The sequence below is a fragment of the Olea europaea genome, unplaced genomic scaffold (assembly GCF_002742605.1).
Source record: "Olea europaea var. sylvestris unplaced genomic scaffold, O_europaea_v1 scaffold1907, whole genome shotgun sequence".
In the NCBI taxonomy this organism is placed as follows: Eukaryota; Viridiplantae; Streptophyta; class Magnoliopsida; order Lamiales; family Oleaceae; genus Olea; species Olea europaea.
In genome coordinates this window covers 68,179-139,301 of record NW_019236881.1, presented here as the reverse complement: position 1 = coordinate 139,301, position 71,123 = coordinate 68,179, and the positions used below count along the sequence as shown (strand labels likewise).

The 71,123-nt window shown below is 36.9% G+C and overlaps 5 protein-coding genes across 10 annotated transcripts; 2 read left to right on the top strand and 3 right to left on the bottom strand.

Moving 5' to 3' along the window:
* Positions 1-23,321: 23,321 nt before the first annotated feature.
* Positions 23,322-31,684, top strand: LOC111378959 (short-chain dehydrogenase cctT-like). Its single transcript, XM_023002262.1, has 3 exons — positions 23,322-23,827; positions 25,152-25,311; positions 31,064-31,684. Exons 1-3 carry the CDS (start codon positions 23,491-23,493, stop codon positions 31,398-31,400), a joined length of 834 nt encoding a protein of 277 aa, XP_022858030.1. The 5' UTR covers positions 23,322-23,490; the 3' UTR covers positions 31,401-31,684.
* Positions 31,685-35,145: 3,461 nt separating this feature from the next.
* LOC111378958 (protein misato homolog 1) lies at positions 35,146-45,299 on the bottom strand. 2 transcript variants are annotated; one of them, XM_023002260.1, is made up of 9 exons: positions 45,012-45,299; positions 44,514-44,615; positions 44,309-44,354; positions 43,314-43,389; positions 41,770-42,130; positions 39,198-39,447; positions 38,428-38,670; positions 38,223-38,342; positions 35,146-35,794 (listed from the first exon to the last, which is right to left on the bottom strand). In XM_023002260.1, exons 1-9 carry the CDS (start codon positions 45,081-45,083, stop codon positions 35,346-35,348), a joined length of 1,719 nt encoding a protein of 572 aa, XP_022858028.1. In that variant the 5' UTR covers positions 45,084-45,299; the 3' UTR covers positions 35,146-35,345. The 2 variants fall into 2 exon arrangements, with proteins under 2 accessions (XP_022858028.1, XP_022858029.1); XM_023002261.1 differs by lacking the exons at positions 44,309-44,354; positions 44,514-44,615; positions 45,012-45,299 and having other exon boundaries at positions 35,346-35,794; positions 41,770-42,142.
* A 1,623-nt stretch (positions 45,300-46,922) lies between these two features.
* On the bottom strand, positions 46,923-53,014 carry LOC111378957 (syntaxin-43-like). The gene is made up of 8 exons (XM_023002259.1): positions 52,632-53,014; positions 49,388-49,661; positions 48,881-48,970; positions 48,588-48,665; positions 47,734-47,811; positions 47,579-47,644; positions 47,416-47,496; positions 46,923-47,319 (listed from the first exon to the last, which is right to left on the bottom strand). Exons 1-8 carry the CDS (start codon positions 52,817-52,819, stop codon positions 47,212-47,214), a joined length of 963 nt encoding a protein of 320 aa, XP_022858027.1. The 5' UTR covers positions 52,820-53,014; the 3' UTR covers positions 46,923-47,211.
* Positions 53,015-54,017: 1,003 nt separating this feature from the next.
* Positions 54,018-58,291, top strand: LOC111378956 (protein DEHYDRATION-INDUCED 19 homolog 6-like). 4 transcript variants are annotated; one of them, XM_023002256.1, is made up of 6 exons: positions 54,018-54,308; positions 54,676-54,848; positions 55,381-55,458; positions 56,077-56,330; positions 57,815-57,973; positions 58,099-58,291. In XM_023002256.1, exons 1-5 carry the CDS (start codon positions 54,233-54,235, stop codon positions 57,921-57,923), a joined length of 690 nt encoding a protein of 229 aa, XP_022858024.1. In that variant the 5' UTR covers positions 54,018-54,232; the 3' UTR covers positions 57,924-57,973; positions 58,099-58,291. The 4 variants fall into 4 exon arrangements, with proteins under 4 accessions (XP_022858024.1, XP_022858025.1, XP_022858023.1 ...); XM_023002257.1 differs by having other exon boundaries at positions 57,815-58,010; positions 58,099-58,287; XM_023002255.1 differs by having other exon boundaries at positions 57,815-58,014; positions 58,099-58,287.
* Positions 58,292-58,503: 212 nt separating this feature from the next.
* Positions 58,504-63,983, bottom strand: LOC111378955. Of its 2 annotated transcripts, none has more exons than XM_023002254.1 (4): positions 63,844-63,983; positions 60,619-61,833; positions 59,534-60,515; positions 58,504-58,919 (listed from the first exon to the last, which is right to left on the bottom strand). In XM_023002254.1, exons 2-4 carry the CDS (start codon positions 61,831-61,833, stop codon positions 58,672-58,674), a joined length of 2,445 nt encoding a protein of 814 aa, XP_022858022.1. In that variant the 5' UTR covers positions 63,844-63,983; the 3' UTR covers positions 58,504-58,671. The 2 variants fall into 2 exon arrangements, with proteins under 2 accessions (XP_022858022.1, XP_022858021.1); XM_023002253.1 differs by lacking the exon at positions 63,844-63,983 and adding an exon at positions 62,593-62,826.
* Between the last annotated feature and the right edge of the window lie 7,140 nt (positions 63,984-71,123).

Below are 71,123 nucleotides of genomic sequence, written 5' to 3'. Positions count from 1 at the left end.
GAAGGAGAAGATCGCCCAACGTTCATCAGCCAGATGCTCGACCAAGAGGTTAGTAACAAATTAATCGCTTTGTTAAAAGAGTACAAAGATTGTTTTGCTTGGGACTATGAACAAATGCCTGGTTTAGATAGAGACTTGGTGGAACATAGATTACCAACTAAGCCTAATTTTAAACCTCATAGGCAACCTCCTAGGCGTTTTGCTCCTAATGTACTCCCGAAAATTAAGAAAGAGATAGAGCGATTATTGAAAGCAGGTTTTATAAGAACAGTCAGATATGTTGAATGGTTGTCAAATATTGTGCCAGTACTAAAAAAGAATGGTAAACTAAGGGTGTGTATCGACTTTAGAAATTTAAACATAGCTACACCCAAAGATGAGTATCCAATGCCCACGGTGGATTCCTTAGTAGATTCAACTGCCGGACATGTCATGTATTCTTTCATGGATGGGTATTCAGGATACAATCAAATCTATATAGCTGAAGAAGACATACACAAAACTGCCTTTAGATGCCCCGGGTCTCTAGGATGTTTTGAATGGGTGGTTATGCCTTTCGGCCTAAAAAATGCAGGGGCAACTTATCAAAGGGCTATGAATTTAATCTTTCATGACATGATAGGCAAGTTTGTTGAGGTGTATGTGGATGATATAGTGGTCAAGTCCATTAAAGAAGATGACCATTTTGAACAGTTAAGATGTTCGTTTGAACGAATGAGGCAATAGAAGCTAAAGTTGAATCCCTTGAAGTGTGCATTTGGTGTTAATGCAGGGAACTTTCTTGGTTTCTTAGTACACAAGAGAGGGATTGAACTTGACAAAAATAAAGTGACGGCCATCTTAGAAGCCAAACCACCTAGCAATAAAAAGGAGTTGCAAAGGTTTCTAGGCCAAGTAAATTTTTTAAGACGCTTTATTTCTAACTGTGCAGGGCGAACTAAAGTCTTTTCGCCGCTATTAAAGCTGAAAATCAGGACGAATTCGTCTGGAAAGAAGAACATCAAAAGGCTTTTGAAAGCCTGAAGACATATCTATCAAGTCCACCAGTGTTGGTGTCACCAATCCAGGGACGACCAATGAAAATGTATGTATCGGCTGAAAAAGAATAAATAGCTGGAATGGTCGCACAGGAAGACCAATTTGGTGAAGAAAGGGCAATTTATTACTTAAGTAGACGGTTAACGAAATGTGAATGTAATTACTCTGCTGTTGAAAAATTGTGTCTAGCACTGTATTTCACATGTACAAAATTAAGGGCTTATTTACGGCCCGTAACCGTTTATTTAATTTCTAAAGTAAATTTAGTCAAGTATATATTTTCGCGCCCTATTTTACACCAAAGGGTAGGCCTTTGGACACTAGCTTTATCAGAGTTCGAAATACAATATATACCTCAAAAGGCAGTTAAAAATCAGACTTTGGCTAACTTTCTAGCCGATCATCCATGCCTTGACATGCCTGAAGAAATCAAATTAGAAATCAATTCATTCGAATTAAAACCTTGGGTGTTGTATTTCGATGGGTCAAAAACCTCTAAAGGTGCAGGAGTAGGGGTATCATTGATTAATCCTTTAGGGATTTGCTACAAATTTGCATTCACTTTAGACAGAATGTGCACCAACAATCAGATCGAATATGAAACTTTAATTGTAGGCCTAGAACTAATGGTAGATATGGGAATAAGAAATGTGATCGTTAGGGGCGATTCTCAATTGGTGATCCATCAATTGATCGGTGATTTTAAATGCCAAAGTGATTCCATTATAAGTCAGTATGAGATCGCCCAAGAATTACTAGAAGAATTCGATCAAGTAGAGCTCCAATGCGTCAATAGAATATATAACGACATGGAAAATGAGTTAGCCCAAATGGCATCAGGGTACTCAAAGGTTTTGAATTGGAAGTCTACTTGTGAATATGGAATCATATTGCCCGTGATTCAAAGAAGGACGAGAAAAATTGAACTTCACTGTATACAAGATGGAGATGCAGTGGATTGGAGAACAGAGATTAAAAGGTTCCTTAAAGAACCTAATGGAGGGATTAGTAGGAAAACGAAGCTATGTTTGCTGAATTACACACTAATAGATGAAGAGCTGTTTAAGAAACGCTCTGATGGTGTATTACTAAAGTGTGTAAGTTTGCAAGAAGCCAAGACGATCATGGCTGAAGTGCACGAAGGGATATGTGGAGCTCATCAAGCTGGCCAAAGGATGAGATGGTTAATTATTAGGAGTGGATATTTTTGGCCAAAGATGGGAGAACTATGCGTTCAGTATGCAAAAAGTTGTTTAGCATGCCAAAAACATGGTCCAATTCAAAGGGCGCCAGCACGAGAGATGGCACCTATTATTAAACCTTGGTCGTTCAAAGGTTGGGCAATAGATCTAATAGGGAAGATCTACCCTCCATCGTCCAAGCAACATACTTTTGTTATAATTGCAACCGACTATTTCACCAAATGGGTAGAAGCGGTACCTTTAAAAGAGATCACCCAGAAAAATGTTATAGAGTTTATTCGTGATCACATTATTTATAGGTTTGGAATTTCACAAACTTTAATGGTAGATCACGGAACATCTTTGAATGGGGATCAAGTGAACAAATTTTTGAGCGAGTTTGGGGTTAAATTAGTAAACTCCACACCGTACTACGCTCAATCCAACGGACAAGCGGAATCTTCTAATAAGATTCTAAAAAATATCATCAGAAAGATGATAGATGAAAACGCCAGAAATTGGCACGAATGTTTGAACAAGGCCTTATGGGCTTACAGAACATCACCGGTCAAGTACCAAAGTTACTCCTTTCCAACTTGTTTATGGACAGGAGACCGTTTTACCTATGGAAATCAACGTGCAATCAATTTGAGTGTGCTTGCAACATAAGTTGAATGATGATGAGTATGCCGAATCACTAGTTCAAAATTTATTAAGTTTAGATGAATTGAAGTTGGACGTCTTGGATAGGTTGCAAGTTCAAAAGCAAAGAATGGCTAAATTTTATAATAAAAAAGTCATAGCCAAGTCGTTCAGCCTGGGTGAACTAGTTTGGAAGACGATACTCCCTTTGGATACCAAGGATCCAAAGTACGGGAAGTGGTCACCCAATTGGAAAGGACCATACAAAATAAACAGTGTGTTGCCTAATGGAGCGTACCACTTGGAAGATCTAGACGGCACCAAGCACGTAAGATTCATTAACGGCAAATATTTGAAAAAATATGTTCCTTCTTTATGGGAATGTGAACAGATAAAAACATAACCAAACATTCTGGACGATCAAAAGATAATAAAGACAGAGCGAAATACGTTCGAATAAAGTTCTTTATTATCAAACGTTCATTACAAGAATAGAAAAGATACAAATGATGAACGTGCTACAAAATACAACTAAAGTATCTCCCAGTTGATCGCTGAGTAAGCTTTACACCGCCTTCCTAAATGCATCGCTGCAATGGTGGGATTGACGAGTAAGAGGGTGTACTGGCCCCACCGCCTTCCTAAATGCATCGCTGCAAAGGTGGGGTTGACGAGTGAGAGGGTGTACTGGCCTCACCACCTTCCTAAATGCATCGCTACAATGGCGAGGCTGAGAAACACTCTCAGCAGGCAAGCTGAGACAGCCCAAAAATTGCCTCCCATCATTGACACCTTGTGAAGAACAAAGAGACGATGGGAAGAATTTTGCAGGAAAGAACTTCGCTGCTGGCCAGAAAATATTTTCTATACCTTCCATACCAAAGGTGACATCAAGGTAAATATAAGGCGGATGGACTAAACAGTCCATTTTTGGATCAGGTTGATCGTCAGAATGCCAAGAAATTGCAGCAAATTGGTTTCGAATAAGAAAATGAAGAGATGAAGATAGAGGATGAAAAATGCGAAACATTTATAGGGGGGTGAAGATGAAGAGACAGAATATGAACAGCCACATTTCTGTCTAATAGACGGAATAAATGGCCCTAAGTCTTGGGAACAGTAGTGGGAATATCAAAAGGGAATGGACAAGATTCTTAGTGCAAAGCAGTTAAGTGATTAAAGAATTGATGATTAGAAAATAAACGTCAAATAAATGATCAAGAAGTTAATGTTCGTTAATAATGAACAAAATTACAAAAGAGAAAAAGACATCGTATGTCTTAATTACAGTCTACCCCATAAGGAACGAATTCGTTCCCTAAGTTTTTCCCAATCCTCGTTCTGCCGGGAGGAAGTGATGTTCAATTCAGCTGCAACGTCATCATCATCAATCTCCAACTTCTTGTATTGTTCGACCAAGGATTTAGTTCGCTCAATTTCCTGAGAGGCGTTGCGCTTTTTAGCAGCCATCCTCGCCCTGCAATCGTCCATTTTGGCTTGAAGTTCCCTCATCTGAGCAGCCAAGTTAACCATCAAAGAGTCTTCAATCATGACTTCGGAAGAGATTTCTTTCAACTCGTCCTTAGCCTTGTTGATCTCCATGCGTAAAGACTCTTTCTCAGCTACAGCTCGAAGATATTGAGTACGCTTGGCCTTTAGTTCAGCATTCTTGACCAGCATAGAAAGGACCTCGGAGTGAATGACTTTCAACGTCGCTTTAAAGTCGGCAGAAAGACTGAGCGACGGAAGCGTCAGTGCTTGCTCTAACTTCGCACTCAAGTGCTCAAGTTCATCCTTGTGTCTGGCAGCACTAGCCCTTCCAATGTCCATATCCATGAAGGATACGTACTCAAATACCAACTCCTTCAAGAACTTCAAATCATCTTCTGAAGAAGCAGCAGGACAATCAGATGGAGCAGGGCGAGGCATTTGGACCTGCCCCCAGGAAGCGAACAAATCCTGGATAGAACGCACAATCCTGTCAGCATCCTGCAAAAAAGATTGCCAATATTAAAAATCCTCACTACAACGAACAAGGTGGAAATAGAAATGAAGCAAAAAGGAAAACTACCTCGTCGACAATCGTAGAAGATGGCGCGCCCTCAGCCAAGCTTGCCATCAACGACTCATCCATTCGTGAGGACTTCCCCTTGTCCAAGCGAGACGATGTTGTCTCAACGGGCGAACTCATAGGAGTATCTGCAAAGTTCAAGAGCAACAAATCAAAAACTAATAGCGCGAGCAAAGGTAAGACGTCAAAAATTGAATTACCTTCTGCTTCGATGATTAGGGGGTCGATACCCTGGGAAGAAGGTGGCTCATCCATGGGTTGTGATGAAGACTCTGGGACTGAAGATGTATCTTTAAGCATGGTCCCATCACCAACCGGTTTGGATGAAGTAGCCTCAGCAGAGGATGATGGAGCAGGAGTTGTCGATGCCAAAGCCTTTGAAGGGGAGGCTGAACTTTTCTGAAAAGTCCGAAAGATCATCAGTACACAGAAAAGTATCAAATGTGGAAAAGCATACTTGTAAATAGACCGATTTAATTGCCTTCCTCCTAACGATAAGAGGGGCACCATCATCATCTTCATCATCATCATCATCATCATCATCAACATCATCCTCCAGAATGGGAGATGCTGAGGTTGGCCGTTTGCGGCTTGGAGCACTCTTGGCCGTAGTAGGCCTGGTGGGGAGAGAAGAAGATGGACGAGCAGATTGTTTAGTACGACGAGAAGGAGAGGGGCTCCGAATAGACAAAGGAGTGACCAAAACAGGAGGAGGAGAAGAAATACTCAGTTGGTCTAATGAATGAAAGGCACGATTGGCCTCAGTCGCAAATAATCTGCGCTTCATCGATGGCCAGAGTTGTTCAAAAAGAGGGTGAGTAGCATGACAAGAATTAAAAGGGGCTAATGAAAAGTGACTTGATAAATGGAGGTTGTGAGCGTTTATAGCCTCTGCTTCCGCCTTATTAATGGTATGAAAACGATCAATTAAGCTCTTCGAATAGCAAAGAGGAACAGGCCAAGTTTGGCCAAAATCAAGCTGACGAGCAAAAAATTGGGGAGCATAAATTTCTACCCCCGCTTTGGCATTGGTCCCAGTTAAGATATCATGGAAAAGCTCCCTCCCAGTTAAGAACTGGATCCAAATGAGCAGGGAGGTGCTCGCGCTATCTATAGTGGAAGGGGGATGTACATAGTTTGGAGTCAAAAAAGGAGGAAAAGGAAAGAAGGAAGAAATTGAATCTAAAGAATAAAAGAATGAAAAAATATCCCTTCTGGACATATTTACAGGAGTTAAGGGCTCCATAGCTAGCCCGTAACAGCTAGCAGAAGGACGAGAAATGGATGGAACACCAAGCGATGGAAAATAGGATCTCAACCACAATTGAGTGAACCAAAGAGGTCCACTACCAGTGGGAGATGCACCATTCTTCAATTGAGCTTGAAGAAAAGCCATACCTCTATAAAGGGCAGCCAAAAACAAAGAACATAAATTCAAAGGCCTGCCACGCACCAATTCGTACGCTATAGGTAAATAACTCAGAGAAGGCTTTATACTTGGCACGTACAACACATATTTACAAAGCCAAACTAAAAGGAAGGCCACTCGCTCAGTATGGATAGGCTCAGCACTCGAATGATTATGGAGGGTCTGCAGGCTTGAATAAGAATCGGTGTAGTTTTTACTGAACTGTGGGGCGCCACCAGAAACTAAGATACCTGGGAAAATGGTATTGCCCAAAGGTGGTAAATTCACCAGGGCCCCAACATCCCTTAACGTAATAGACATGGGGCCAAGAGGAAAAATAAAGGTGTTGTACTCAGGGGACCAAAAATTCAAAGCAATCGAAAAGAGCGCTGAATCAAAAGTAGGGGGGTGAATAGAGACTTCTAACAAATCAGAAATCCTAGCGCTATCAAAAAGTACCTTAGTAGGACCATGGCCCACCAGGCGAGCATGCCACCTACGAAAAGCTACATCAGATTTAGGTCAAGTGATAATACCTCTTTCGCGAAGTGGCCCCAGCGGCAGAGAATTTAGAAAAGGAGGGCCATGAGTGCAAGGAAACAGCTGACCCACCGCCGCCTGTTCAACTGCCTCCGCATTGTTGAAGAAAGGACCCAAGTAAAACTCATTACGTCCAACATCGGCGGGCGCGAGAAAACTTGGGGGTTATGTATGGGCGACTCAGAAGTTTCTGAAAGTCATCAAAACTAAAGGAGTCGCTAGCTTGAGATTGTGAAGCAGCCATTGGAGAAGGAACGAACTTTTCAGGGTTACGTAACAAGAAAGCAAAAGATAAACAGTGAATCGTGAAAGAGATGCAAGAATATGAGGCGTGGTTTAGTAACAGTGAAATGGCGTGTTTGGGGTTTATAAGGGTTTGCAAAACGACGCACTTTTTCAAGTTATAGAAGGAAACAATGATTGAAATTCTTGGGAATTTCGAACGTTGCTGGAAACATGAAGTGAATATGGCAAAATTCAATATTTATTATTAATTCTGCCATATTGGGGGGTAATTGTTGACACATAAAAACTCAGCCCAAATCGAATAGCCCAAGGAGTAAAGCCCAATTGGAGGATCCCCAAATCAGATAGCCCAAAGAACGAAGTCCAATCGAACGAATCAAGGTGAAGGCCCAAATAAAGGGCCCAAGAGTGCGGTAACGCCATCGCCCAAGTTTGCAAATCGCCCAGAATCTGAACGAATGGAGTGTCATACGGTCACCCAGAGCTGTTATTTTATTCCCGCCCAAACCTTCAAGTCGCCCAAGGTATCAACAAACATAACGCATTGTGGTTATCAAGAAATGCAGTTATCAAGGAAGTTGTTAAAGTAGCCCTATCACGTTCCACAACTCAAGGAATTCAATCGAAAGCGGTTGAGCGATGAAAGATAATGGCAGCGGTTAAGAGGCAGTTTCATGACAAAATGGCCACTACAAAAAAGTGGGTAGTTATAGGACGATCAAGCAGTTTTCAGAGTAGTTAATCACAAAGAGATCGTCTATGAGATATAAAAGGGAGAAAGGACGTAGAAGCAAAAGACCGAATCCAAAACTCTGGAACAGAGAACATGTAATTTTCATTTCTTTAGCTTTTAGACTTAAACACTTTTCTTTCTGTAACTCATGTGCTTGCGCCCCTTGGAGGCACGCTGTTTTTCATTTCCAATTGTAAAGTTCATCGTCAATAAAAGAACACCCCTTTTTGGGACTTTGTCTCAAGATGTTTCGTCCCTTACACAATCGTCCGATCCTTTTTAATTGTTAGCGACTTAACCCGCGCGAAACACCTGCGATTTACCTCCCCGAGCAGCTGAGGGGCCGGAGGTTCAGGGACGAGGATATATAGTCTGGCGCAAGATGGGACACCTCGTTAAAAAAAAGAAAAAAAATACACGTCTTTCACTTGCAAGGCCGAGCACAAACTGCTATTCCTTAAAAAAGCACGAATTGCTATTCATTAAAAAATGCATGTCTACACTTGGAAAAGCAAAAATGTACTATATTCAAAACTCTTGTTGAAGTCATTAAGAAAAGGCCGACAGCTAACCCCATTAATGCCCAACTATGCATCAACCGTTCTCCCCAATATCTTAACAATTAATGCCCCAATTAAATCGATGATAATCACCTTAAAAAAATGATCATTTAATGTTATGTCCTTGTTTGAGTTACATTTTTAAAACTCATTTTCTCCCAACTCTTTTCAATCACATATTCTCATACCAATTTAATATTTATTTATTTATTTTCAAAAAAAGGATAAGCAAAATCCTGCCCTATAAATTCCTTCCATTGCAAGCCGTCTTCATATTCATGTACTCCACTGCCTTTTTTTTCTATTCATATATGCCTGCAATGTCTTCTACAGGAATGAGTTATGCTCATATTTACGTACAGCAGAAGAAAAAAATGCAGAAACTGATGAAAATGGAAGAGGAAAAAGCAAAGAGGAAAACTAAATGCATTCCAGAAAAACTAAGTACTGGGGAAGTTAAAAGTCAGTATAAAGACGTCGGTATGTTCGTGAGTTCGTCCACCCTCTCAGAAGAGAAGTAGCCATTTTATCATAATGTTCTCAAGTGTATCTCTTTGTGATCAACCGCCTAAAAACTGCTTGATCGTTCTACAACTACCCACTTTCCTCGTAATGGCCATCTTGTCATGAAACTGCCTTTTTTAACTGCTGTCATTACTCTTCATCGTTCAACCATTTTCGATTGAATTCCTTAAATCGTGGAACGTGATAAGGCTTCTTTAATAATTGTTTTGATAACTGCACTTTTTGATAACCACAACACTTTATGTTTGCTAAGACCTTGGGCGACTTGAAGGTTTGGGCGAGAATAGAATAACAGCTCTGGACGACTGCATGGCACTCCATTCGCTCAGGTTCTGGGCGACTTGCAAACTTGGGCGATGGTATTACCGCGTTCTTGGGCCTCCCTATTTGGGTCTTCATCTTGATTTGTTTGATTGGGCTTCGTTCTTTGGGCTATCTGATTTGGGGACCCTCCAATTGGGCTTCATTCCTTGGGCCGTTTGATTTGGGCTGAATTTTTATGTGTCAACAATTACCCCCCAATATGGCAGAATTAATAATAATTATTAAATTTTACCATATTCACTTTGTGTTTCCAGCAACATTCGAAATTTCCAAGAATTTCAATCATTGTTTTCTTCCATAGCTTGAAAAGGTGCGACGTTTTGCAAACCCTTATAACCCCCAAATACGCCATTTCACTGCACCATTAAATCACGCCTCAATTTTTTGCGTCTCTCTCACGATTTACTGTTCATCTTTTGCTTCCCTGCTACGTAACTTTGAAAAAACTTCGTTTCATCTTTAATGGCTACTTCACAATCTCAAGCTGGCGACTCCTTTAGTTTTGATGACTTTCAGAAACTTCTGAGTCGTCCATACATAACTCCAAGTTTTCTTGCGGCCGTCAATGGACCTCAATGAGTTCTACCTAGGTCCTTTTTTCAACAATGCAGAGGCAGTCGAACAGGGGGCGGTGGGTCAGCTGTTTCCTTGTACTCAAGGCCCTCCTTTTCTAAACTCTCTGCCGCTGGGGCCACTTCGCGAAAGAGGTATTCGCACTTGGCCTAAATCTGATGTAACTTTCCATAGGTGGCATGCTCGTCTTGTTGGCCATGGCCTGATTTGTTAGAAATCTCTATTCGACCCCCTACTTTTGATTCAGCACTTTTTTCTATCGCTTTGAGTTTTTGGTCTTCTGAGTATAATACCTTTATTTTCTCTCTTGGCCTCATGTCTATTACCCTAAGGGATGTTGGGGCCCTAGTGAATCTACTACCTTTGGGCGATACCATTTTTCCCGGTATCTTGATTTCTGGTGGCGCCCCAAAGTTTGGTAAAAACTACACCGAGTCTTATTCAAGCCTGCAAATCCTTCACAATCATTCGAGCGTTGAGCATTCCCATACTAAGCGAGTGGCTTTTCTTCTAGTTTGGCTTTGTAAATATGTTTTGTGTGTGCCAAGCATAAAGCCCTCCCTGAGTTATTTACCCATAGCGCACGAATTAGCGCGTGGCAGACCTTTGAATTTATGTTCTTTCTTTTTGGCTGCCCTTTATAGAGGTATGGCTTTTCTCAAAATCCAATTGAAGAATGGTGCATCTCCCACTGGAAGTGGACCTCTTTGGTTCACTCAACTGTGGTTGAGATCCTATTTTCCATTGCTTGGTGCTCCATCAATTTCTCGCTCCTCTGCTAGCTGCTATGGGCTAGCCATTGAGCCCTTGGCTCCTGTAAATATGTCTAGAAGGGACATTTTTTCATTCTTTTATTCTTTGGATTCAATCTCTTCCTTTTTTCCTTTTCCTCCTTTTTTGACTCCAAACTATGTGCATCCCCCTTCCACTATAGACAGCGCGAGTACCTCCCTGCTCATTTGGATCCAGTTTCTAACCGGGAGGGAGCTATTTCATGATATTTTAACTGGGACCAATGCCAAGGCAGGGGTAGAAATTTATGCTCCCCAATTTTTTGCTCGCCAACTTGGTTTCGGCCAAACTTGGCCTGTTTCTCCTTGCTATTCAAGAAATTTCATCGATCGCTTTCATATTATTAATAAGGCGGAGGCAGAGGCTATAAATGCTCGCAATCTTCTTTTAACAAGCTATTTTTCATTAGCCCCCTTTAATTCTAGCCACGCTATCCATCCTCTTTTTGAACAGCTCTGGCCGTTAGTGAAGCGCAGATTGTTTGCGACTGATGCCAATTGTGCCTTTCATTCACTAGACCAGTCGAGCATTTCTTTTCCTCCTCCTGTTTTAGTCACTCCTTTGTCCATCTGGAGTCCTTCTCCTCCTCGTCGCACTAAACAGTCTGCTCGTCCATCTTCTTCTCTCCCTGCTAAGCCTACTACAGCTAAGAGTGACCCAAACCGCAAACGGCCAGCCTCAGCATCTCCCATTCTGGAGGATGATGTTGATGATGATGATGATACTCCTCTTATCGTCAGGAGGAAGGTAATTAAATTGGTTTACCCACAAGCATACTTTTCCATACTTGAAACTTTTCTGTGTGTTGACGATTTATTTGGATTCCTCAAAAAAGTTCAGCCTCTCCTTTAAAGGCTTTGGCATCGGCAGCTCCTGCTCCATCATCCTCTGCTGAGGCTGCTTCATCCAAACCGGTTGATGAGGGGACTACGCTTAAAGAGACATCTTCAGTCCCAGAATCCTCATCACAACCCATGGATGAGCCACCTTCTTCCCAGGGTGTCAACCCCCCAAACATCGAAGCAGAAGGTAATTCAATTTTTTGATGCCTTACCTTTGCTTGTGCTATTGGTTTCTGATTTGTTGCTCTTGAGTTCTGCAGATACTCCTATGAGTCTGCCTGTTGTGGCAACATCTTCTCGCTCAGACAAGGGGAAGTCCTCACAAATGGAGGAGTCATTGGTGGCAGACTTGGCTGAAGATATGCTATCTTCCACGATTGTTGATAAGGTAATCTTTGCTTCACTTTTATTTCCACCTTGTTCGTTGTAGTGAGAATCTTCAATATTGACAATTTTCTTTGCAGGATGCTGACAAGATTGTGCGTTCTATCCAAAACTTGTTTGCTTCCTAGGGGCAAGTCAAGACATCTCGCCCTGCTCCATCTGATCGTCCTGCTGCTTCTTCAGAGGAAGATTTGAAGTTCCTCAAGCAGTCGATATTTGAGTACGTGTCCTTCATGGATATGGATATTGGTAGGGCTAGTGCTGCCAGACACAAGGATAAGTTTGAGCATTTGAATGCGAAGTTGGAGCAAGCACTGACACTTCCGTCGCTCAATCTTTCTGCCGATTTTAAAGCGACGTTGAAAGTTATCCACTTCGAGGTCCTTTCTTTGCTGGCCAAGAATGCTGAACTAAAGGCCAAAAGTACTCAATATCTTCGCGCCGTATCTGAAAAAGAGTCTCTGCGCCTAGAGATCAACAAGGCTGAGGATGAGTTGAAAAAGATCTCTTCCGAAGTCATGATTGAAGACTCTTCGATGGTTAGTTTGGCTACTCAGATGAAGGAACTTCAAGCCAAAATGGACGACTGCAAGGTGAGAATGGCTGCTAAAAAGCGCAACGTCTCCCAGGGAATTGAGCGAACTAAGTCCTTGGTTGAGCAGTACAAGAAGTTGGAAGTTGATGATGATGTTGTGGCCGAATTGAACAAAACTTCCTCTCGACAGAACGAGGATTGGGAAAAACTTAGGGAACGAATTCGTTCAGTGTGGGGAGGACTGTACTTAAGACATATGATGCATTTTTTTTTGTAATTTGATTTTCCCTTTGTAACTTTGTTCATCATTAATGAACATATATGTTAACTTCTTATGCATTTATTTGACGTTTGTTTTTTAATCATCAATTCTTCAAGCATTTAACTGCTTTGTGCTAAAAATCTTGCCCATTTTCTTTTGATATTTCCACCGCTTTTCCCAAGACTTTGGGCTATTTAATTCTATTTATTAGGCAGAATGTGACTGCTCATATTCTGTCTCTTCATCTCCACCCCCTATAAATGTACGTATGTTTCGCACTTTCTATCTTCCATCTTCATCTTCATTTTCTTCTTCGAAACCAATTTGCTGCCATCGTTCGGCACTCTGACAATCAATCCGATTCGAAACCTTCGTCTTTCTATAAAAATGGATTGTTTAGTCCGCCCATTTTGCTATTTGCCTTGATGTCGCCTTTGGTGTGGGAGGTATAGGAAATATTTTTTGGCTCGCAGCAAAGTTTTTACCATCGAAATTCTTCCCATCATCTCTTTGTCCTTTACAAGAAGTCGATGATAGAAGGCAATTTTTGGGATGCTTACGGGCTACCTTGCTTGCTGAGAGTGCTTCTCAGCCTCTTTGCCCGCCATTGCAGCGATACATTTAGGAAGGTGGTGAGGCCAGTCCACCCTCTTATTCGGCGATCCCACCATTGCAGTGATGCATTTAGGAAGGCGGTGCGAGGCTAGTCCACCCTCTTACTCAGCGATCAACCGAGAGATTAGCTTACTTTTGATTGTAGTTTGTAGAGCATCCATTATTTGTATTTTTGCATCTTTGTAATGAACGTTTGATAATAAAGGACTTTATTTGAACGTATTTCTCTCTGACCTTGTTATCCTTAATCGTTCAACATATTTTGATTATGCTTTTATCTGTTCACATTCCCATAAAGAAGGAACATATTTTTTTTGAAATATTTGCCGTTAATGAATCTCACGTGCTTGGTGCCATCTAAATCTTCCAAGTGATACGCTCCATTGGGCAACACACTGTTTATTTTGTATGGTCCTTCCCAATTGGGCGACCACTTCTCGTACTTTGGATCCTTGCTATCCAAAGGGAATATCGTCTTCCAAACTAGTTCACCCAGGCTGAACGACTTGGTTATGACTTTTTTATTATAAAACTTAGTCATTCTTTGTTTTTGAACTTGCAATCTATCTAAGACGTCCAACTTTAATTCGTCTAACCCCAATAAATTTTGAACTAGTGATTCGGCATACTCATCATCATTCAACTTATGTTGCAAGCACACTCTAATCGATTGCACGTTGATTTTCATAGGCAAAACGGCCTCCTGTCCATAAACAAGTTGGAAAGGAGTAACTTTGGTACTTGACCGAGGTGATGTCCTATAAGCCCATAAGGCCTTGTTCAGACATTCGTGCCAATTTCTGGCATTTTCGTCTATCATCTTTCTAATGATATTTTTTAGAACCTTATTAGAAGATTCTGCTTGTCCGTTGGATTGAGCGTAGTATGGTGTGGAGTTTACTAATTTAACCCCAAACTCGCTCAAAAATTTGTTCACTTGATCCCCATTCAAAGATGTTCCGTGATCTACCATTAACGTTTGTGGAATTCCAAACCTATAAATGATGTGATCACGGATAAACTCTATAATATTCTTTTGGGTGATCTCTTTCAAAGGTGCCGCCTCTACCCACTTGGTGAAGTAGTCGGTTGCAACTATAACAAAAGTATGTTGTTTGGACGATGGGGGATAAATTTTCCCTATCAAGTCTATCGCACAACCCTTGAACGACCAAGGTTTAATAATAGGTGCCATCTCTTATGCTGGCGCCCTTTGTATTGGACCATACTTTTGGCATGCTAAACAACTCTTTGCATACTAAACACATAATTCTCCCATCTTTGGCCAAAAATATCCACTCCTAATAATTAACCATCTCATCCTTTGGCCAGCTTGATGAGCTCCACATATCCCTTCGTGCACCTCAGCCATGATCGTCTTGGCTTCTTGCAAACTTACACACTTTAGTAATACACCATCAGAGCATTTCTTAAACAACTCTTCATCTATTAGTGTATAATTCAGCAAACATAGCTTCATTTTCCTACTAATCCCTCCATTAGGTTCTTTAAGGAACCTTTTAATCTCTGTTCTCCAATCCATTGTATCTCCATCTTGTATGCAGTGAAGTTCAATCTTTCTCGCCCTTTTTTGAGTCACGGGCAATATGATTCCATACTCACAAGTAAACTTCCAATTCAAAACCTTTGAGTACCCTGAGGCCATTTGGGCTAACTCATTTGTCACGTCATTATACATCCTATTAACGCATTGAAGTTCTACTTGGTCGAATTCTTCTAACAATTCTTGGGTGATCTCATGTTGACTTATAATGGAATCACTTTGGCATTTAAAATCACCAATCTATTGGTGGATTACCAATTGAGAATCGCCCTTAACAATCACATTTCTTATTCCCATATCTATCTACCAATTGAGAATCGCCCCTAACAATCACATTTCTTATTCCCATATCTATCATTAGTTCTAGGCCTACAATTAAGGCTTCATATTCGGCCTGACTGTTGGTGCACATTCTGTTTAAAGTGAATGCGAACTTATAGCAAATCCCTAAAGGATTAATTAATGCTACTCCTACTCCTGCACCTTTAGAGGTTTTTGATCCATCGAAATACAACACCCAAGGTTTTAGCTCGAACGAATTGATTTCTAGTTCAATTTCTTCAGGCATGTCAAGGCATGGATGATCGGCTAGAAAGTTAGCCAAAGCCTGATTTTTGACTGCCTTTTGAGGTATATATTGTATCTCGAATTCTGATAGAGCTAGTGTCCAAAGGCCTACCCTTTGGCGTAAAATAGGGCGCGAGAACATGTACTTAACTAAATTTACTTTAGAAATTAAATAAACGGTTACGGGCCGCAAATAAGCCCTTAATTTTGTACATGTGAAATACAATGCAAGACATAATTTTTCGATAGTAGAGTAATTACATTCACATTTCGTTAACCGTCTACTTAAGTAGTAAATTGCCCTTTCTTCACCAAATTGGTCTTCCTGTGCGACCATTCCAGCTATTGATTCTTTTTCAGCCGATACACACTTTCATTGGCCGTCATTGGATTGGTGACACCAACACTGGTGGACTTGATAGATATGTCTTCAGGCTTTCAAAAGCCTTTTGATGTTCTTCTTTTCAATTCGTCCTGATTTTTCAGCTTTAAAAGCGGCGAAAAGACTTTAGTTCACCCTGCACAGTTAGAAATAAAGCGTCTTAAAAAGTTTACTTGGCCTAGAAACCTTTGCAATTCTTTTTTGTTGTTAGGTGGTTTGACTTCTAAAATGGCCTTCGCTTTATTTTTATCAAGTTCAATCCCTCTCTTGTGTACTAAAAAACCAAGAAAATTCCCTGCATTAACACTAAATGCACACTTCAAGGGATTTAACTTTAGCTTATATTGCTTCATTCGCTCAAACGAACATTTCAACTGCTCGAAATGGTCCTCTTCTTTAATGGACTTGACTACTATGTCATCTACATACACTTTAACAAATTTGCCTATCATATCATGAAAGATTTAATTCATTACCCTTTGATAAGTTGCCCCTGCATTTTTTAGGCCGAAAGGCATAACCACTCATTCAAAATATCCTAGAGACCCAGGGCATCTAAAGACAGTTTTGTGTATGTCTTCTTCAACTATATAAATTTGATTGTATCCTGAATACCCATCCATGAAAGAATATATGACATGTCCGGCAGTCGAGTCTACTAAAGAATCCACCATGGGCATTGGATACTCATCTTTGGGTGTAGCTATGTTTAAATTCCTAAAGTCTATACACACCCTTAGTTTACCATTCTTTTTTAGTACTGGCACGATATTGGACAACCATTCGACATATCTGGTTGTTCTAATAAAACCTGCTTTCAATAATCGCTCTATCTCTTTCTTGATTTCAGGGAGTACATTGGGAGCAAAACGTCTAGGAGGCTGCCTATGAGGTTTAAAATTAGGTTTAGTTGGTAACCTATGTTCTACCAAGTCTCTATCTAAACCAGGCATTTGTTCATATTCCCAAGCAAAAGAATCTTTATACTCCTTTAGCAAAGCGATTAATTTATTACTAACCTCTTGATCGAGTATCTGGCTGATGAATGTTGGACAATCTTCTCCTTCATTGTCAATATTTACTTTGATCAGAGGGTCTTGTGCTTGAGCGTATCCAAGTTTGACGATCCGCATCACTTTGTCGTCCAGTTCCCCTGTAAGTACTTCCTCTTCTAAACAATCCATCTTGTTGACTTCTCGGTCAATGCTTTGTTCTAACTCGAATACTGCCAATTTGTCCTTCAGCGCTTTTAGGACTGTCTTTTCTTTCGCCTTATCATTGCATTCCTTATTGAAAACCATTAGTCTGGCTTTGAAGGCCTGAATGTCGGTCATTTGCTTTTGTAACTTAGAATCCATTCAAGACTCCTTGATTATTCTTTTGTCAATTACTGGCTCTTCTAGGGCCACTATATTTAACCTCATCTGTCTGAACATTTCAGTGAGTGCGTCCACTGAAAATGGCTCTTCGCTTTGCGCGATAACTTGAGTTTCTTTCTCATCTTGTACTACCCTGACAGGTCCATAGTTTCCTTCGTACATGAACTTTTCCACCGAGTTTGCTTCTGCAACAAAAGGCCTATGATCGGCCTGTACCACCTCTGCTTCACCTTTGTTATTCCAAAAGATCAGGCATTGATGGAGCGATGAGGGTATACAGCGACTTTCGTGTATCCAATCTCTTCCTAGTAGCACATTGTAACTAGTAGGACCATCTATTACAAAGAAGACAGTAGTCCTAATAGTCGTTCCTATAGTTATGTCCAATGGCATAACTCCCTTAGCTGAAGTTGCTCCTCCATTGAAGCTCGTAAGGATGACTTCTGTAGGAATCATGTCACCCTCTGTCTTTGCGAACTTCCTCATCATCCTAGATGGAATGGTGTTTATAGCTGATCCATTGTCGACAAGCACTTTTGCCACTGGGATGCCGTTAACTAGAGCTTTAACTTACAATGGCCTCAAGTGTTTAGTCAATTTCATGGCTGGCCGTTTAAAAATAACCTTTTCGGCAGCCTCTATTTCTACTTCCTGCTTGTTTTCTGTCGAATTATCCCCCTGTGATAAGTCGACGTGTAGCATATCGTGCTAAGCCTCTGTCTCCTGAATTTCCTTCTTACTGTTTTCTAATGCTTCCTCATCAGTTACCAACCTGTGGGAGGGAGCATTATTCTTGGAGGTGATCCATACTTTTCAGAGTGAGGCACTCTCCTCTTCCTTTTGGGTGTCCCGTACAGTACGTAAAAATCGAAAGGATGCCCAGATGGCTCTCCCAACAATCTACTTCGCGAACTCCCTCTCGATGTAGTTGTTTCAATAGAGTATTGCGCGATACTCCTCTCTTTCTTCCTTCTGCTTCTAGGTCGATTTTCTTCAATGTCTGTCATCCCGTCGTCTTCTTCATCGTTGTAGGCCTCTCTAGAAGTCTAGCCTTCTTCACATTCCAGCACGCAAGCATCTCCTTCGTTATCCTCCCTTTCTTCTTCTTCTTTTTCTTTATTCTTGAATTCATTGGCCAGTAAGTAATTATTGGCGACGACAGGAGGTAACGTACCGAACTGGATAGTAAGGGTTTGATCTGGATCTTCTCCATCCCTTCTGCCCCGCTCAAACTTTGATCTCCCAGAAGAAGTTTCTGGCAGTTCTTTCATTGATTCATCTGTACCGGTCTCTTCACTATCTTTGAGGACATTTTGATTGGCTACCTTGAGAAGTTTAGGCGCTTTAGGATGTGGCACTCCCTGTTGCTGCCTTATCATTCGTCCATAGTTTCGTTGGAAACGCCTTTGTTAGGTTCTAGTCATCTCATCAAAGGGTATTGCCCTTCCTGCATTATACTGGAATGAATGCCATACATTTGGCCGACGAGGTTGCGGCCTGATTGTTCTTCCATTATCTGCTGACTTGTACTGCCTCTCAAAAGGCGGTCCTCTATAGAATGATGTACCTCGCCCTCTACCTGGGTGTTTGGGAAGAAAGCAGTGCGATGGGGATGCTGCCATATCCCTGGTTTCTCCGTATTTCTATTCACTTCTCTTTTACATCTTGCACACAGGACGTCTTTGTCCTTTTTTTGGTTCTTTCCCCTTGATTCGTTCAAAGACATTGGGAAGTGGTCTAGGATCTTCTTCTCCATCATCTATAACCAACTTGAATTTTGGCAACTTGTTTTTGAAACCAGACGTCACCATGTTCACTCCAAGTGGCTGTGGAAAAGGATTTTCATCCACTTCCATCTTCTTCTTATCGTCGAACGTAATTCGTCCTGATTCAATGGCATCCTGCAATACATGGCGAAAAACCAAGCAATTGTTAGTCAAATGTGACCATGCATTATGCCACTTACAATATTTTTTACCCTTAATTTGTTCAGGGTTTGGCAATTTATGCTTATCGCTCAACTTTATCTGCTTATCCCTATATAATTTATCAAATATAAGGTCAGCTTTGGTTACATCGAACGAGAACGTTCTAGCCTTTATGTTTCCATTTTTTATGGGCTCATCTTTGCCCGATGGTCTAGGCTTGGCCATTATGGGACAAGTATACGTATCTTCCTTGACCAATTCGGCCAAACACATTTCGGCCTGATCGTATGACTCATCGCTGATGGTATGAACGTCAAAATTTGGGTCTTTGTAATAAGTCCCTTTACTAGAATTTTTCATCTGTTCTTCCTCTCTTATCACTCGTTCATACCTAATCACATTCGCACTCAACTGGAAAAGGTTAGGAAATTCCTTGTCTTGGAATTTCTTTTTTAAATCAAAGCTCAAGCAGCCCTGAGCGATTTTGACAAATTCTTTTTCAGGCAGAGGTACAAAACACTTGCTTCTTGCTGTCTTGAACCTTTGGAGAAACTTTCTGCCCATTCGTTTGGCATTTGACGTAGATTCGCCAAATCAGCCAAAGTAATTTCAGACTCAGTTTTATAAAACTAAGCGTGAAATTGCTGTTCCAATTGTTGCCATGTTTGAACAGAGTTCGCTGGCAAGTTGATGAATCAGGAGAAAGCTACTCCTGTTAATGAACTAGGAAAAAGCCTCATTTTATAATAATCGGTTACATCGCCACTTTGTAATGTGAATCGCCCTATGTGTTCTAGAGTAGACACCTCTCCTAAACCGGTAAACAGTGAGAATTCTGGCACTTTGTACCCTCTAGGCCATGGATATGCTTGGTCTACCCAATCAGGATATGGCTTTGTGTAAGTCGGCCTAACGATGAGACGCACTCCAAAAGCCATCTGATCCTGTACAATTTTCATAATCTGATTCCTCAACATGACGTTAGGGTCATATGAAATTCCTACAGGCTAGTTAACCGGTTGATTTGCATGAGGCCTGATGTTTGGTCCTTGATTGGCAACAAAATTACCATAATTAGGGCCATTACCATTAGCTTGAACATCTATTTCCTCATTAACACGTGGGGTATTCTGTCCATTGTTTAGGACATTGTCTGTTATGTTTGGATTATCTCTTATATTTGGATTACCTCCCAAGTTAGGCGTACCACTACCATTGTTCTGATTTGGCACTGCAGTACCACCTTGGTTTGAAGTAGAGGGGCTAGAAAGTGGTTCTACCCCTTGATTCGGATTTAGAACTGAGGGATTATGTCCCACAATTGTCCTAGTTTGAAAGTGATTTGCAAGAGGTATAACTGGTTGACATATTTGGCCCACTAACTTATTCATTGTTTCGTTCAAAGTGTTTAGTTATTTGGCTATGTTGTCATAATGTGCATTCCCATTTTAAGTAAATCTTTTCATATTATGAATATTTCGAAGATTTACCTGTTCAACGACGTCTTGTGTGAGTTCTCCAAGTAATGCACGCATGGTTCGAGGACTCAACTCCGTCATTGGTTCGTAACGACTGTTACTGCTCTGATTCTGTCCATCTGCTCGTGGAGAGGCATGCTACTCCTCATATCACTCGATCACAGACTGGACTCCTCCCTGACTTGCTGCTTCCTTATCGGATCTCTGAGGCATAGTGTTTCACCTTTTGTATTTTCAACACCAAACACCACTGTCCCACTCGGCGTGCCAAATTATTTCGCGCAGGTTAGTCGCTAACAATTAAAAGGGATCAGACGATTGTATAAGGGACAAACCTCTTGAGACAAAGTCCCAAAAAGGGGTGTTCTTTTATTGGCGATGACTTTACAATTGGAAATAAAAAAAATGCCTCCAAGGGGCGCAAGCACACGAGTTACTGAAAAAAAGTGTTTAAGTCTAAGCTAAGGAAATTAAAATTACATGTTCTCTGTTCGAGAGTTTTTGATTCGGTCCTTTGCTCTATGTCTTTTTTCCCTTTTATACTCCATTGATGATCTCTTTGTGTTCAACCGCCTAAAAACTGCTTGATCGTTCTACAACTGCCCACTTTCCTCGTAATGGCCATCTTGTCATGAAATTGCCTTTTTTAATTGTTGCCATTACTCTTCATCGTTCAACCGTTTTCGATTGAATTCCTTGAATCGTGGAACGTGATAAGGCTGCTTTAATAATGCTTTGATAACTGCACTTTTTGATAACCACAACACTTTATGTTTGCTAAGATCTTGGGCGACTTGAAGGTTTGGGCGAGAATAGAGTAACAGCTCTGGGCGACTGCATGACACTCCATTCGCTCAAGTTCTGGGCGACTTGCAAACTTGGGCGATGGCGTTACCGTGTTCTTGGGCCTTCATCTTGATTTATTTGATTGGATTTCGTTCTTTGGGCTATCTGATTTGGGGACCCTCCAATTGGGCTTCATTCCTTGGGCCGTTCGATTTGGATTGAATTTTTATGTGTCAACAAAAGGCTTGTTAATGTAAATTAAATTCTGCTAAAAAGCAAGGATGTACGTATAGTGGTTGCTTAAGGTTTTTCCTTCCTCTTCTTTTTTGTTTATGTAATAGTGAGGTAATTAGTTGTGTGGCGACGGTGGCGGCGGGGGTTTGTAAACTTAATTTTATTATTATTTTTATCTCGTTTTAGTAGCATGTTTAGGATATAAATATTTATTTTTATTCAAATTTAAGCACTCAAAAAACCCTTACCTATAATTTGACAATAAGGCAATCTTAAAATTTTTTAATAGCTTCATTCTATTCGAATTGTACCTTCTTCAACGAGTCTAACGACTTAGTAATTTTTTCAAAAGTTTCTCACAAGTGTATTAAGCTTTTGTTTAAGCCCCGTTTGGGAGGTGGGGAGAAGGCATTTTTGAAGAGTGTATTGATAGAAAATGTATGGTTAAAAAAATAATAAATTTTTTTAAATTTAAATGTAATATTATTTTATAAAAAAATATGTTGTTGAAATAATGTCAAAACACTATTTAAGAATATATATATTTTTTAAAGAATGGAGTTGAAAACGGGCTTATAATAATACTGACTAAACCATGAAACACCTCTCAAGAATTTCACATTGGTGGGAGATGGCGAAGTAGGATCCTCTCTAGAAATGATAAGATCCTAAAATCTATCGGTGATTGTTCAATTTTTTATTTTTGCCGGTTCAACATAAAGCTTGTGTCCCTCTATTAAAAACAATGATGTAGCTTGAAAAATCTGTTTGTTAATGAATTTTATGATTTAAGTGGCCATTTGAGCCCTATTATTTGTAGATTATAATGCGATGAATATAATTTTTTAGAAAAATGAGTGGTTGAAAAGTTTTTGATTTACTTATAATATTATTTTATTGAAAATTGTGTGGTTAAAAGTAGAAGAGAGAGAAATTTAATTTAATGTAATGAGAAATAATGGAACCCAAACGGAAGCTTAAGTTGACAAAAATACATCTTGTCGTGTGACGTGCTTTTTTTTTTTGTTGGGGGGGGGGGGGGATTTAATATCGTTCATTTATAAAAATTACATTTAGAAAGCACGATTTGTCTAATAGTATGTGATGATTCCGGATTGGTAACCCCGAACTATACCTGAGTTCGTGTGCCATGCTCGACCTCGAACTAATACCCCGAGTTGATCTTGGTGTGTTGTGCCGATTTGAGGTCGGGGTTTACTCAAGGTCGGGGTATCTTTTCCAATCCTGCCCACCGACTTAATCTCCAAAAGAAAATAGATCCCACCTAAGTCCACTCCTCCCCTGATTAGAACTCAAATACAATACTTCTAATCACACTCCAACACCTAATCCTAAGGGGGAAATGACTCTTTCAATAATAGAATCATTCTACAACTCCCCCACCAACACCTATAAATACTTGCCCAAAGCTCAACACTAAGGTACGTTTTTCATTATCTTCAGTTTATAACTTCACGAACTAAATTCCCTATCTGACTTAAACATCGGAGGGGCGACGAGCACACACCTCATTGCCTTTATTGCAGGTAATCACAGACCGGTTGTGTTCATCAAAGTGAAGTTGGACCATCAAACTCGAGATCTTTCATGTGACATTTTTTGGTAGCATCAGCATGTATTTTCATAACATCGTTTATGTTAGAAGTTAGCTACAACACAAATGTCTAAATTGGAATAAAAATAAATGTAGAGCGACTAACTTAGAACCAAAAAAAATTTGGTGACCGAACGGAAACTAACATCGTAACTATGGTGACCAACTATGTTGACAATCACCGCCTCAATATCTCTGGGTCCTGCCACAGCCAAAAATGAAACTCCAGAAATCACGTTCACAGTTCACTCGCTGATTTCCGTAACATTGCTTTGTGACTCTGTTCATGGATCTTTACGAGAAACGGGTAGTCCTACTAACAGGATGTTCAGGTGGGGGAATAGGCCACGCGCTGGCCCGTGCATTCGCCGCCAAGAATTGTCTAGTGGTGGCCACCGCCCGGTCACTGGCGTCGATGTCTGATTTTCAAGATGACCCACGATTCTTCCTCCAAGAGCTGGACGTGTCATCCGGAGAGAGTGTTCGTCACGCGCTGTCGACTACTCTGGAGAAGCTCGGCCGCATAGATATTGTAGTCAATAATGCTGGAGTACAGTGCGTTGGTCCTCTTGCTGAGGTCCCTTTATCCGCAATTGAACAAACCTTTAATACTAATCTTTATGGTAATAGACTCTTTTTGCTCTTTCTAGTGTCATGGCTGTATTTTAACTTAGATTACTTGAATTGCAATTTCTGTTGTCAATTCTTAGTGGCTTCGTTTTTAGCCTCATCGGTTCCCTTTGCTGAGATCCCTCAATGAGTGTATCGTTTAGTTAGTTCTTGGATTGATCCGAATCAGGATGATATTTTTCGTAGTTTGAATGGGTTTCTTATTTATGTCGTCTGACTTTGTTGCTTGAGGTTAAAAACAGATAGGATTGTATTCAAGGAGTGGATATATATGTCTTGTAGCTATTGTGATGCTGTACTTGCAGTTCATGATTAAATGATTGCATCATATAGGTATTTCTTGGACTGGTCCGATTCAAGATTATATTTTTCAAAGTTTAAATTATGGTTCATATTTAATCTCTTGTCCGATTTGTTGTTTGAGGTTAAATGCAGATGGAGTTTTCCCCTTCATGAAGAAAATATAGGCTATTGTTGTTGATAAAGCAGTTTGTTTTGGCTATTATCAGTCATAAGATTGTTTGTGTATTTCAATTATATAGTTTCTGAAGTGTTCGATGACAAATTTTTTTGAAAAAATCAAAGCTACAAGTAGTGTCATGTTATTAATGAAAGAAATATAAAAAGAGTTCAGGGCCTAGGCCTCTCATCTAGCAAGATATAATAAAAACAAGTAAATCTTGTCCCAAAATAATGTGGGCAAGACATGCGATAAATCAAGTAGAATTTGGTCGAAATTAAGGGGATCTCTGGTAGACATGTTAGTTGGTGGTCGCCTGGCCGGTTGCTATCAGTCCTAGGAGGGTCCGGTGGTTTAGGTGGCGGAGCCACCCCCTAATGGGGTGAAGTTAGAGAGAGCATTATTCTAAACAGAAATTTATGTGAACAGAATTTAATATACTGAGTTAGGTCATTGTGATTACTTTTGGGCTACAATTTTTTGGTAGTAATTTGTTATAGGAGTATTAATTCGGATCACGAAGGCCCTCATATTCAAGTCTCTTGCCATGTTCATGATTGATACGTAACTCCTATCTCTTTGGCACCTAAAATTTGAGTGATATTGAATATTGTTTTTCCTTTAACATTTTAGAATTTATGCGCCTAAGTACTCTTTTCCAAATTAGTATTATGAGATCACTTTTCATGTTTTTGTGTATTCCTCGTATTACAAAATATTAATACATTTTGTTAATTTCCTTGTTCTGCTTTAGGGTAATAAAGAATTGTATTTGATTAATTGCTAAACTACCTGTTAGTTTCTTTCGTATCCCAAGCATTTTTTTACTAAGGTCGTTATTGTGCTTTTCTACATAGGTGCATTGAGATTAATCCAAGCCGTGGTCCCTCACATGGCATCTAGGAAGAAGGGCAAAGTTGTGAATATCGGAAGTGTCACCGTTTTGGCCCCTGTACCATGGGCAGGTGCTTACACTGCATCAAAAGCTGCTCTACACGCACTAACTGATACTTTGAGGTTATTGCAAATGTCTTAAATTCCCGATTTTATTTTTGATCCACTGTTAAGTTAATATTTTAAATGAGCTAAATCTTCCTCTTGTTCATAGAGGAAGTTGTGGTGGTGGAACTTAATTTATTTTCAGCATTTTTTGGCTGCAAAGCTGCAGTTTGCTTTCATTGATTAATATTTGAGCTTTGGACTTGGGGTTTTAATTTTGGCCCTCCTGTTCCCTGGTTGGATCATTAAAAAGACATAATTATTTGGGAGAAGTGATTATGGATATATGTTGTAATTGATGAAACTCGAAATGTGATGCAAATAACTGATTATCCATAAAAAACAATTACAAAATAGTGCAATTGACACAGGACGCAATGAACAAGAATGAGAATCGTAGGAGAAGGAAAGAAGAAGAAGAAAGGGGAGAGAATAGAGAGAAATTGGAGGGGAAGTATGAGTTTATTCAATAATCAAGTCTAACACATCAGATTCTAAGCAACAAATATGACTTGTAACGAGAATGGTGTGCTTTTGAGCTGAACTCTGGAAGCTGTCTACCAATGGAATAGTGAGGAGAGGAGAAATTGTTCATGTTTAGTCTTGACTGAGGATGTTTCATCACCTTACGGTTCCTGTTTAATCATTGTGGCTGATTATATAGAAGAAAGAAGTTACCCATAGATGCATTGAGGGGACATAGGATTTACGTGATGTAATTAACGGTAAGAAGATAAATGCTGGAAAAAAGTTCAAGACTATGCTATTATCGTGGATTTGGAGCTTTAAGCATTTTAAGACCGGGAAAATGAGTTATTATTTTAGGGGGTGCTTGAGCCACATTATTCCAAAAAAATACATTCTTAAACAGTGATTTGACATCATTTCAACCACACATTCTTCAATAAAATAATATTACACACAGATAAAAAACTTTCCTTATTTTTTAACCACACATTTCCCATCAATACACTATTTAAGAATGCATTATTACCAAAATAATGTGGCTCAAACACACTCTTAGATTTGAGCACCCAACTTGAAGATAAGATCAAGAATTTTAATACCCTTATTTAAGGGGTGGGACTTGTTTTATGAGCTCTTCTCAATACAATACCGTATTTATTCATTTTGGATCTGGGTTGCGTCTGTGTACTATAAATTCTGCAAGAATACTAATTTAAAACAGTTAAAAGTAAAACTAGAAATGGAAGAGGTCCAAGCCTGATGCAAGTATCATTAGGAAAAAAAAATTTGGGCCGATTAAAATGAAAACTAAAATTAGAAGAGGTCCAAGAATGACACAAGTGTTCAAAAATAAAATAAAAAAAGATAGAAAAAAAAGGTCTTGAATTGAGATTTGCAACCTTTAAAAATAGAACTCCAAGTCTCAATAAAGTATTAGAGCTAAACTAGCTCAAACGAGTAGTTTGATTGGTCTCTAATAGCATGTCATGCAAACTCCCACTAGGGGCTGCTATGCCAAAAGCAAGAGAAACCCATACCTCTCTTTCCTTTTTCGACCTATATCGCAATATCGGGCATGGGGACGTAAAAAAGGGAATCCTATCAACTTGTTTCAACCTAGGATAGTAAGCTCATGAGATTGATCTTACTTCAACGTCGAGACATGAAAGAAGACAATTCCTCTCGAGGTTCACAACTTAATCCTTGCACTAATATAACAAAATGAATCATAGTGCAACTCTCATAATTCTTTGTCACCAGAGCACACTATATTCGAAGAGCCCATTTTCCAAGCTCCAAATGGAGAGAGAGAGATTACGATATATGATTAGGTGTACATTAATATTGTGTGAAATTATAGCTTCTTTTGGGTGTTGGAAATTGGAAAGATGTGGGTTTCCGGCCGTTGACTATTATACATTGAAATTGGACCTTATCAATCTTCTGGTTGAGCTTGTAGCTTTGTAGTCTTACTGTTCTTTTTTTTTAAATTTATTTTCAGGTGCAAACTGATGATAATTTGTATTTGTGGTTCACTTTTCTTTTTCTTTTTTTGAAAAATTTAATAGGTAATCTTACTTTAAATAACTTTAAAACAGAAGCAAATGCTGTGAGACAAATTTTTAAGTTTATATTTATTGACATTTGTGATTAAATCGAAACTTTCGGATTAACTTGTTTATGCTGGAAATTACGGATAAACCTGATTTCATTTTGAAACTGCAGGGACTATTGATTCTATTTTGAAACTCTACTATTAGGACAAGATTAGAACTAGTCCTACTAGATCTGATCCAATGAGAACAAGATTTTGTTCACTTCAATTTTTACTTGATAGTTTGGATAGACTAATTGCCGACAAGACTAAGGGAAAACAGTTCAATAGAGTTTTTGCTAACTTTAGAAGGAAAATTCAGTATGTTTGAATGTTTAACCATATAAAAAAAGTTTAAATACCTTATTTTTCTACTTGAAAAACAGCTGCTTGTTATGTTTTAATGTCGTAACTGGATCACACTTGATCAACCCGTACGAGATATTGGACATGCTATGTTCTGTGGTTCCAAGTGTTGGGCTTTTAAAGGTCAAAATGTCCATAACATAAACGTAGAAGAAATGAAGATGCTAAGATAAATGTTTGATCATAATAAATTAGATAAGATACAAAATGATAATACATGCCATAAAGTTGAGGTGGCAAATATTGATGATAAATTAGGGAAAATACAACTTAGATGGTCTTACGAGACCTAAAGAGTCTGTCGTCCATAAGAGTCATGTAGTTGTCATAGAGCAAAGTTAAAAGAGAGGAGTATATATAATTAATGTAGCCTATTGTTGTTGCTAAAGATTTAGTATTTTTGGATCTTCCAGATCTAGTAATGAACCTAATGGATTGGAGTAAAAAAGTTTCTTATGGTGGATCCTAAACAAGACTTACTTTTGTCTTTCTTTGTTGTGTATATTCCTACGATAGTGAAGAAACCAAATAACAAAGAATGAGTAGAGTATCTTATGGATATCATATTAGATTTATATGATTACTTTTCTCTTATTTTGAAAAAAGTTATTAGGGTTTATTCACTAGGTGCATGTTTGGTAGCAATTTTTCCCCCTAAAAATCAATTTTTTAACTGTTATTTTATTATTGCAGATGTTATTTTTTACTTTTTCACTCATAGATAGAACCCACTTTTCTCTCTAACGGTGGAAAAATCAATTCTCATAATCACTATTGAACAAGTCTAAATTTCTTAAGATTTTATTATGTTTATTTTCCAGATTATCCAAATTTTGATTAAATTTATCCTACTTAGAATACATATTTTGAAGCCCTATATAAAGGGGACTTGTACATTATAATAGAGACATCTTTAATATAAATAAAGTTGACATTCTCTCCTAAATTCTCTTTATTATCTCCCGCTTCCTCTTCTTCTCTTTCTCCTCTCTCTCCCTTCTTTTCTCAATCTTTTTCTTGTTCGTTGCATCCTTCGTCAATATCGTTCCTATGAGAAGTGCAAACTTAATTTAGTTCTAATTAATAGTAACTTTAACTGAATAACAAAATTAATTGAATTTCATGATGGTAAATTAATCAAGTAACTAACTAAATATAAAGCTTTTATCTAATTAAGAAGCGTTTGTGATATTCAATTAATTAAAAGCATAAAGACATCGAATTCCATTATATTCTTCCATTTTAATATTAATTCAAAAAGTTGACAACACCAATCTAAATTGAAGACCAATGTTCCAATTTTATTTAAAAATCTCTCTTGACTAATGTTAAAACTATCCTCACGTATGACTTTACTATATCTCTATGTATGTTGCGAATATATTAAGATGTATTAAATCACAAGAGCATTTAGTCCTTGCTTTGACCCTGTTATTTGAAATTTTAATGGTTGGTTTTTTCGAATAATATGTGATTAAAAAAGAAGAAAAAGATTTGGGATTACGTGTAATATTATTTTATTGAAAAATGTGTCGTTAATATGAAGAGAGAGAAAAAACAATTATAATTTTAATGGGACGAAACAAGGGTTTAATAAGATCATGCAAAGCATAGAGAAATAAAAAAAGGAACTCGAATTTTTGGTGCGATCTATCAAGAATTGAGACAATTAAATTTTATTTCAGGCACAAAGCTTCCTCTTTCCATCAGAGACGGTGGAAGTGGTGCTAGCTCTTCGAGATGACTGCGTTTTCTTTTGATCTAAATATCCCTCTTGCCGCTTATCAGAATTTACAATAATTGTAACTACGTGCTGTAATTGCTATTCTTTATTTCACACAAAATAAAAATTATAAGTCTAATTAATTACTGATCAGGTAATTGGAAAACATTGAAAACCTAACAATCATTCAAACTAAACAAATATTTAAAGTCAAAATCTGGAAATTAACATTAAGTACATGTTTGATTCTCATTTTGGGATAAAATGAATTATGGAATAGTGATTTTTTGGAGAATGTGTAATTAAAAAGTAAGGAATTTTTTTGAAATATGTGTATAATTATTTTATAGAAGAATGTGTGGTTAAAAATAAATTTCGAAAAAAATGAATTCTTGAAAAAATGGGGCTCAAATAAGGGCTAAATATCAAAATATAGGGTTCATCGTCATCCTAGCGTCTATACAATTAGTTGAGCTTCATGTGATTACAAAACATGAATTTGATTAATAATACACCACTCATGATTTTTAAGTGTAAAAAGAAGACGGAAAATAATGTTGAAATTTTGAATCTATTAAAAACGTTTTAAATCATCTTCTTGAATCTACTTCTTCAAAACCTAAGCAACCGTATGAAATTCTTTGTAAGGAATATGTTTTGTATCTAAAAGATTTTGCATTTGATTGATAGATAACTAAATGTACTTATAGTCCCCAAGCCCTGAGATAGCAAAGCTATAACTTTTCTTCCTCTTCCTCTTTAAGTTGGTCCTTGACTCTCCTCTCTTGTTCAGCTCGTGTCCATTCTTATTTACGTCATGGATCCTTTATCTTTCAATTCTTTATAATTTGATCTTCATCCTCCACAAAATGATCCGTTATCAAGTTCCGAAAGTTCGTATTTTCGTCCCCAAACTTTCTGAGTATTGAATTTAGCTCTCAAAGCTTGTTAATCTTCTCTGTTTTCTCTTTTCATACGTCTTATAAATCATTAGTAATTTGGTTAGCCTTCAATTACTCCGAATAACTCAAATTAAGCTCAAAATTGCCTTTCTTCGGCTAATTGCATCCAAGTCTGGATTTTTCTTACAAGTAACGTAATTAGACTAAATTAGGTAGATACCCACTCATTTAGCCGCAATTCAAGTTTAGAAGCATAAATAAGTGTGTAAAACACTCTTATTAATGGCCCCAAATTATTTGAACTAGTCTATGTTTTTGTTTGGATCTAGAACTTTCTTTTGGCTGTCTTTAGATATGAATTACATTGTTTTTGTTAGAACTATACATCTCCTTTCCCTTTTAACAATTATAAACGTAATGTTTTTATGCACTTACGTTTTAGTACATGTTGTCCTTGCTAATATAATGTTTGTGTTTAGTATAGAAATAAGAGCCAATTTGAATCACACATTAAAAAATTCTGTGAAGAATGATCTCTTTTTGGCACATTTGTCTTATTTTGTTTGCTTGTTTAATTTTTCTGTATTTATTTACGTAGGATGTGCAGCTATTGTTGAATGTTTTCTGTATCTTAGAAACCTTTATTATTAGTTTCTTATAAGAGATGTAGTCAACATATTCTGTTTTTTAGATCATTTTACTTGGTGATATATACAGATTGGAACTTCGACCCTTTGGAATTGATGTGATTAACATTGTTCCGGGAGCTATCAAGTCGAATATAGGGAATTCTGCTTCGGCCAGTTACAGCAAAATGCCGGAATGGAAATTATACAAGCAGTTTGACGAAGCGATTCGAGCAAGAGCAAATTTGTCACAAAGCCTAAAATCTACCCCTACGGAAGAGTTTGCAGAGAAGACTGTTAATGTAGTGCTGAAGGATAATCCACCTGCTTGGTTCTCTACAGGCCATTTGTCTACTGCAATGTCGATAATGTACCACTTGCCACTTACGGTTAGAGATTTTATTCTCAGGAAAAGATTTAACTGTTGAGGTACATTCTACATTTTTTCTTATAATTGGTCCAAGGATCTTATTTGTATATTATTATTATTTTTGCCCCCAGTAGGTTGACACACCTGAAAAAAGGCAAAAAGTTCTTATGTTACACAGTTATATTGTAATTCAAAAATGCTTATTAGATGAGGCAGAAACAAAATGTTATTTTCTAAACTAAGATATGTGTAATTTGCTCGTGCGTATGTTCAAAAGATAGAATACTCGTGGGTTAAGTGTACATGATTACTTGAATTATAATGGTTCTTTGTTTCAATGTATCTGGGTGTTTGGATGAGTATAGTTTCATGTTTAGCATTCGAAAGATCCTTCTTCTGACCAATGCAAGGTGTGCTCAAGGAAGGAGAAGGTATTCAGGTGGTTATTGGAATATCTAGGAAATTCGTTTTTCTTCTTGACCTACATATAATTGACCTCTAAACCTATGTAAACACACCAACAACCCTAGAAAATAGTCCCTGTGCTTTGTGCCTTTGAAAACCTTCTTGCTTTGTGCCTTGAAGCTATTTTTCTTTGCCTTTGTGTGCCCTAATACTTGGTGTATATCTTGGACTCCAAAAATCTATTGTTGGTGTTACCTTTGTGGTGTTGGATCGAAGTTTCTGAGCCTAAGAAAAGGGGGAATTATTACTTCTTTGTTCTTGCATCTATTTCTTCACTTTCTTGATTGTTTTGATTGATTCTTGTTTATTAATTGAGCTTATCACTTACTTGTTGATTTGTTCACTTGTAGGAGACATTTAATACTCACATCTATTAATTATGAGACTCAAGAAATCAACGTTAATAAAGAAGAAGACGCAAAAATCAATCAGAAGTGACTCTCAATAATAAATATATTAAAACCTATTTTTTGCCAATTCCATGGCCGTGTGAAATTAATTAACAGAGATTAGAAATTGAAGAATACGATTAAAATTCTATGATTCTTTAAATTGTTGAGAATTGATTAATTTTGTTTTAATAAAATTTATTGATTCAAAAGAAATAAATAAATAAATAAATAACGAGATCAGATACAGCAGTACTTCAAAATCTCTAATTTTCATTAATAAACGACTACCATGTAATAAATTATAAACTCACAATTGCCACGCAATAATAATAATAATAATAATAATAATAATAATAATAATAATAATAATAATAATAATAATAATAATAAAATCCAGTTTTTCACATTTAATTGAAAAATATGCCCGGAAATTACATCGATAGGGACTTAAGTTATTTTATTTTTTGAAAAAAAAAAAAAGTTGCAATAATGAAACTTCTCAATAATTGTTGTAGCTCTATGAGAAGTTACAATAATTGTAAGGCTTTAAAATTGTAATTTTCTTGGCGTATTTTTCCAAAAAAGTGTTAAAAATCGGAATTTTAATTTTAGTTTTTTCCTCCCAAAAAAAATAAAATAAATAATAATAATAATAATAATAATAATAATAATCTTTGGGTAGTGGAAGCCTTTGGTGTCACTACATCCCATTATTAACGTGGGCAATGAGCCCAGTTTCTCAATACCTTCTTCAAATATAACTCTCATGACCACGAAGAAATGGGACTCTATTATGGTAATGATAATTGATAAGGAAGACCATACTCCCGAGTTATCGGCACGATATCTCAAAGCAGTCCATAATAATAATAATAATAATAATAATAATCTTTGGGTAGTGGAAGCCTTTGGTGTCACTACATCCCATTATTAACGTGGGCAATGAGCCCAGTTTCTCAATACCTTCTTCAAATATAACTCTCATGACCACGAAGAAATGGGACTCTATTATGGTAATGATAATTGATAAGGAAGACCATACTCCCGAGTTATCGGCACGATATCTCAAAGCAGTCCATCCATATGGATGAACAGCCACTGTGTTTTTCATAATTGGGTTTACCAGGTTGTTGTTTCTGAGATCCATAATCTTGTATACATGTGATTCTTACGTCACACATGAAAATAATTACAGTAGATTATATCATCCTAAACGCACAATCAGTATCATTAACAATCATATTAGGCCACCTCAAACATGCACAATTGCATAATCCCTAGCATAAACTATAAATGCACAATTACCTTGACAGATAAATATCATGTTTAGTCGACTCTAAATTTATCAAGAATTTATCCTTTGTTGTTCATCGTTTTGTTATAATTGGTTCAGCCAAGAAGAAAAGGTGGTCATTTGCTGAGTACTATGACACTAGTACCATATTTGAGTGTATTTTGTACAGATTGGTGTTCAGACTTGGGGCCTTTTGTTGGAATATAGAGGTATTAATGAAATCGGATTATCGCATATCGTATATGTAGTTTAGATATCAATTTTAAGCATATCGTATATACAGCTTACCACCATATTTACAGATAGCTTACTGTATCTGCACTTACACCTAGAAATACCATATATGTAACATACATATACCGAATTATATTTACCAACCGTTAGCAAAAAATCAGATACATATATATTTTTTCCATTTTTATTTCTAACATAAATATAAAACAAGTAAATTACAAAATATATGAATCTGGTAAATTGCAAACGTGTAAATCGCTAAATAAATAATTTTCAACCCGAGGCCTGTGCGAACACAGTTTCCCTAAAACAGATTCCCCCCTCACCGTAAATGCTTGAGGTCTAATCAAAGCATCTGTTTCCCAAGATATAACAGTAAAATCTGTAGAATCTAAGCACCACAGTAACTACTCCGACGAAATGACTAGTATCCAAGCAATATCACCACAATGACGACACTGAACAGAAATCGAGATGCAGACAAGAAAAATTGCAAAATATTTTTCTCCTATTTTCGTGTGTTTTTGTATGTGATGAAACTGCTGGAAAAATTACATTTTATATAAGTTTAAATATGTCTATTAACTCCATAGCAATAAACACTGGAGTTGCTTCAATTTCTGGAGTTTTTGGCAGTTTTCGAAAACTCAAAGATCAGTAGAAAAAAGCAAAAAATTGCAAAACGTAGACATTCCAACTTGGTCAATTTTTGTTCCGTTCTGTTCACCATTCGTGTACGCAGGTCGTGCCCGTATACAAGTTCAATGTTCGAAGGCAATTTAGGTCTGCAATTTGCAACCCACTTGCACACACACGTGGAAAGAACCTCCTTGCTACACATGATTATACCCTTTCAAAATGTAATCCTATATAAAGTGGTTCATACATTCTTCATTTTCCTATGTGGGACTAGTTTTATTTCCCACATAAACCATCTTCCAATGATCATTTTTGAGCTCCAATTTTTCATTCATTCATTCATTCATCAATTTTGGCAAATAAATATATGATTTCAACGCTCTTACGTGGGAGAACAAGAATCAACTTCGATCTTCCAAATTTGACCAACATGTCCCACACAAATTTTATGTCAAAATCATCCACTAGCCCATTTTTTCCAACACCTTTAATACCTATCAAAAAAAGATTTGAGGCCTTTAATGATCACACTTCGCTTGTGTGAAAAGGGAAACCATCCTGAATAGAAAAGTTGCTTCTTTTGGTATTGATCTTTGTTTTCTCGAGGCATTTGGACGAAGATATAGATCTGTGTGTGATGGTGAAGATTATACGTATTAGATGTATTCCTATTTTGAGAAGACTGTCGAGGTTACATATATAATTGTATACATAATACAGCTCTGATCTCCTATACCCGGATACAAATTTCAGTACATAATACTGGACCATGTTGAACATTATTATGAACAAAATTTTCAACTGAGTATAGATAATGATTCAATACTAAGGGCTTGTTACAAAGCTTTTAAAAAGTCAAAAGTTACCTCCGAGACTAAGAAACTACAAAATAATGTCAACCCAATTTTCTTGATAAATATGGTACACAAAACAGACTACCAACTTTCTCAAGTTTCACTTTCTGCTCTGATATACAACCTTAATCAGAATCCGACGACTCTTCAGAATAAGGCTTCAGTGTGGTAACCATTTTAGACAGCGTCTCGCCCATGTCTTCAAGTTCATCCATCCCAAAACCCCAGTTTCTAAGTAACTCCGTCCCTAGAGCTCCTCGAGCAATACCAAACTTGCGAAGATTTTCCAACCTATTTTCCAGAAGCGGCAAAATAGCATTGCTAGAACGCAATCTTGCTGCCATGGGAATTGAGTGGAATTCAAGTGACCCTCCTGATGCAGAATCTGAAATTGCCATATCGAGAAGTTCCCCATGTTGACCAACAAGGTTCCCAAATATAGAAGGAAAAGGCAGGGGTATAGGAAGAGGACAACGTGCTACAGATAGATGCGAGAATTTTGGCCTTGTTACTGCATTATCATAAGCAGCTTGTACTGCATCTTTAACTTCAGAAATCGAGGCTCGTTGAGATCCTGAATTTAGAAAGAAAAAGAACACAAAAATGCGGAACACATTTGATTACTAGGGAAGTGTTTTTATGCAGCACTAAACATCAATGTTGTAAAAATCTGACCGGACTGGCCGGTTCAACCGGGAAAACCGGGAACCGGTCCGAAATTCTATCCGGTTTGATTTATAAACCCATTTAGTTCTAAATATCCATCGAACTGGCCAGTTTATAAGAAAACCATGACCCTCTACCGGTTCGAAGGAACCCGAGAAAAAGGAGGAAAAGGAAAACAAAACCCTTATTTTCATTTTCATTACAATTTCAAAAGCATTGTCTTTCTCCTCTTCTCTTCACTATGCCACAGCCATATCCATCAAAGGTATTTCTTCCAAATTCCTCTACTTTGTTCTTGGCTCCATATTCTAGATTGTGTTCTTCCATTAACGGGTTAACTTCTAAAGCAGGTTCAATTTCTTCTAAACGCCTAGATTTTTCATTGTGTTCTTTATTCAGAAATATTAATATTTTCCTCCAAGATTTCAATTAATTTAGGGATAAGAAGTTTTTATTTTCCATATTTTGTAGGTTTAGAATAACAATTTTCATATTTGATTTGGGAAATTCGTTGGATTTTGTAGTTCCCTTTTTCTTTTATGTATAATTCTTTGTCAATACTCAATACCGTACTCCCCCACCCCTCTGTTGGAGGACGTCAAAAAATTGATCAAACATCAGAATATGCCCCACTCCAAGGGGCTTAAAATTTGGGGGTAAGTGGCTATGGAGAAAGAAGACTGGTTCTTGGAAAACAATGTCAGCGGTGGTTGACTTTTTGTAATACCAGAACTGTTTAATCCATAAACATTTCCAAAAACTTTTGTTTAATCCAAAAATTTTAAGACAGTAGATCTTGTTGTGCCATTGTTTAATCCAAAACTTTTTCATTAGCATAGGAACTTAAGTTTTGTTCTTCTCCTCCCCTGCATTACTTGGTTTCTTGCTCTGAAAATATTATTAGTAAGAGGCAGGCCACTAGTTTATTGTATTATCTATTATGTCTAACTATAATGCTTTGAAAATTTTGGCGGTTCAAGTGATCAAGGATTAAAGCTTATAGAGGAAAACGACGAAGATATTATTTAACTATTTAGAGTGTGTTTGACTCACATTCTTTAAAAAAAAAATACATTTTTAAACAGTGATATGATATCATTTCAACCACACATTTTTCAATAAAATAATATTATATGTAAATCCAAAACTTTTTCTTATTTTTTAACCACATATTTCCTGTCAATACACTATTCAAAAGTCCATTCTTGTTGAATAATGTGGCTCAAACAAGGACTTAATCTTTTATGTTTAGTGCACTTTTTGGATTCAATTATTACTTGACATTTTTTATTAGTGATAGACGTCAGATGATGCAAAACTTTCTAAGTTTTAAATTATAACTATTTAAAATTTCATGTTGTTAAAATTATTCACTATTGTTTGCTTAACGTTATTGTCCCCATGTCCCCCCGTGTGGCGACATGGGGGCGAAAAAAGGAAAGAGAGGGATGGAATTTCTTTCGCTTTTGGCATAGCGGGCCCCCAGTGGGAGGCTCGCACAACGGGCTATTAGCTCAGTGGTAGAGCGCGCCGTAAATGGACCCGAACAACTAGGCAATATTCAAGTACCTAAAAGGGCTAGCTATATCGGAGCCATTATGTTGGAGTTGAGTCGTAATTATTTTACATTATGCAACTGGATCGAATAGCACTTTAATTTGTTGATTGTATTAGATTACTGTTGTTAATTATATGTTTTAAGTAATAAATAGCTTAATATAGTCTTTTTGTGATTTAATTTGAAAAGACTTGCTTTTCATTCTTTTCTTTATTTGTATATTTTATACATTTTTTATATTTTTATCCCGATTCAACCATTTGACCCTTGATCCTTTTTAATTTCCAGGTCGATGCCTGGGTCGGTTTTAAAAAAATTGCTAAACATAACAGGATGGTACAATAAACAAAATGTTTGCTCCCTTCTTTTCCACACTCTGTGGCCTGAAAATTATTCTAATTACAATTATTGTCCACTCGGCAACTAGTCACATACAGATGTTATGATAAATTGGCGTTCAGATATCTGAATCATAATTGATGAACATCTCGCAGAAGATGAAACCTAGCCTCTCTATTCTAGTCAAACAATATCACATCATCACATGGAAGTTTACAGGACGCATGAAGGCAGTATTTCAGTTCATTCTAAACAAATATGCTTCGCAATTTACAGGACCATTTCTTAACGAAAGAAAGGTTAGAAATGAGAACCACCGCCAAAGAATGAACCTCTCAAGACACATATTCAGTGTTCATGGGAGGTTAGATCATGAAGCAGGAAAACAGAAATGAATTGTCCAAGTAGATGGCAAAATGTACAAGAGAATAAGCATTACCTGCTCTATAGACTCCATGAATGGTCATGGATTCCACTGCTTGAAAGTCTTCAACATCATCCGCTATCTCTGGGGTCAATGGCTGCAAATTCTCCAGCAAAGATTGTGGCACTGGGTACCCTAGTTAAATAGTTGGACACTTCAGCAAAAACAAAAGGGGATTCGCAAAGAAAGGGAACAAGATGGAGAGGGACAGATATTCTACCAGTTAAAGAAGGTGCTGGCATAGAAACGTCCAAAATGCTAACCATATTCTGCCGAGCTTGGCCTGCTAGCATCTGGACAAGGTCATTGACAGCCATTGCACCGCATGTGTAGCTTGACTGTGCACTCGGCCCTAGTTGTTCCATTCGAAAAGGGAGACTGATTGAGTGTATTGCAGATGCATAAACTGCACTGGTGTGGTAAGGCTTTTCATCCTTCATGCGAAGAAACGAGGAAGTTCTACCTTCATAAAATAAAATAGAAAATAAGGAAAACAAAATTAGCAAAACCACTATGTATGCAGATAATAAATGTTTTCACGGAGACTAGGATGAAAAGCTCCACCCAAAACACACAGAGAGAGAGAGAGAGAGAGAACAATCCACGTTGGAATACTTTGGATAAAAATGAAAAATTTGAAATTAAGTTGTTTTGGCATATGATATTCACATTATGAATTGAATAGTGTGGTCTCCATTATATATAAAATATGTGATTATTTTAATTCAGATAATCTTAACTTAAAATATTTAAACAAATTGCAGAGTATAACAGTTCACATCACATTTTCATCAGTTAAGACCTCAAAATCATTTATCTTTACTTTTTGTTTTACGTCAAGCACTAAAGCCATCTGTTTTCATTATTCATTCAGATGCATAGACATTCACAAGAAGGTTATGCATCCTTGTCATAAAGCTGCCCAAATAATCCTTTCTATATACTGAAAATGGAAAACAAAAAAACTGAGCCCATGTTGGTAATGCTTACTCATACTGAAGGATGGCAAACCAACTGGCACAACCAATTTACAGGAAGCTGATAACCTTGAAAATGAAACTACATCATGAAGTTTGCGGGAGATTGTCTGCTTCTTGCTCTTTGGATCTATACAAGTATCAGGACTATGGACACTGTATAGTAGCACTGGAATATTTGCGTACTCATCTGCAATATTCTCCAAAAACTCCCCAGCTACACCAGAAAATCCTCCGGCATCATCGACAACAAATTGGATTCCCTGCCAAAGAAGAAACAGATAAGAAGAAGAAATTGTCACTGGGGGTTAAAATCAAACCTAAACAGTGACATTTGTTCAAAAACAATCTATTGATTAGTGGTCAAGCATGGACAAGATTTCTTATGGCATACATAAACATTTCATTTCTAGAACCATTCCATGATCAGTAAAGAAATCGTATATCATGTTAGAAACTTAGAATATTATTGATTGTATATAATAAACTTGTGTTTCTATTACAGAGTAAAAGACCCTACTTATAGGATTATAAATAATTCTAAAAGGAAAGATTGTGTGATAACTATAGAATCAACTATTAAGAAAAATAATCCAACACAATTGAAAAAATATCATGGATATTATTCTTTACAATCTTTCCATATTTTCAATATCTTCCCTCAATCTCAATATGGTTTACTTGCATTCAACTTGAGTTTGAAAATTAAATTGATCCAATCAAATCTTCCTCTTCCAAGGATCAAAAGATACTTCAAAATTGCTTGCATGCAACCAAGTCAAACAAAGAATTCAAAGTTGGTAAGCAAGAAAATCATCATCCATCAATTTAATCAAATCCTTATCGAGACTTGAAAGAGACACCCACAAATATAATGAACGATGCCAAAACAAGAACCTCAAATGATTTTAATAACTAGACAAACCAAGAATAGACCATATATAATAGTAGCACTCCGAATATTCATGCATAGTACCAGTACTATTCTTATAGATGAAGGAAAGACTAATGAAACAGGAACCCCTAGCATATGAGGAGGCTAAAAAACAGATGTAATGTAAATAAATTTGATGAAAAAATAACATGATTTTCTTCAATATAATTCTAGTATCAATAAATCTAGCCCCTATTTGGTGGCCATTAAAATGAGAATTTGCATTTTACAATAGTAGACATGTAATTTTAAAAATCACTATTATTTATTCAAATGTCAGAGCATTTACTATGGGTACAGAAGCCGTTGAAAATGAGGTGGAGTTTAATACCCCAATTTGTCATCCAATGTTTACCAAAATACCCTCTCTATTATTAACCCTACACATTCACATTTCCTTTTATCATTTGGACGGTAGTTTGGGAAGAATGAAAATCCTTCTGCCATCACACCTTCACAAGTCAAAGTTCTTTTCCTAAAAATTTACAAAATCAGACATTGATTGATAGAGGGTCCGAATGTTGCTGGGAATTAACAGACCAGAAACCTCTAAAAATGAGGTAAAAATCGGCTCCAAACAAGTGCCTAATAAAATTTCAAAACTTATTCTCGATTCCTTGGAAACCAAATCTTTCCAAGAAGAAAGCAACAAGAATAGCTAACATCTAACAAAATTTGAATTAATTGGAAATTGAAATTCAAATTAAACCAAGAACAAAAAAAGACTTGGCTGGACAGAATTAACAGACCAGAAACCTCTAAAAATGAGGTAAAAATCGGCTCCAAACAAGTGCCTAATAAAATTTCAAAACTTATTCTCGATCTCCTTGGAAACCAAATCTTTCCAAGAAGAAAGCAACAAGAATAGCTAACATCTAACAAAATTTGAATTAATTGGAAATTGAAATTCAAATTAAACCAAGAACAAAAAAAGACTTGGCTGGACAGAATATATATATATATATATATATAAAAGAATTTGGCTAGATGAGAATATCTAATCAAATAAGAAAATTTGATCAGCAACACAAAGCCACTCGTCGGAGAACAAAAACTTGCAAGTTTAACCCAAAATGAAATTAAACCCACTCTGATATCATATTAGAATATTATTAATGGTGCAATGGTTTAATTAATGTACTGAAAATTTCATCTGTCATGCTAACAGATAAAATCCCATTTGATGAAATCTCAATCTCCACATCAGTAACCAAACCCCTTAAACCTTAGCATTGACAAGGCTTAATTTTAGATCAATCCTTTACTGAAAGCTAGCAAGCACTGACAAAGAAACCCGACAGGGACACGATACGACACGGTTTAATTTCATAAAGTGGTTAAGTAATTATGTCAGTATCAGGGAAACAGTAGGGGAAACAACTGTCATATATTGAAGGCAGATTACTTAACCCTTATTACTGGGAAGTGCAACGAATGAGATCAAAATTCACTACCTAGCAAAAATGCAGTGGAAAGTTTGTCTAGATTAGATGGATAAATTTCCAAGAATTTTAGACAAAGGCATCGGATTTCCCGAAGATGAAGAGTTTTTCTCCCATTTAAATTACTGATCAAATGAAGGGATTGCGACAATCTTCAGACTAAAAGGTTTTCAAAATAAAATAAAAGAGGTCTGAAGTGTAAGAAGTACCTGAATGTGATCACATTCTTCAATGAAAAAACGAAGCCTCTCGCCTATTTCTTCTGCACGTAGGCCCCCAGAAAATGCATCTCTTCCAACTCCATAATTGTCAAAATCCTCAATGTCCATCCACAATCCACTTAATTCATACAAACTCCGTGGGTGATAATGAACTTTCGAGAAGTCTGTCCAATATCGAACTCCATTTTCTAGACATTCAACAATGTCTTTATCTTGAATTTCACTCCTAGAACCATTCTTCCCACTATCAAAACTTGCATTACCCACGTCTTCATCTTCCAAGTACAAACTTTCTAAGAACAAGTTCTTTTTCAAAGGCTCAGATGCACAAGTCGTGACACCACCAGTCCTACACATTGATCTGGAGACATTTAATTCATATAAATGCCAAATCAGATGGCAAAAGGAATGTTGTCTCTACATGCCACTTAACTACAAAGCACAATTAGCACATCCAAAGCTTAAGAAAAGCAGCAATTATGTCTTAAATTGAGCATTTTACAGAGTATACAGAAGAATGAACATGAAAATACTTAACCAATATTCGACAAAGAGATCTAACATCCATCTAGAGTCATCAAAGATTATTTACAATTAGGTAATGCAAACTGCAAAGTTCCATGTCATTTTCTTTTAAATTCTGTCTTTTAGTTCTTAACATACTGCCAAAAATCCAAAAGTTAACAAAGTCCAAGATAGCATGAGATTGCTAACTGCCTCCTACAAAGAAAGAGATGAAAATGCAATAAAACTGCAAGCTACATATAAGCAAGTTTCCTCCAAGCTCACTTTTCCTTGCGAGCTTTGCAACCGACTGAAAGGAAGCAAATGATTGCTTCAGAAAAAAGATTCTTAAATTAATTTGTAAACAATTCAATAAAGCCAACAGCTCTCTGTGTAAAATTAAAAATAATAATAATAATAATAATAAAATAGCTAGATACAAAGTGGAAAATGTTCCCCATAGCCCTAGAAATAAGGGTTCCTCACTTCAATTTTGCACTTTGTTCCCTCACTTCAAAGGTTCAAAGCATACCATTATAAGCTATAGTGGCCCATACATTGGGAAAGTACAGATAAAAAGTTGGAGGCCACAATAAGAATTGATTATTGCACTGATTGAAATTTAAGTATTCCACTGATACTTATAGGAAAAAAATGGTAGAATAAAATGCTTATCTGAAAGGAAGAAGAAAAAAAGAAGAAGAAGCATACCCATGTATCATAAGTAAAAGTACATGGAGTTCAGCTCATTAAAGTTGCACCCGGAGAAATAATGAAATAAGAAGAATATGAAAAACAAAAATTAGAAAGAAACTGATATTATGATTGCAAATCAAGGTAACAAGTGTAAGCTTAATAATCAACACTAAAGGGAACACAATCATAACCCCAACTCAAAAACTATGAGTCTATGACATTTTGAGCGTCAATATGACCGAGTCGTCAATCCTTGAATTACTTCATAACATACTTCTAAAGGAAATGACTATCATCAATTGTAAAAACAAAATAAATAAATAAAGTCTTACCATGTTGAAACACCGCCTGGTGGGGCTGGGGCTTCATTGTATAAAGTTCCTTGCGAGCTCACAGACCCTAGGGATCCTGATAAAAGTATATACATCAATACATAATTTTGATAGAAGAAAAACATTATCGCTTGTCCTTCCATTAGGGTAATCACTATATATATGTGTGTGTGTGTGTGAGCATGACAACAGCATATGCCAATCAGACTGAAGATCACGTCTTATTATTCACCAACTTCCTGGAGAGCCTTACAATCCTTTCAGAACACCAAATCCCTCCCCAAAAAGGTAAAATCTCATAGAAATAATATCCAATTTATCTTTTCGGTTCAAGCTTAGTAGATGAGAGCAACAAAGGTGACTCAACTAATTATTAAAAATGAAACCAATAATTAACTTTTGAAGTTAATACCCAGAACATAAGTAAAGAAGCAACCATATATTCCACAAAGAACTATTATATAAAAAATAAAAATAAAAATAAAACAAGTACAGTGCTAAAAGTACACCAGTAGAACTAACTCTACTCCTTTCCCATAATTCCTTCCCCCCTCCTCCCTTTCTGATAATTCATAGCAACAGCCTCCAAAGTTGTTCGTTTAATTTTAGTTTGACCTCAGCTAAATGCCTTATTTGCTTCATCACTACTTACTCAGTTGGGTAGATCTCACGCATCTCATTTTCTTAAATTATTATAGATCTTCAATTCCAATAAATAGTCATGATTGGTACTCAAGACTGTAAAGCAGCCGTCCATCACAGAATTAAAGATTGACTCAATACCAATAAATTCATTTGATATATATTTACGTTTTCTTTAGCATGGTTTGAGTCACTGGTATCTTTTTCATCGCAGTTTAATGATTTTTTCACTGACTTTGTGTTGATAAACTGATCAAGATATTAACAGTATCAATACTTCCATTAAAATGTAAGTGAAATCATAAGCCATAAAAGAAGGTTGTTATGGTGGATCAGCATTAAAATTTTCATACCTTGAAAATCAACAGAAACCAATCGAGGAGTGTATGTAGGAATACCCTGAACATGATAAACACCCAATAAACAAAAAGATTATCACCATTTGCACTTGAAATTAAAGGTGAAGGAAGATCAAGCAAGTCATAGTAAATTCAGAAACAGCAAAGGAAGAAGGAACGTGTCAACTATCCTGCTGAGTTCAATTGCAAATGAATTTACCTGGTGAGTTTCACCACTTCGGTAGAGGACATTCATGTCGAGGTTGTGATTTTTAAATATTTCATCACACTCAGGATTGTCAGCCAACCCAAGCAATTCATCCTTCAACATTTAAAACAAGAAATATCATTCACCAATGAAATGGAAGAGGAATAGATACAAAATCGCTGAACCTCATACAGGTTCTAATAGTCCCCCAAAGAAAAAAAAATGAAATCAGATATTATTCGAAAATCATTAAGTCCGATACACAAAAATAGTTGAGTGTTCAATTACTAGTACATTCCTCAGCCATAATTTAAAAATCACAAAAACCCTTCTAAAATGGCTATTATCTTCTTCATTTGCCTACTTGTTCATAAATTTTGTAGCTTTATTAAAACTACCCACTATAATTAAAAAAAAATAAAAAAAATACAACTTTCTTAGCCACGGCTCGAAAAAACGGGAGGCATAAATTAATATTGACTGCAATAAACAAATGTATATTTTTCGCACCTGGAAATTCCAAAAGTGAGAGCCAATGAAGTTTGCATAGCTTCCAACTTGGACTGTCGCGATTTCCCTCATTCTTGCTTAGAACAAAAACGGGAACAAAATTAAACACAATAATGAATTAAGCCTTCTTATTAAACCGAGAATGGATGATATTTTAAGCTTTATCGAGCTAAATTATAACCAAACCAATTATTCCAATAAACATGCAGAATGCAATTTATCCTGAGGATGAAGGGTTTAAGGGCAATTATTTTGCTGAACTGAAGTTTTGAAGAACACAGTAGCTATATATGTGCATATACACGGTGTTTAATTTAGAATACTAAATTAAAGTGAAATATGTGATTATGTAATAAGGTAAAGTTTTTAATTTAAGTATAATATTATTTTAATAAAAAATGTGTGATTAAAAAGAAGAGAAAAAATATATTTTAAAAAAATAGTTACCAAACGGAGCCATAATCTATGCATGTAATGGGTGTGCGCGTATGAGGTGGGGTGGGGGGCAAGTTCGTGGAAAGTTAGAAACGGTGGATAGGTTATAATTTTACAGAAAAATGGTTCCAAACTTTCGTCCAAATTGTGATTTAATTTCAAGGGGCAATTTCATCAAATGACCTTTTCCACTCAAAAAGCCAAAATAATAATAATAATAATAATAATAGTCATCTTCTTCCTCCAAGGCCACCTTGCTGCCCACGATCAAACCACACCTAATCAATAATAAAGCATTTTTGGTGGTGAAGAATCAAGATAATTCTCTTTACTTTCTTGAATTTGAGCATCAGCATTCACAAATCCAATTAATTTTATGGGTTTTGGGATCGTTTGCACAAATTTCTCTAATTTTATTCAGCCCCTTTTTGGCTTCAATAATTTTTATTTCATCTTTCACTCTTATTTTTAACTACACAATTTTTTATAAAATAATATTACATGTAAATCGAAAATTATTACTTCTTTTTCAACCATTTATTTTTCAAAAAAAAATTATTCTATCCATTTTAAATTTTAAAAATGAGGGCCAAATGGGGGTTGAATGAAATTTTGCAGTTTTTAAAATAATTTGATATTAGTATAAACAAATTATTGAACAACATCTTTTGTTCAGAATTTTTGTTGTTTCTTTTAATCTCCAAAAAGTACACTAAAGTCAAATCAGGTTGCATAATGCGTATGCCATGTTTCATAAAAATTATTAATGATTTAATTTTTAAATTCAATCAAATTTAAACATTAAATCTCAATTATGCATCAATAATTATTATCTATTTGCTATTCATACATTTCGTAGTATCCAGTTCTATTTCTTTTACGAAGTTGATAATAATTTTAGACGATAAGAAGCATTAGGGAAAATTGCAACAATTGTCCCGAACTAGTTAATTAATAGCACCTGCATCCTTAGTCTACCCCCTTTTTTTTTTTGGCATTTTTCCTCCTTTTCTTGCTAAATGTTCTGTTATTTGCTAGTGCTTAAAGTTTGTCAAGTGACAAAGAATTTCGTACTAACTTTTTCACCACTCATTTCTAACTGTTTATAATTAACACTGTTTATAAATAACTTTCGAAGTAACTCCATTCAAGTTACAACCAACGTCAAGTCATATAGCCCTCAATTTGCGTCAAATCGACCACATGTTGAGTCCAGATCAAACCCACATGAAAACGTGCAAGTAAATATTGACAATAACACAATAATGAAAAAAAAAAAAAAAAAAAAAAAAAATTTTTTTTTTTTTTTAAAAAAAAAAAAAAAGAAAAAAAAAAAAAAAGAAAAAAAAAAAAAAAGAAAAAAAAAAAAAAAGAAAAAAAAAAAAAAAGAAAAAAAAAAAAAAAGAAAAAAAAAAAAAAAGAAAAAAAAAAAAAAAGAAAAAAAAAAAAAAAGAAAAAAAAAAAAAAAAAAAAAAAAAAAAAAGAACACTTTATGTAAATGAAAATATGTAGTATGAAGATTGTTTCCCTTCCACTTGAAGAATGAATTGGTACAAGTCAACTCATCCCCCTAATCTGAACATAAACTACAAAATTCTCCTCAGGAGATGATTCAATATTTAATATATCCTCCAGAATTCTGATTGTTAAATACACCAAGTGCTCTATACAAAGTCCCACTCTTTCACTTTCAACGTCTCTTGAGAGCGTGTTACAGTCGCTGGGGAGGATCGAACGATAGGATTGATTGCAAGATTTGCACTCCTTAAAAAATTATCTCCTTCAAGATCAAAAGAACAAGCATAATGAAGCACATGATTACGAGCACTGTGGCACACATAACCATACCACCTTGTTTCTGAGTTCTCTCCGCCTGCAATTCCGACATATATTAATTGAAAGATGAACCAAAATGTGGGAATAGAAAGTGTTCATGATGAAGCTCGAGAAGGTAAGAGGAAGAATGAACCTTTTGCAACTGTTTCAGGCCCTCGTCTACAGATGCCGCCACATTCGTTATATTGTAATCTATCCTGTCAACAATAGTGCCCTGTTTGGAGACATGTATCAATTAATATCAATTGTAAATTTAGTTTATACACGGCTACAGGTGAGGACGTATAGCTTCTAACCTGATCAATCACCAGGACTGACAAATCCTTCATTATTTGGGCAAGATCATTGACTGATTCAACGACCTACCAGAACCCACAACAATACACCAAATGACAACTAGTGTCTGAGAGAAATAAATAATCAAGCAACAAACCTGGAACTCTCAACTTACCTGTTGGATTTCTCTCTCCCTTTCTACAGTGAGTGCCTCGCTTTTCTTTAGCTTGGTCATTTGATGTTCACTGAATCCCTAAATCGTTATAGATTCAATACAAATGAAGTTAAAGCATGCATCAGAGATAGATGTGGATGATTGTAGAGTCAAATAAATTTTGGCATCTATAGATAAATACGTGTGTTGGAACTAGATCACGATCAAAGGGTTCCATTTCAATCAAAGATTAGACTACGGAGGAATAAAACATCCAATCATCATACTCGTTGCCAAGAACAACTAAGGTCAAAATGAACATTTACTTCTGTTGGTGCATCCTTATGCAGAAATCGAAAGTTCTTTCAAGCTAAATAGTTGACACAAACATGGTTAAGACTTAAGTTACTTCTTTTGTACACTTTGGCGTTAAATATTAAATAAGTGGCTGTTTCATTAATACTCTCTATCTTTATAATTTCACAGGAAAGCAACCAGCACATACTAAAAGCTTTACTTAAGAGTACTCTGTTCAAGTCTGGAGTCCTTTCCTATGGTATCCCATCGTTCAAGAAATACTCTTGTAGTATGAGGGTGGTGCCAGAAAAGGAATAAAGTGGAGCCATCATATAAAACATTAGAGCCTGTTTGGTTTGGATTAAAATCTGCTAAGTCAAATAATCAATATTAACCACATCTTTCATAGGTCCCACAACTATTCAACCACACATTTCAAAAACTTCTATCATAATCTACTAAAAAATTCTAATTTTAATCCCCACCAAACATCCTCTCTACCTCGTCATCTATGCATGAAAATAATAAATTGAAGAAAAAAATTACGTCTTAACATAAATGAAGGTGAATGAGTATACCATGTCATCAAAATCATCCTCCTCTCTTCTAGAATTGCTTCCATTGAAGTTCATTTCCAAGTCAACCCCATCTGGGCCCTATATAAAGCAGATAGAAGTTGAGGAACTCTGGAGAAATAGAGTTTCCTGACTGTAAAATATTGATGTAAAATAACTTATTGAGCATTCGGCAGGAGAAACCATCAGAAAACCATTTCCAATGACAAAAAAGAAGTTTAGTAGATCCGTGAAATGAGAACTGCAAGACACTTAAATTCGTTAAAACAAATAACCCAATGAATTTTAGCACATACCTCTTTTTGCTGCCGAAGTCGCTGTAAATATGCAGATTGCTTTCGACGTAGCTCCATTGAAAGAGTCTGAAGGTCGGTGGCTAGAGAGCGCTGCCATAAATATAAAATACAGTAAGCACAACAAATCCAAAACAAACTCTGAAACAATGTGAGAAATGATCAATATTTTTTCAGTGGAAAGAAGAGACAACTGAAACAAACAGTGAAACATGAGCAATATTACATTGTCAACAAGAGTGGTACTTTATAAATGACAATACCAGTGACAGCATAGTTATGCAAAACAGTAACTCGTATCCAAATTCAACACCAAGTCAAAATGAACTTCACGGCATTTTATCCCCCCACCGCATAGTAAAAAGTGTTTATAACATATAACCTTATCAGTGCTGATAAAATTGCACTGAGAGTCCAAGAATATACTGTTTCTTTGGTTGAATCATCAATTAAATTGATCAAATGTACCAATTTACAGGATTCAAAGAGCAACTAATAATCAGATTTTACCTGCACATTTTTCCTGATGTTTGAATCCTCTGAAGGCCCACCAGCAGAGAGTATTTGTAACCTTTTTTCTGATTTTTTCAAAAGACCAGTTATCTCCTGTGTAAGAGATTCAATCTGGCGTTGATCTTCTTTACCATCTCCAAATGAGGGCATTAAAGCTTTGGCATGAGCCTTCGCTAGCTCAGCCATTTTTACCCGCACTTGTTGCACATTAGATGCAATTTCTTCAGATACATCCACCCAAGCTGGTGGTAGACCTACAGCAACTGTACCCCTATTGTAGTAGAACAATTAATTTAAGTCTGAGGTTTAACAATATGTTAGGGGGTTGAGGCGGTAGGAACTTGAAACTGAAACTAAAAATCTCTTTCATTTGCAAAACAGCATTTTCACACATCCTCATATCATGAAATTTGAGAAACCAGGTTTCCATGTAAATATATAGATTTTTAAAACTAAAAATGACAACTAGTAAAAGCCAAAAGGTTCATGTTCCTTCTATTAGCTAATGGTAGGAGTTTTCAAGCAATGGATTCCACAGTACTTGTTACATCGAAGGAGGAATACATAGAATGCATACAAGAAAAGCAATGGGTGAGAAAACAGACACGCAGAGATGCCTAGTTGGCTAGTTAGTTGAAAGTAGACTGAAGAAAGTTCATTTGAATTGGACTTGAGAACAAACAAATAGGTGGAGGAAGTAATATGATCTCATATTTCTCAACTCCGTTGTTGTAAAATACAATTTTTTTTTTTTTTTTGCCCAAGGATTTGGTGCAACTTTATTTAAGAGGCTTTAGATATTTTGTAGGTTTCATATCTTCAGTTTTACATGGCAGAAATATCCATGGTGCTACATTAACAAAACTAACTCTCACAGGACTTATAGAGAAGAAAAAAATTTAAACTTCATTGTTTTACATTGTTTCTTCACCTTTAGAGTCCAAAGATAATCACATACATAATTTCTCTTAAATTTTCTACTTACAAAACTATTAACATTAATGTTGAAAAGGGCGTGATTTTCCATTCAAAGAACAATTTTGATACATTAAAGCTAAGTTTCTCATGTTGGTTAATCATTTCTATATTAGCTTCCCTATTCTTATGTAGAGAAAACCCTCATTTACATAGACTAATATGAATCCACGCATACACATTGATATACACATGGCACCTGACATGCACTGAACATATTCACTTCATGTGTCAAATTTTTCGGCAGCTACTCAATAAGAAAAAGAAACTCCGGCAATATTAGTCGTCATCATCCATCAACATTGAATACGGTCTCGAAACTTTGTTGCTTATTAAAGGTTGTCATTTTGAAGATTAGTTAATTAAGATCGTGCTGATCGAACTTTTCTTTAGGATGCATGTGTTCACACACCCATGTAGAAACAAGAAAAGATCAAAGAATGATTTTAAACAATTATTCTTCTATTAGTTCACCTTTGAGGCTCCAATTTTTATCTCTCAGCACCATAAAAGACCCACCACTGGGCTGTTACTTCAACTTGAAATTTTTGTCCCACACAAAGACTTTCCTTCCGTTTTTCCTTTTCTCCGTTCTTTTGTTTTATATCACAGGAAAAGAAACTGACACAAGTTTCTATTTGATTGCACATAGTTTTACCCCTAAGTAACATGGATCGCCCAACACAATCCCTCAAACTTATCTAGTCCTAATTACAGTATCTCTCCCTGGGAAGCACACTGTTCCAGAAAGTATGACATAGTTATTTTCTTGATAAGATTCTTTGACAAAGATTCTTGCCTATTCTTCTAAAAGAGTGTTCTCTTTTTCTGAAATATAACAAAAGGTGAAAGTGAATGCATGATTTGCAAAAAAAAAAAGGATGATCAATATCTATATTTCAATCATAGAACAGAATTAGCCCCTGCTTGGTGGAGATTAAAAGTTGACAAAAATCTCAAGTTAAAGTCAAATATTAATTTTAACACATATTTCATGGGAGCCACGACTTTTCAACCACACATTTCATCAACTTTTATCAAAATCTATTAAAAATCTGATTTTAATCTATACCAACAGGGGCTTAAGTGGATGCACCAGTAAAATTCCGATTTTGAAACAAATTATAAAGTGTCTAACTAAACTTGGGGAAAAAATTGTGTAGTATCATAATAGGAACACTGTAAAACCACCACCACCACCCAAAAAAAAATGAAAGAAAGAAAGAGAGAAAGATAAAAAGCCTTATCCCATAATACCAGAGGTCAACAATAGAAATCATTCTCTTCCATTCTGCTGTCTTAGAAGTCACTTCCTTAGAATCTCACAATGGTCAGATCAAATTCAGAACCTCGTTTCATGTTCCTCCTATCTTCCTCTTCCCGTGGGCTCTAATCTAAAGGTCAAATTAAGAAAACGCCAGCAGCGAACATTTGAAAACTATCAAATTATTGTTCAAAAGAGTTCAAAAGACAATGAGACCGTCAAGTTCTTTCTTTTCATATATGCCATTTAACAATAGTTACCAATTTTAGCAAGCTTTCAAATTATTAATCAAGATTCAAAATTTATTTTCTCTTCAAACAATAAACTCAGTTGATACCCGTATAATTTGTGACGTGACAACTCAATCCTAGTGTATCACAATATTAAATGCTCAGTGCTTCAATTTTTTAACTGGATTTTATAAGCTGAATCCCAATTCCATTAGGAAGAGAATTGTGCCAAAACACACAGGCGCACAGAAGACCGGCAAGTTATCATAATTATAGCTTGCACTTTTGTACCCCTGCTTGGGCATTGGCATGAACTTGGATTTTCCCTGGGTACTATGTTTACTGCTAAACAAGTGACTTTCATTCAGATTGCTTAGTCAATTGATGGTGTTCTGCTCGTATCATGCTTGACATAAGCCCAAAAACTGTACTTTTGTGTTTGTTGCCGAAGCCATCAGAAACATAGTATACCCGTATAAAAGTAAAACACCCAATTCTTAATCATTGTTTACGTAATTTTCCTCTTGTAAACTCGAATGGTGAAATTAATTTAGATCATTCACCGAAATTCGAATCTCCAATCTATTCAAATAGGATACTAACAACTTCCTTAACCAGGGATCAACACATTACCGAACCTCTTCGATCTACTAAATCAATGACACGGAATCCACTGACTTATACACGAAGATATTTTATACCATCTCAAAAACTCGATCAGGACTAAAAATTCACAGGGCAAAATTTCAAAGTTGCGAAGTACAATCAGTACCTGGACGTTCCCGGATCTTCAGTACTTAGAGGGGCATAGGAGCGATTGGGATTAAGCAACGACGTCGTTGACAGCTCTATCACAGGTCCTCCACCGGAGCTCGACGGCGACGAACCCGACGGAACCCGGACGCTCTTTAACGCGTCCCTATACTTCTTATATAAGATCGTCCTATTCCTCGTCGCCATTGAAAACGAAAAACAAAATTTCACCACAAAAAACGACTTCAATTCAAAATCATTACGATTCAAATGAGATCTGAAGATATGCGGATCAGTGAATTGCTGGTTCCTGGCCGGGTTCGGGAACGGGTTGAATTTCGGGCCGAGTCGATTTTTTAAGTAATTTCAACAATTCTATCGACGGCATGGAACTCTTGACCGGATTTGTGCGTGTTTTGTTAAGTGGGGGTTGGGGTGAGTGTGGGGTGAGATGGGCCCACTTTTAGTCCTACGTGGAACTTTTTATACAAACTTATGAATTATAATTGACTCTGGAAGGCCTAAAACAAACAAGAGCTTAGGGTTTTAATTCTCACTTTCAATGTCTATTTACTAATGAACCATATCGAGTCTTGTAAATACGAAATACCGAGATCAATTAATGCAAGCATGCATAGTACTATCGATTGGCATTGCATTTGTGATTGGGAGAATTTTGAAAATTACACGATGATGTTTAGTGTAGAAGTAATGACCTGATCCGTTTACACATTTTATTGCGCGTTTCAGTGTTTAATACACGACATAATAAACGTCAATAAAAATGATTAACATTACTTTTTCTGTGTAGTGGTTATTCAACATTTTCAATCGATAAAGAATATGTGGGAAGGTAGGCAAAGGATGAAATGGATTCAACTCTTAATTAAGTACCCGTTTGATTATGATTTTTCAAGCCAAAAAATTAATTTTTTAATCGTTACTTAACATAGTCAGACGTCATTTTTAATTCTTCTTTCACGAGTGAAACCCGCTTTTCTTACTAATGGTCAAAAAATTAATTCTCATAATCAGTACCAAACACACCCTAAATATAAATAACTATTCCAAAGGAAATTCGAGAGAGCACTACTTAGAGTACTCATATCGGATGACCAATGGAAAAGGATACTAATCCCTTGTTTGATCACCATTATTTTCAAATCGATACATCTAAAAGTAGACTATAGCTCCATTTGGTACTCATTTTTTTCAAAATGTATTTTTCTCTCTTCTTTTCAACCACAAATTTTTTATTAAAATAATATTACACGTAAATAAAAATATTTTTCTCATTTTTCAACCACGTATATCTCATCATTTTACTATTCTAAAATACATTTTTTTCATTTTAAAAATGAGTCCCAAAACCCTCTATAAAGTTGGGCCGTGGGGAGTGGGGTGGTGCGTGTGTGGAAGACAACTCTTGTCTTTACTTTCGGTGGATTTTGATTGTACGCTGCTCACCCTTTCAGTTTCATCCCAAAATTTTCTTCTTCTTCTTCTTCTTCTTCTTCTTCATTCCTAGCAAATTCCCAAACTACTAACTATAATATCCTAGCAAAGACAAGTGCAGATTTCCAACAAATTTTCAATTTTAATTACAAAAGAAAGGAAGCTATGGATGCTGATTCATGGGCTGCTCGTCTTTCTTCATCCTCCAAGCGCAACTTGTTCAATTCACAATCTAGATCTGGTGAACACATCCCATCATATTTTCCACTTTTTATGTTGTGCAATTTCCATTTAGGATTCTTTAAATTATTAACTGAGCCGTGATAGTGACATAGATTGCATTTTTATGGGTTTTCTGTGTGTTTAGGTCAACATGCACTATATTAACGTTGAAGTTTAATTTATTTCTAGATTTTGGTAAATTCAAGAAAAAACGTTCTTAAAAAGATCGAATTTGTTGTGGGCTATTTTATATGTGTAGTTCGGATGGTATTCTATCTAGGTATATACAAATGAGTGGCTTATGGCAAAGATTGCATTTTGATGGGCTCTCTCCTTTCTTTTCTTTTTTTTTCTTTTTTTTTTTTATGCGTGCTTGGATACTGTAGTGGGAATGAAATGGGATGGTTTTGATGCTGAAATGTTGATGGGATTTGAGGAAATTGACATGGATGATGATATAAGAGAGGAGTATGCATGCCCATTCTGCTCGGAATATTTTGATATCTTGGGACTCTGTTGCCACATCGACGATGAGCATCCTGTTGAGGCTAAAAATGCGGTACAATTCCTTTCAATTATTTCCATTCTAATTGAAGTACAATGAATCTTGATAACATGCTGATCATCCATTCATAGCTTTCTTCTATACCTCAAAAAGAAAAATAAAATTACAGCTTTAGTGAAAAATTACAACTTTTGTACATTACATCAGCATACTAGTCAACATCACAAACCAAACCAAACCAAACCAAACTAAAACCAAACCAAACCAAACCAAACCAAACTGAACTAGACTCAGTGGCTGAGATGAATTGAATTCTGAAGGCAGCGTCATATTTCTCCATGACACTAGGAAAGTGCTTAAAACTCACCTAGCGCCAATTTACATCAAGGGTTCTTTATGAGGTTGGGTTTTACGAATTTTCAGAACTACCTCTAGAGTTTCCGTGTTGCTGGTGCTTATTCTGGGGTGAATTTCCTTTGAAAACCTTTTCGTGAACTTGATGTCAGATCTTTTTGGTTTTTATCGTTTCATGTTAGGGTGCTTCTGTTCGAAGTGATATATGCTAACAGAGGGCTTTTATTTGCAGATTTGTCCAGTTTGTGCTATGAGGGTGGATGTCGACTTGGTTGGTCATATAACCTTGCGTCATGCCAATATCTTTAAGATATCCTTTTCTCTCAGTTTGTATTCTCTGCTATGTTGTGTAATTATACTGTTCCCACTTTTTCTGTTGTTTCTTGATTCTGCATGAGGAAGTTGCTTTATATGGGCTTATTATGCGTCTAGCATGAGATTACATTGGTGCTTTACTGGAAGCACTGGTTATCAGGAAAAAAAAAAATGAATTGACCATTGACATGAACTCTTTCTTTTCCATTTCAAGCATGCATGTTATTTTCAGTCTCTTTTTTCTCCAAAGAAGCTTTAATTAGGAGACCTCGAAATTCTTAGTTTGGGAGCCAATTTGTTGTTAGGTGTTTGGATAAATGTTTTCCAGAATACAATTTTGGTGATTTGAAATGTTGTGCCTGTATGGGAATGTTTTGAAATACTTTACATTGATGTAGTAAAAATGGTACATTCAAGTGCATCATTTTATGCATAAGGTTGTTGGAAAGGGGGACAGAACCTGTGTTCGGGTAAACATCACTAGGAAGTATGGCAGTGATGTCAAGATCAACTTGTTTTTGCTTACAAATGTTTTTGTAACATTTTATTTACTTTTTCTACTATTATGTATGAGAACTTGACCATCTGCCTTGAGTTCCTTGACTAAAGACACGTGCAGCGCAAGAGGAAATCACTTAAAGTTGGTTTGCATTCAAAACTTTCTTTGCTGAGGAGGGAACTGGGAGAAGGAAAACTGCAGTCTCTTTACGGAGGGTCTTCCCATGCAGTTTCTTCATGCAATACAGCTCCAGATCCATTGTTATCTTCATTTATTTCTCCAATCTTTGATGATTTTGGGAGTGCCCCATCGCACTCTTCTGAGTTAGGATCGGTCAACAGAAGTGCAGCCACAAACATTCCAGAAAGGTAATGGATTCCACCTTTATCTTAATTTTGGTTCTGTTTGACTTTTACATACACTTCAAAGTTCACCACGGATTGAATGGAAGTATAATAAGATTACAATAGAAAAGAGTGAATATCCATTTTCCAATTAGGATTCTAAATGCTCCCTATTAAGTTTCTTGCTTTTTCTTGGTGAAGATTATGTTTAATTTGACAGTCCATTGAATGGAAAAGAACATGGCCTATCATGATTAAAGGAAATTATTTGAGCAGCCATTAATATCAGCTGATTTTTTCCTCCCTTTTTGTGCATTGTTATGTTTTCAATTGTAATCGATAAAAGAGGACCTAGATCTTGATTGATATCCATTTTGCGCCAAAATAATATCATTTGTTGACTGAGTTTTAGTTTCAAATTTCTTTGGTTAATGAAGAAAAATGAAAAAGGATAGTCTGAAGAAGAAAGGATAGGGTATTATTTTCCTTAATCCTGAGTGGTTTGACTACTGTGTGTGTGCACTGCTCCTTATTTTCGCCCCCATAAAATGATTTTAGCTGATATGATTTATATTCTTTCGCATGGAAAGAAAATGCACATTCACTGTCTATTATATGCTAAAGAATACAGATTGATTTTACTTAGCCCTCGTTTGGCCCCCATTAAATTAAATTTTTTTTTCTTTCCCCTATTTCCGACCACATTATCTTCCATAAAATAATATTACCTACCAATCGAAACCTTTTTCTTCTTTTTCAACCACTAATTCTTCAAAAAAAAAAAAAAATACTATTTCATCCATTAAAATTTGAAATAATGGGGGCCAAACAGGGGCTTAATATCGGGCTCCAGAAGACCTCACAAGATTGGCTATTAAAAGAAAGAGGGTATGCAGACCAGTCCATTGATATCATTCAATTATAATTATATTTGATCTAGAATCCTTGTATGGGCTAAGTCTCTTTATCCACCTATATACCCATGCCATTTTATGCTTTCATGTGGTGAGTTGAAATTAGGACTGGCTCTTGAATTTCTAGTTTGCACTCAATATAATAAATAATTGCTTTTATCAGAGGAGATGATCCCCAACTGTTGGTATAGATACTTATCAAGGTTATTCATCATATGAATGAATTTGCATTGGTTGAGCATTGACATGAATCTCCATAGAACCGTTTAGTGAAATTGCAGATCAATATTATATGCCTTTGAATGGTAAAATTAGAACATGGAATGATGAAGACGATTGCTGGACTAGTCTTTGGTTCAATATCTTTTGCCTCTTGATAATTGGACCAGATTGTGGTAGCACCTATACCATTATCTTCAAAATATTGTTGTTGCAAAAGACGAATAACAATCTTAGAAAACTGAATCATGAATGCCCCCGACAAAAATGTACCACTGTACAATTTTTTGTTTTCTTTCTCGATATAATTACCTCCTTTTTCAGAACGTTTCAAGTTTTTGTTGTTAAAATCTTTGCCATTGCATTCTTTTACAGAAACACGCAACCACCACCTTTGTCGATTGAAGACCGGGAGGAGAAGGTCAAGAGATGTGAGTTTGCTCAAGGATTGCTGTTATCCACAATTCTTGTCGATAACTTATAAGGTCCAACTCAGGTGGCGGGGTTATGACTTATGAACTCATATGTTAAGATGTATGTGCCTGTTTTAATAGACAGTGTAAAACAAGTTGTAGGTAACAAGTTTAGTTTATCATTTCAATTCATGCCTTGATTAAAACATGATTATAATTTACTGCTACTTTCAATGATTCGTGTAGGGACAGTGCGGGTGATTTTGTCACAGTGAAGGTAAAGCGCGGATTTGCATTGTTGCCTAGCAAATTCACGTCAAATGAAGTCCGTGTAAGCAAGATATGTATATCATCTACGAAATAGTGTCGATTTTGTCAAATCATTATTGGTGATATTTCACAAGTGAGAAGGGATGGCAACGGGGTTGTGGATTCCCAATTCCGATGGGGAACCGGCTTTAACGGGCTGAGTACTTCCCGACTTAACTGGGGATGGGGAAGGGGTAAAAAAATTTCAAACAACGCATCATATTCAGAAACATTCGGCATATTGGGTTGTCCCAGCCCCGATTGAGCGAGAGGTGGGAAAATCCCAGGTTGGGGGAGTTGGGACGGGAAAATGGAGTCTATGTTCTAAATTTGTTCCATTCCTAAAAGGAAATAAGAAAATGAATAAGGATTACCTGCTTATGATACATGCAAATTGAGAAAAGAAAGGCTACAAAATGTCAAACTTATCCCCGAAAAGAAAGACAATAAATCCTAGTTGACAAACAAAACTAGTGAACTAAGGCCAACTTCTTCCATTACAGAGAGAACCTAATCCCTTGATGAAACAGGAATTCGGGTTCTCATTATCTCTCTCACAACATTCCTAACAAACAGATCGAAGCAAGACGAGCATTGACCTTTCATCAGACTTTTCTGCATAACAGCTGCTCTCTCGAAATGGTTACAGTCTAAGGGGTTATGCACTGGGTAGACTTCATTTTGCCGGTGCTCTAGTCCACATGCAGCTAAAATGGTGTGTGTAGAACTTCTTGCAATATCCTTGAAGGTACTATAGCCTGCATCGACAAAATTATGGATACCAAATTATGGAAAATTAAAATACACACATTTTCGCAAAACTAAGCAAGGCATCATCATAATTGTCGAAGGAAAATCAACCGTTCACTATCAGCAAGAATCCAAAAAAAATTGACAAAACTCGGATTGATAGTGTCAAATTCAATTACCATCACAACGTACTCTTTTTTCATTAGGAAACAAATGGAAGCCCGCCAGACATAAAAACGTCAATGTCCACAACCTCTTCTAAACTTCTAACATCTTATTGTGCAATTCAAAAGAATAATTAAACAAGAACCAGATAGAACAACTCCAGTCGTCTTAAACAGAAACTCTTGATTTTCAGGACAAGATAGAGTATAATCTAAATTGTCACTCTTCACTAGCACAAGAAATTTTCTAGAAATTTACAAAAGTAGTTATAGTTCCTGTTTGTTTCCCATTCTTTTCTCATTAAAATGAAAAATATGACTATTATCCATCACATCAAGCCATCAAATTTGAATTCCTATCTCTTGTATGGAGTCCATAATGACTATATTTTTCATTCTTATTCTTACAAAAATGAAAAACAAACGTCCCCATAATTGGAAATTTAAAGTTAACATACCTAACTCCAGATTACTGGACAAGCTTTTTAAATGGCTTCTAACCATCGATTGCAATTGTTCCTTTTCTACTGGAGAACTATTCATCTCTCTAAGTGGTGGTGCGCCTGTTGGCGATATATGAACATCATTTATCATGTTTGATCTGCTACTCCAATGATGGGGACGCTGATGAACCGATTCCAAACCAAGTGTAGCATTGATTTCAGTGAATTCATCTTCTCCCAATCTGCCAAGAGAGTTATCTGCGGATGTAGAAGCTTGACTGGGAGGCATTTGCACCCTCAAACTGCTAAATCTCGGAGAAGAAGCTTCCCTACTATACAATGAAGCTGTTGTATTGTCACGAACCCTTCCGTGGAGATGCATATTTTGTGGCACCATCATTTCTGGAGCAACTGTACCTTGAGGTGCTAATTCCCTACCCCGACCAACTTGCCAACCGAATAGACTGTTCCCTGAGATTCTGGGGACTCCATTAGTTATATCTGGTTGTCTATTTCTGTTGTTAAGAAGCTGATTGATCTGATGCTGTATTCTGCGTCTTTCAAACACTGTATATGCCCCCGATCCAGAAGCAGGAGAAGCGGCTTGAAAACCATGAAATCTAGGAGGAGGAGAGAAGCCAGTTCCAGGAGTCAATGGGATGTCAGGAATATACAACTCATTAAGATCAAAAGTAGCCCGAAGACTTGCAGCAGGAGAATATCTGATAGACAAATTGTTACTTGCTCCATGACTGGGAGGAGGATTCAAAACTTGTGCATTAGACGAAGCAAGAGCAGCTGGTCTACAAACCTCACAGTACCAATTACCTTCAGGTACTTCATGTCCAAGACCGACACAATAAGTGTGTGCGGGGGAATCACAGAGGTCACACAGTAACATAAGTGCATCATCCCCACCTAGTTGGCACTCAGTACACAGCACGTTCTCGTATGGATCAAGAAAACCCCTAAGCTCTTCCTCAGATGGTTGATAAACCTGCAAATATCAACACTCAATAAAGAAGAAGTATAATTTGAAATATTCATAATAAGGGTATCTTCTTGCCTCCACGAATGTATGAACTAATTTTACACAATACCTGATCACGTGCGGGAACAGGAATCACCACATTCCTTGAATCATGTCCACCATCTGCTTGAGCAGCCTTACTGATACTCGAAAACCTTTGCTTACAGAGGGGGCATCGAGATTCCACTTTTGACCACTCCATGATGCAAGCAAAACAAAAATAATGGCTGCAACAATTTAATGTTCCCCTGATTGTTCTCTTCCCTTCGTCTGATAGACAAATCCCACAAACCTGCTTCCCTGCCTCAATCTTTACGTCCTCTACCTTCTCCTTACCCTTTCTTCCTGGGGAGTTCCTCTGTGGAGTCAGAGTTTCCTTTTCATTCATCTTTGAAGAACATGAAATCCTCAAAGGAGTGGTTAAACTCCCACAAAATTGACTAGCCTCTCTGATCTGTTCTCTCTCTTCCTCAGACATTGTGTATTGATAACCAGATGACCCTGAACCCACCACATCTGTCTCAGAATATACAGCCGATTTCCTTCCCCTTCCAGTTAGTTTCTTTTTCTTTTTATGCACAGTACGAAAATCATCTCTTAACTTCTTAACATAAGGAGATCTTGTTTTTCTTCTCGAGCCTTGATTCTTTTTTGGTTTCTTTCTTTTGGTCTTCTTCAAAACCTTAGCATTCCTTCTCCTCTTGCACATTTTGGCAGTTCCCTTTTGCTTACTCGACCTGCCCACCTTTTTCATTTTGGAAGGCAAATCTTCTTCATCATCTGCATCATCAATCTCATCCAGTGTGAACTCCTCATCTTCTTCAAACTCTGAATCAATGTAATCATCATCATCCTTTTCTTCTCTATATGAAAACTTAGCTTTCTTTCTGGGCTTCTTATAACTTAAATCATCTTCTTCTCCACTTAAAACCTCGATAACATCATCTTCCTCTTCTTTAACTGACACCCTCTTTTTATTTTTTTGCACGGCCTTTCTCCTTTTCAGCTTCAACAACTCCTTTTTCCTTCTTCCTGGAACAACCTTTCGACCTGTTCGTTTTCTAGCCTTATTGACCTTGGCTTTTACCCACTCCTCCTCAAATTGGCCTAAACTCTCATCCGATTCATCCTCATCGAGAGAAGAGCAGTACTCATCCTCTGATTCATCAAACTCCTCATCTATATTCACCTTGTAATCTTCATCTGACTTGTCCGAATCATTATTATCCAATCGAACCCTGGTCCTGGTATTGCGCTTGGATCTAACGTTGCCTCCCTTCACCATCTGTCCATACCCCACAACATCACAAGAAAACATATGAAATGGCATCATATAAAACAAATATGTTGCAACTTGCAAGTAACTAACAGTACTAAAAAGAAGCCGAATCAAGAGATTTAAGCATCCAATCCATAATTTATCTGTTTTCCTTGTTAACCGATTGCAAAACTAAGTTCACCTAGAAAAATTATACATCATAGTTAGGAAAAATTATTGATTTGAAGAAATAAAAAAAGGTAAGGCTGGTTGCTTAGTTTCTACAATACTCTATCTACACTGAATCGATATCATGAAAATTTTGATCTTCTAGACTAAGCTCAATCATATACCAAATCCAGTTAAGCAAAATATAAATAAAAAACTATTCATTTCTAATAATAAAAAAAGAACCAAGACTAACAATAATCAATCCTTCTATAACAGAAATGAAACGCAAAGGAAACCGTATATCCAAATTTATTAACTATACCTTCACTTCGATAATTCCTATAATTCCAGTCACAGCATCAAAACAATTAATCCAATAAAGAACTGAGTTAACTTAGCGATTCGAGGATTGATTTTATATAAATATATATTAGTTATCTTCATTCTAAATCACTTTCATCAGAATTACACTCAAATTTGAATACTGAAAGGGAAAAAGAAAAAAATAAAAAATAAAATCGCCAGAGTATAAGAAAACCCTTATGAAATGAGTAACATACACATACAGAAAAGGTCGTAATAATTTGAAGAGAAACGGAGAGGTCGAATTGATACCTTGTAGAGGAGAAATCGAAGAAATCAATAAAATCCGATTGCACCTGTTCCTCTCTCCCTATACATATGTTGAAGGTAGAGAGACGTTAAATAGTTTAACGAGGACGAAGGTGAAGGTAAATTTTGGAAGCACGGAATTCATTTTCGGATTAAAAAAAGATAAACTAGAAACAAATAAAAATAAAAAATTGAAGTTGGTTGGAATCGACGTGTGTGGGTACGCACCCTCGTCGCCCCGGGTTCGAGGGCAGGGTTCATAATAAATTGCGTCATTGGAGATTTAAACCAAAATCAATTGGGTGATATGTTGTGCAACAAAATTTTTACAAATGTACACTCACATTCTTTCATCGATAGATGATAAAAACAGAAAAAGTAGCCATATAGGTGCTAACTTCTGATCTTTATCTCTCGTACAAAGGAGAATTACTCAAATCAGTATGATCAGGTTAAACTATTGTAATAAATGAGTCTTGTGGGATTCAATTGTTTGGATCAACAATTCGTAATAATCGACCTACTTCACTCGATTATTATAAATTAAAAGAATCTCAAATCCAATCGCCTCTCTTTCTAAATTTCAATATTTTATTTTATATTTTATCGAATAAGTTTTTTAACTTTTTACTTATTTCTTTTCATAAACCATTGTTTGATTTTGATAAAAATTAATAAATGTGCGATTAAAAAGTTATAAAAGTTGTGGTTCCTATTATACATGTAATTAAAATGAGTTTGTGAAAAAATGACTTTTAAAAAATGGGGGTCAAATAACGACGGCCTCACACAATATTCAATTTTTAACATAACTTAAGTCAAATCGCGAGTTTCGAAATGAATGGAGATGAAGTTAGGACCTCGACCTACTATTTTCCCCCCAACTTCTCAATTTACTAGAATAATCTCAATTTAAAATAATGACCCAATTTCTCGTTTATATGCCTATCATTTTTATTTTTTACTTTTTCACTGATATGAAGTTCTAATTTATTCAATCAATTAAGAACCCAAATACCTCAATCACCGCGACCCTTATCTATCCATTTGATATATTTAGTCCCTATTTGAACTCAATTTTTCTATAATAGATTTATAAAAAGTGATTTTTCGAAAATGTCTGATTAGAACTTAGAAGTAAGGAAAAATTTTAAATTTATATGTAAAATTAATTTATTAAAAGAACGAGAGTAACATACACATACAGAAAAGGTCGTAATAATTTGAAGAGAAACGGAGAGGTCGAATTGATACCTTGTAGAGGAGAAATCGAAGAAATCAATAAAATCCGATTGCACCTGTTCCTCTCTCCCTATACATATGTTGAAGGTAGAGAGACGTTAAATAGTTTAACGAGGACGAAGGTGAAGGTAAATTTTGGAAGCACGGAATTCATTTTCGGATTAAAAAAAGATAAACTAGAAACAAATAAAAATAAAAAATTGAAGTTGGTTGGAATCGACGTGTGTGGGTACGCACCCTCGTCGCCCCGGGTTCGAGGGCAGGGTTCATAATAAATTGCGTCATTGGAGATTTAAACCAAAATCAATTGGGTGATATGTTGTGCAACAAAATTTTTACAAATGTACACTCACATTCTTTCATCGATAGATGATAAAAACAGAAAAAGTAGCCATATAGGTGCTAACTTCTGATCTTTATCTCTCGTACAAAGGAGAATTACTCAAATCAGTATGATCAGGTTAAACTATTGTAATAAATGAGTCTTGTGGGATTCAATTGTTTGGATCAACAATTCGTAATAATCGACCTACTTCACTCGATTATTATAAATTAAAAGAATCTCAAATCCAATCGCCTCTCTTTCTAAATTTCAATATTTTATTTTATATTTTATCGAATAAGTTTTTTAACTTTTTACTTATTTCTTTTCATAAACCATTGTTTGATTTTGATAAAAATTAATAAATGTGCGATTAAAAAGTTATAAAAGTTGTGGTTCCTATTATACATGTAATTAAAATGAGTTTGTGAAAAAATGACTTTTAAAAAATGGGGGTCAAATAACGACGGCCTCACACAATATTCAATTTTTAACATAACTTAAGACAAATCGCGAGTTTCGAAATGAATGGAGATGAAGTTAGGACCTCGACCTACTATTTTTCCCCCAACTTCTCAATTTACTAGAATAATCTCAATTTAAAATAATGACCCAATTTCTCGTTTATATGCCTATCATTTTTATTTTTTATTTTTTCACTGATATGAAGTTCTAATTTATTCAATCAATTAAGAACCCAAATACCTCAATCACCGTGACCCTTATCTATCCATTTGATATATTTAGTCCTTATTTGAACTCAATTTTTCTATAATAGATTTATAAAAAGTGATTTTTCGAAAATGTCTGATTAGAACTTAGAAGTAAGGAAAAATTTTAAATTTATATGTAAAATTAATTTATTAAAAGAACGAGTTCATGGACCATTCCAATACCATATATTACAAGAATGTCCCTCTGTGGCTACTGTAAATCTGCCAATTTGGGTTTGGGTCGGTCCGTTGATATTGAGTTGATTGTGCAGTAAGAAAATGATATTTTCTTGCACAAAAGTTGTCTTTTAACATATGCACTAACATCTTACTTTTGTACACACGAATGCAGTAGCTGACACTTTTTACAAGATATTTATTTCGTCATACTTTGTTTTTTTTTAATGCTCATGTTTTTTTTTTTTTTATTTAGAACATGTTTAGTTTGGATTAAAGTCTAATTTTAATTTAAATCAAAGTCAAACAATCAATATTAACTGATGCTACCAAAAAATATCACCTGAAAGATCTCGAGCTTGATGGTCGAACTTCACTTTGATGAACATGAACAGTCTGTGAATACCTGCAACAAAGGCAACGAGGTGTGTGCTCGTCGTCCCTCCGATGCTTAAGTCAGATAGGGAATTTAGTGCGTGAGGCTATAAATTGAAGATAATGAAAAACGTACCTCAAGAATGAGCACAAGTTGTGTATTTATAGGTGTCAGCGGTGGAGCCCTAGAAGGACTTATTCTGTCACGATCCTTATCCTCGTAGGAAATGAGTTAGTGTTTCACCTCAAGTATTGAAATCACTGTTTGAGTCAAAGAAGGAGTCTAACAGAGTAGGAATTGTGGTCAAAGAAGGATTAGTGTCCCCATAGGTCGTATAGAAAAAGCTGACGAGTCGATATACATACCTCCGACCTCAAAAGCCCGACCTTGTTTTAGTGTTTTTAGGGGGTACTGAGATCAAGGTTTATTATGTGATCGGGGTTCTTTGGTCGAGTTCGTGATTGACAAGATCTGGGATCATCACTGGCCCCCGTGCATCAAGGTCGTAGATTTGAGTTTGTGAAAAAATGACTTTTAAAAAATGGGGGTCAAATAACGACGGCCTCACACAATATTCAATTTTTAACATAACTTAAGACAAATCGCGAGTTTCGAAATGAATGGAGATGAAGTTAGGACCTCGACCTACTATTTTTCCCCCAACTTCTCAATTTACTAGAATAATCTCAATTTAAAATAATGACCCAATTTCTCGTTTATATGCCTATCATTTTTATTTTTTATTTTTTCACTGATATGAAGTTCTAATTTATTCAATCAATTAAGAACCCAAATACCTCAATCACCGTGACCCTTATCTATCCATTTGATATATTTAGTCCTTATTTGAACTCAATTTTTCTATAATAGATTTATAAAAAGTGATTTTTCGAAAATGTCTGATTAGAACTTAGAAGTAAGGAAAAATTTTAAATTTATATGTAAAATTAATTTATTGAAAGAACGACAGCGATCATCCACAGAGGTAAGAGTTCGAGCCTTTAAGTTGTTTTATTTGATTATTAGTGTAATGTCGAGTAGTGATAGTATTGTGTCAAGTAGTAGTGATAGTAGCCAGGCTCCTAGGGACTCGAACCATAGTGATAGGCCTGAAGATGTAAACACTTCCATTATTCCTATGGCCATCCCTGTTAACTCCCATATCAACGTCCTGACATACCCTAAGGAACCGGCCAAGTACAAAGAACATGTAATTATTAAAATAGCTAGAGAGTTCGGGGTCATGCCAATTTGTGATATTAGAACTCCAGGGCCAACTGAGACTGTGTTAGGAGCTCGAGAGGAGGAGATGACCTTTTTTAGGGACGCTCTTAAGGTCGGGCTTAGGTGGCCTCTTCACCCATTTTTCATCCATTTTCTGACCTCATACTACCTGTTTCCAGGTCAACTAGCCCCAAATGGTTGGAGGTTATTAGTGTATTTCTTCATACTGTGTAGATGCCTCGAGGTTGAGCCTAGGGTCGACCTACTTCAAATGGTATTTGATATGAAATTCTCCTCGGGGTATAACTCCGATGCTTAAGTCAGATAGGGAATTTAGTGCGTGAGGCTATAAATTGAAGATAATGAAAAACGTACCTCAAGAATGAGCACAGGTTGTGTATTTATAGGTGTCAGCCGTGGAGCTCTAGAAGGACTTATTATGTCACGATCCTTATCCTCGTAGGAAATGAGTTAGTGTTTCACCTCAAGTATTGAAATCACTGTTTTAGTCAAAGAAGGAGTCTAACAGGGTAGGAATTGTGGTCAAAGAAGGATTAGTGTCCCCATAGGTCGTATAGAAAAAGCTGACGAGTCGATATACATACCCCCGACCTCAAAAGCCCGACCTTGTTTTAGTGTTTTTAGGGGGTACTGAGATCAAGGTTTATTATGTGATCGGGGTTCTTTGGTCGAGTTCTTGATTGACAAGATTTGGGATCATCACTGGCCCCCGTGCATCAAGGTCGTAGATTCGCCTATTTTGAGGTTCTAGAGAAAGATAGGTTGAGGTTAGTGAACCACGACCCCCTTGCAGACAAGATCGATTTCTTGCTTGAAGATGACACCCTCGACCTTGCTAACGTGAAAGACCTCGAGGGTACGATCTTTCTTTTTATGCAATCTTTGCTATTTCATGTGTAAACATCGATCTATAGTTCGAGCTAATGCCTTGTTGTATTTCTGCTTGTAGAATTTGAGATGTCTTTCAATCCGTCAGCCCTCTTGGACAACGTTCATAAAAAGGCAAAGGGCCCGATGTCTAAAGCCCCGACGACAACCTCGTCCAAGGGAAAGAAGCGGGCACGGGAGGCCGCCCGTCCAATCATGGTAAACTTCTGGCAGAGATCACAAAACCCGACCCCTCCAAGGCAGCCAACCCTCCAACAACAAGTTCGAGTTCGTACCCCTTGTTATGGGTCGGACCTCTTAGCTGATGATGACGACCATATGCCCACCAAGTCGCTCGAGGAGTACGCCGACTGTGCTCTCATCCAGGGCATAGTTGATAAGTATGAGAATGAGGTCGAGATGAATGAAGGAGTTCGGACACTCGAGCTCCTTACACTGAAGGTCGGTTTTTAATATGAATGCTTCTGATACCCTTGATTGGTTTTTTAATTTGCACTAACGTCGGGCTCCACACTTTTTTTTGCAGACACTAAGCGTAGCTCGGGGTCTTGGGCTCAAGGGGTTGAATTCCTCAGATCGCATAGCCGAGCTCGAGGTTAAGAGCGACATTTAAGAGGGCCCAAGAGCTTGAAAGGGCCCTAGAGGCGGCCAAGGCAGACCTCAAGAAAGCTGAGGACGAGGTAGGGTTGGCAAGGGACGAAGCTGAGGAGGGGAAGCTCGAGCTCATTCAGTCAAGAAGCTCTTTTGAGGCGGAGCTTGCGAATGTTCGAGCAGAAGCCCGAGCTCAGGCCGTCGATGACTTCAAGAAGTCTGATAAGTTCAAGACTCTCCTGGGTCAGTACGGGTCTGGCTCGTATTACTATGGGTTGCGGCTAGCTCGGTCATTCCTTAGGACCATGCTCCCTGAGGATTTGAAGCTTGAGTTAAAGACTGTGAACGAGCTCGCTAAGGACCTCGAGCTATCCTCCTCTGAGGGTGATGGGGATGATGATGAGGACGATACTGGGACCCCCCACAATGGAGAGGGGAGCGACCCCGTCGACCTAGATTAGACCCTTCCTCGACCTCGAGTCTAACATTTTTGTAACTTTTTCTTTTTGCTCATGTTGTTTGCCCGATCTGGGCTTATGAACTTATTTTGATTTTGATTAAATGCAAAGTTTATTGTCCAAACTGGGCTACTGTCTTTGAGAGGAAATTTTATCAGTTCATGCATTTTATTATTCCTACGAGATCAACCGTTGATCCTGTGCATATTGTAATTTTGAATTCGAGCTTTTATTATAGTTTAGAGTTCGGTTGTTAGTGTATGTCACGTGTCCTAATCATTTAACTTATAGCTCGAGTGTGTGAAATAGTTCGGGTGTGCTTCTTATCATTGAACCATGGATACATTGATCCTTTAAACAATACTGATCGTGGGGCGTCAATTTCCAAGTTCAGTGGTGTATTGTTGGGGGCAACTAGTTCGTGCACTAGTGTTTATTTGATTTGATTTTTTTTGCTCATATCGAGGGTGGACCTCAATTTCTAAGTTCGGTGGTGCATTGTTGGGGGCAACTATAACGTGACCCGACCTCGATCTCAGAATTCATGCTTGGTTGAGCATTTTGGGATCAATGAGGTCGGGGATGATTATACATGGGCAATTTGTATCATGCCCCGACCTCAATCTGACGATTATTTCATTTCTCGTTATTTTGGGATCGATGTCGTTGGGCTTATATGCCCCACCTATTACTGCTTGGGGTCGTGTGTGGAATTCGTAAAGGTATTAGCTGTATGCGCGGGCCACGGCCTTGCGCTAATTTGTGTAAAGGTATTAGCTGCACGAGCGGGGCACGGCCTTGTGCTAATCTGTGTAAAGGTATTAGCTGCATGAGCGGGGCATGGCCTTATGCTAATTTAGTAAAGGTATTAGCTACATGCGCGGGGCACGACCTTATGCTAATTTAATAGGGAATCAACATCATAAAGAAAACTCTACGTGCTATTAAAAAGGCTCAAGGGCGTTTGATACCCGAGCTTATTCGAGCATGAGCTAACGGGGCATTAGAGCCCGAAAAGTAAAAACGAAATTAAGAAAACATGAAGCGGGCATGCAAGCCCTAAAGGAAAATTATAGCTATAGCTAGTCACTTGTAATATATTTTCAGATTATTGGCGTTTCATGGCCTTGGGAGCGGTTTCCCCAATGTGTCTCTGAGGCTATAGGCTCCACTTTTAAGTTTTCTTAAGACCTCGTAGGGTCCCTCCCATGTCGGCCCAAGTTTCCCTGGTTGATGTCCAGCGGCTTCTACTTTTCTAAGGACAAGATCGCCGACTCTAAATCTCCTGGTCTGGACCTTCTGATTGAAGTGCTTTGCCATTCTGTTTTGGTAACTTGCAGTCCTAAGGGAAGCTTGTTCCCTTACCTCTTCAAGCAAGTCGAGGTACTCGGTAGTTTGCGTCTCCTTATTTGTCTCGAGCTTTCTTATTGTGGATTAGCTAACCTCGATTGGAATGGTAGCCTCAAGTCCAAAAGCAAGCATGAATGGCGTTTCACCAGTTGCTATCTTGTGCGAAGTCCTATATGCCCATAGTATCGAAGGCAGTATGTCAGGCCAGTCACCTTTGGCGTCCCCTATCCTTGTTCGGAGGTCCTGCAATATGATCCGACTAGTTACTTCGGCTAACCCATTACTTTGTGGGTGTGAGACCGAGGTCAAGTGATGATCAATCCCATTGCTGGCGCAGAAGTTCTTGAACTGGGGATTGTCGAATTGCCTTCCATTATCTGTGATGAGGACTTTTGGTATCCCGAACCTACATATGACGGACTTCCATATGAATGACCTCAGCTTCGGCTCTGAAATTGCTGCTAGAGGTTTGGCTTCTACCCACTTTGTAAAATACTCCACTGCCACAGCTACAAATTTTAATTGTCCTCGGGCCAAGGGGAAAGGCCCAAGAATATCAACTCCTCATTACTCGAAGGGAGCTGAGTGATGAATGGATGTTAGTTCCTCAGCAGGAGTATGTATGCCGTGGCCAAACTTTTGGCACTTGTCGCACTTTCGGACATAATCTGTGGCATTTTTCTTCAAACTTGGCCAATAGCATCCATACTTTATCAACTTATATGCAAGAGCTCGGGCTCCTTGGTGATTTCCACAAATGCCTTCGTAAATTTCAGTCATTGCTTGAAGAGACTCGGAGGGTCCGAGACACCTTAGATAGGGAGCAGGACTCCTTCGATTATACAATATCTAGCAGCTCTATACCGAATGCTTCTGGCAAGTCGAAGGTCTGCAGGAATGTTGTCATTACTTATGTAATCAACTATTGGATCCATCCAGGAGGGCTCATGGTCGTTGTCCATGATACTTGGTTTTTGAGCTATACTTGGTTCTGCAACCATCTTGATGTGCACGATTCTATCGAGCCCGTCCACACCCATGAAGACGAGTCTGGATAATGCATCAGCCTTGGCATTTTTGGCTCTGGCTACCTTCAGGATTTCACAACTTACGAACTGCCTCTGGAGGTCATGTATTTTCAAACAATATAAGCTAATTTTTTCATCCTTTCT

Excerpts from the sequence above, each read along its gene's own strand:
- LOC111378959 (XM_023002262.1), top strand. The coding sequence starts at position 23,491 with ATGGATCTTTACGAGAAACGGGTAGTCCTACTAACAGGATGTTCAGGT. Across the intron at positions 23,828-25,151 it reads CTTTAATACTAATCTTTATG|GTGCATTGAGATTAATCCAA; the intron begins GTAATAGACTCT and ends TTTTCTACATAG. Across the intron at positions 25,312-31,063 it reads GCACTAACTGATACTTTGAG|ATTGGAACTTCGACCCTTTG; the intron begins GTTATTGCAAAT and ends TGATATATACAG.
- LOC111378958 (XM_023002260.1), bottom strand. The coding sequence starts at position 45,083 with ATGAGGGAAATCGCGACAGTCCAAGTTGGAAGCTATGCAAACTTCATT. Across the intron at positions 44,355-44,513 it reads GAAGTGGTGAAACTCACCAG|GGTATTCCTACATACACTCC; the intron begins GTAAATTCATTT and ends TATCATGTTCAG. Across the intron at positions 43,390-44,308 it reads GGTTTCTGTTGATTTTCAAG|GATCCCTAGGGTCTGTGAGC; the intron begins GTATGAAAATTT and ends TACTTTTATCAG.
- LOC111378957 (XM_023002259.1), bottom strand. The coding sequence starts at position 52,819 with ATGGCGACGAGGAATAGGACGATCTTATATAAGAAGTATAGGGACGCG. Across the intron at positions 48,666-48,880 it reads GACTTCGGCAGCAAAAAGAG|GGCCCAGATGGGGTTGACTT; the intron begins GTATGTGCTAAA and ends TGCTTTATATAG. Across the intron at positions 47,645-47,733 it reads GGGAGAGAGAAATCCAACAG|GTCGTTGAATCAGTCAATGA; the intron begins GTAAGTTGAGAG and ends GGGTTCTGGTAG.
- LOC111378956 (XM_023002256.1), top strand. The coding sequence starts at position 54,233 with ATGGATGCTGATTCATGGGCTGCTCGTCTTTCTTCATCCTCCAAGCGC. Across the intron at positions 54,309-54,675 it reads CAATTCACAATCTAGATCTG|TGGGAATGAAATGGGATGGT; the intron begins GTGAACACATCC and ends TGGATACTGTAG. Across the intron at positions 54,849-55,380 it reads CTGTTGAGGCTAAAAATGCG|ATTTGTCCAGTTTGTGCTAT; the intron begins GTACAATTCCTT and ends TTTTATTTGCAG.
- LOC111378955 (XM_023002254.1), bottom strand. The coding sequence starts at position 61,833 with ATGGTGAAGGGAGGCAACGTTAGATCCAAGCGCAATACCAGGACCAGG. Across the intron at positions 60,516-60,618 it reads CTGTTCCCGCACGTGATCAG|GTTTATCAACCATCTGAGGA; the intron begins GTATTGTGTAAA and ends TGATATTTGCAG. Across the intron at positions 58,920-59,533 it reads GTCCAGTAATCTGGAGTTAG|GCTATAGTACCTTCAAGGAT; the intron begins GTATGTTAACTT and ends TTGTCGATGCAG.